The sequence below is a fragment of the Seriola aureovittata genome, chromosome 10 (assembly GCF_021018895.1).
Source record: "Seriola aureovittata isolate HTS-2021-v1 ecotype China chromosome 10, ASM2101889v1, whole genome shotgun sequence".
Lineage (NCBI taxonomy): Eukaryota > Metazoa > Chordata > Actinopteri > Carangiformes > Carangidae > Seriola > Seriola aureovittata.
In genome coordinates, this window is record NC_079373.1 from 3,082,410 (window position 1) to 3,143,357 (window position 60,948).

General features: G+C 40.4%; 1 protein-coding gene across 1 annotated transcript; it reads right to left on the reverse strand.

Annotated features, from left to right (window-relative positions):
* Positions 1-33,777: 33,777 nt before the first annotated feature.
* On the reverse strand, positions 33,778-59,962 carry trhr2 (thyrotropin releasing hormone receptor 2). The gene is made up of 6 exons (XM_056386201.1): positions 59,725-59,962; positions 53,011-53,630; positions 50,656-50,788; positions 49,993-50,144; positions 48,414-48,537; positions 33,778-38,760 (listed from the first exon to the last, which is right to left on the reverse strand). The coding sequence occupies exons 2-6, from the start codon at positions 53,391-53,393 to the stop codon at positions 38,179-38,181; spliced, it is 1,374 nt and encodes a 457-aa protein (XP_056242176.1). The 5' UTR covers positions 53,394-53,630; positions 59,725-59,962; the 3' UTR covers positions 33,778-38,178.
* Between the last annotated feature and the right edge of the window lie 986 nt (positions 59,963-60,948).

Here is a 60,948-nt window from a genome sequence, read left to right on the forward strand (position 1 = left end):
GGCTCACCGACCTGTCGTTACTAGAGCTTCAGAGAGAAGCCTGAGAGAGGAGATGTGAAACTACACTGAGATGGTTTTTGATTCTTAAAACCACAAATATATCTTCTTAAGAATCAACACTTCAAATAAAAACAGAAGTGTCACTCTTAAATTAAGTTACTCTTTCACATTAATGTTAATAGGTTAACAGCCAAATGCTATCTTCATTATGGAACATGGGAACAAGCTTATCCTCTGTTATCAGAAAAAAATAGGTATTATGATATTACTGTTTGTGTTATTGTTTTTATCATTTATTATTTATTATTAGGTATTAAGGTGTTTGTTGACGGCTTAGATAATTGGGAAAGCTAATGAAATAAGTCACCGTCTTATGGATCTATATTAAAGTGTACAGCAGTATCACTTGTGCTATAATTACAACAAAGCTATAACAACGTTTGACAGTGACCCCAGTTTGACAGTGTGAAAGTCTATTCACTTTCTCTAATTCTGTAAGTAGGAAATGTTTCTAGTCTTTTGGACTGTCACATTATAATCTCCAGCTGACTGGGCATTTGGCTTGCAACATGGGTCTGTAAATCCGACTGAATATTTGTCACAGGCTAGTAATGTTGTGCAGTCATGCCTTTACCATCTGTGAAGCATATCAAAAATGTAATTACTGCTATTTTTAGCTCAGTTAGAGAAGATGAAAAGGACAGGCCTGCAGCTTGTCCATAATACTCAAATGTGTCTGATGTCAAATGCAAGATGACTTCTCAGTTGTCGCCTCCCTGTTATTTTACTTGATGGGCTTGTAATCAGTTTTACCCACACAACATTACATGTTACTTTTATTTTCCTTCAATTATTATGAGTGTCATTATCATGGCCAAGTTTATAGGAGAGTATCAGCTGTACATGATAAAAATGCGTAGGCCGTTGGTTCTGATGAATTAAGCTTTGACAGGTGTTTTTTCTTGATGAGCAGGTTCATGCAAAGCCTGTATGATGTTTGAATACATTCTAATGCTTTAGCATGTAATATGAACACATTTTACACTATACTAAGTGACACAATCTATGCTAATCTTGTAGCTCATGCTAATTTGAGTTGCATCTGGGTGCATGCTAATCCTTAAGCATATCATATCATAGAAACACTTTATTTTGGTGGGTCTATACACCCCATATACAGCTGTTTAGTAACAGTATGTGTCACACTTATGCTTATAATATCAGTTTTAAGGCTGTTTCCATGCGCACTCCATGAGCGGCGAGATTTGGTGATCGTAGTGACGATAGATGCAACTTGGCAACTCGAGACATGGAAGACTACACCAATGGATACTGACCAATGATAGTTCGCCATCCATCACAATTTCCACAATGTACATACATGTGTGGCAGAGGTGTAGTGCTATTTGTTGAAGGACCAGATCGCACCTACGATGCACGCCAATGTGTGCACACGTACGCTTAAGGTTGTGGCCCATTTCAAAGGTTAGAATCATTGTTTCTATGGTGGCAAGTTTACATTTGTCAATAATAACAATAATAAAATGTAGCTAAACTACCTTTTATTTGCAGCAGCACTGTAGAGGCAACACAAGCTGTCCAAGTGTGATAAGATGAATTTGTCATGTGTCTTTGCAAATGCATCACAAATTAAAAAAAAAAAAACATCAGAAGAGTGAATAATGAATGAAAGGATGTTTTGCTGCCTTCTTATCTTTACTAGTCAACGATATCTGAGTAGAAAAAATTCAATTCGCTGTGTCGCTCAAAGGCTACTGGAAGCTACTGACAACTTTTAAGGTGGAATGCTGACATTGTGAGTCAATCACTACACCTTAAATGTCGATATGACAACTCTGACAATTCCAGTTGTTTTTATGAGCTCTCTTGCATGACGTAGGCCTACACTTCAGTAGTGATTGAATCTTTCACTGCTTAAAAAATGTATATCAATTTCAACTGGATTATGTGAACTGTGAATATTCTATTTAATCCCTTGAAGAAAGAAATGGCAGATCCTACACCTGTGGTTAGTAGAAATGAGACGAAAGGAATTGACAGTTTCAGCAACAATATTATTCCTCTTTCACTGATGGTGATTTCTGATTTGGGCTCTTACTGGTCAACTGAATCTGTCGCTGAAGTTGGCAGATAGGTGGGGGAAGACAAAAACTCTTGCGGGTCGACTCAATAGTGGTTGGGGCGCAAGTACCAGGTTTGACTCCCAGTCCTGTCTCTCTACACTGTCCTGTCAAATAAAGGCGTAAAAAAATGCCCCAAAAATCTGGAGTTGCCAGTTTTATGTTCAGATGTGATGAAGCTGCTTTCTTTGTCATCCATAACGATTTGTTACACTGGATACAAGGAGCGCTTGTTGTAATCTATAAATTAATTTTGCTTCCAGTAGCCCCATGAAGGTTGTGTCGGGCCATCACTGTTTATTCTGACCCATTAGGCAGACTAAAACTCAGCTGTCAGGTCAAGCAACATCGGTGTGAAGCATCAAAACACATCATCCACTGAGGACTCAGACCGCCATGATGGTTTTAGGATTCAGTATTTTGGAATTCAGGTTTATGTATGTATGCTTATATTGTAGACGAATATACATCCATCCAAAAGCCGAATCCGAATGTCTGAGACCACTTTTCCAGAATGGGAAGATAGACATTAAAATTAATAAGAAATCAATAAGAACAACAAAGATTTTTTAATATAATATATTAAAAAGTAATAATATATGTTGTTTAAAAAAAATTGCATATATAAATTCAATTTATATTGTTAAAAAATATGCTTACAACATGTACATACAATATGTACATATATAAATATGACTATGGTTGTTTCATATACAGTATGTTATAATTGTTATATATTGTTATATATCCAGAGGATGTATATGATAATAATATGTCCCCTTATAGGTAATATATAGGTATATTACATTTGTGTATGGGACAGATATGCCTCTGTGTGTTTGGTGGGAGGATTTGATGTGAGACGCTGATGAGTGTGTGTTAGTCAGTGTGTTCTTGGGTGGCAGTGACTAACTCAGAGGATGTGTGGGCGTTGGTGAGCAGTTGTCAGGACCATTTGATTGACTTGGGTCCCGTCTGGTTTACAGCTGGTGTTGCTCTGATCTGATGAAACACTGAGCTGCTCCTGAGTTTCTGCCACAAACAAAGAAACAATATGTACTTGTGCACTCGTAGATGTTGCTGTAGATTTAGCAGCACAGTATTGTAAAAACCTACAGTTAAATGCCACATTTCTTCATTACAGTAAAATAGGCCTACCTTAGATTGTCTTGCATTCTGGGTAATTTATGTTAAGCGGGAATATTTTGCAGTATATTTTAGGCTTGCTGTGACCTCGCTGTAACCGTAGACTGTCAGGAGGTTAGGATTTTACATTCTAGTGTAGCATGTCAACATGTTTTTTTAGTGTGGTATGAGACTGTGAGGTTAGCCGGCTAACGTTGCAATCCATTCCCACACCTAGCAATTTTCTAGCTAACTATGTGACTTTAGTGCGCGTAGCAAGTGCCTAACCTCTCAAAGATGTACAGTAAATTGAAAATTGTATTTTACTTTGTGAAAAAATACCCTAACATTATTTCATACCTAAATAATCAGTAAATTTGTTGCCTAGTTAGCTGACTTGTAGAGATAGATATGATGCCTCTCAGCACGGTGACCAAGCCTGGGTTTACGGCTTTGATAAATACACTGGATAAGCGGTACAGCGTACCCTCCCGCACATATCATGGCCAGGTTGCCTTACCGGAGGAATATAAAAAATACAAGCTGAGAGTCGCAGCGGAGTTTTTCCCTACTACAACTGACCTGTGGTCAAGCCGTACAGCAGAGCCCTATCAGTCCTACGGTGCAGACTTCAACCTCAAAGCTCACTGCCTCCAAACTGCCTACTTCCCAGTCGACCACACAGGGGAGAACATTGCAGAGAGCCCCTGAGAGAGGGGCTTTCCAGCTGGGATCTCCATGAAGAGAACCATGTCTGCATAACGACGGACAACGCATCAAATATGGTGAAGGAAGCGCAGCTTGATGAATGGAGCAGGCTCCAGTGTTTCAGGCACCGATTACATCTTGCCTTTGGTAAGTTAGTATCGTGTGTGTGTGTGTGTGTGTGTGTGTGTGTGTGTGTGTGTGTGTGTGTGTGTTTGAGTTTGAAAGTGTGTGACTGTGTGTTTGTGAGTGAGAGTGAGTTTCAGAGTGAGTGGGAGAGAGAATGTGAGTGTGTGTGTAATGCTGATAGCCTTGTATCACACAACTAAAATTGAATGAACTACCCTCTTTATTTTTTATTTCTTTCAGAAAATGCACTCAAAGATGACAGAGTGTCAAGAGCAACAGGGCTGTGCAAGAAGCTGGTGGGGCACTTCTCTCACAGTTGGAAGAAGAAGGCAACAATGACTGAGGCACAGAGGGAGCTTTAACTTCCTGAGTACACCCTCATTATTGAGTGCCCAGCAAGATGGGGATCCAAAGAAATGATGATTGCCAGAGTGTTGGAACAGGCCAAAGCCATATCCCAGATATTGTCAGGCGACCGATATTCACGCTCCCTCATTCCAACCTGGCAGGATATTGATGTTTTGGAGTCTGTTCACAAGGCACTGCATCCTCTCCTGGGATTTACAGATGCTCTTTCTGGAGGGGAGTATGTGAACATCTCCTACCTCAAGCCAGTTCTCTGCCTTCTGGCCACATCAGTCCTGGCTGAAGATGCTGAGGACACTGACCTGACTAGGTCGATTAAAACCAAGGTTCTGGCATAGCTCAATGATGAATGTAGTGACCCAAACACCCAGGAGCTTTTGGATGTTGCATCGTTCCTGGCCCCTTGGTTCAAAACGCATTTAAACAATTAATTTATCATTTAATAAACGTTGCTGCTGTCTAGGCCACTACTGATTCAAAAGATAAATAAAACTTCCAATAACAAATTGTCTATTTAAAACCAAGGACTGAGTGTGTAGCAAAGTGCTGATATGAAAAAAAAAATCACGTATTCATTTTTTCTGTAAACCAAGGACAGACAAAGTAGCAGCAATAAAAAACAAACAACAAAACAACCACTTAAAACACTACATATTGAGCCATACAGACCCACTGTGGCTCAGTTTACTCAGGAAATCAATGCTACAGTTGTGAAACTGATTATAACCTGGAATCAACAAAAAACGTTTCAACAAAACTTTTCCCTCAATGAAAATAAAATAAAAGTGCATTTCGTGTTCGGCATTCTGCGGTCTACCGTGTCTGTTGCGAGTTCTGACTACATGAGGCTATATGTCAGTCATGTCAGTCACAGTCCATTCAAACTGGGGACAGTCAGCATCTCCACATGGTCTCGTGAAGGTTGCTCTCTTCTGAGAACAGATATTCCCCAGCGCAGAGAGGATTCGCTCTGACAGGGTGGATGTTGCAGGGATGCACAGACGAGATCTTGCCAGCTTTGAGAGTGTGAGGAAACGCCCCTCATTTTCCCTCCACCATATGAGAGGATCTTCCTTTTTGGATATTACTGACTCTGCAAAGTACATCTGAACTTCATTTCTCACCATTTGGATCTTTTGGTCGTCCTGGGTTTCCTCTTCCTCCTCACAGCCATGTATCCCAGTCTCCTTTGCTTTTTTGATAGCAAGGACTTCAACTGACCCTTGCACCCTTGTGCCATCTTCAGCTGCCAAAAACTTCAGCTTTCAGAATGGTCAATGGCAGCTGCAAGAACAAGTGGGTTGTCTCTCTCTGCTGAGATGGTCTTCAGACTCCCCCATCTCTCAGTGATCTCTTGTCCTGCACTGGCCAGAAAGGCTTCGCTGTATGGTCCGTTGCAGCCCTTTGACACGCTGTGGAAGACATGAAGCAGTTGCGTACTCCTGTCCACTAAGGTGAACAGTAGCACATTCAAAAGGCTGCAGCCCTTTTAACCAGTTCTTCAGGCAGCACCCATTGACCTGGCTTCATATCAAAGTGGTGTTTGCCCCTTGCAGAAACCTCAGGATCAGATAGAGTTGCAGTGACTGGCCAGCGCTGTTCCAGGAGTCTCTCTACCATGTGATATGTACTGTTCCATCTTGTGTTGACATCCTGGATCAGCTTGTGCTGTGCTGTGTTCACTTGCTGTTGTTTCAGCTTCAGTTTTGTATTCATCGTAATTATTACATGCTTACAAGGCTGTAAGTTAAACAAATCAGTCGATATACTACTGTGATTGAAGTAGTCATATTTTATTTATATCAGTTCATGCATCATCTAATCTAATCAACAACAACATATATTCAACATTTTATGTGTAATCTATCTAACACTGTGTTAGTCATAATATAGAATAATTTATTGCTTGTGTTTGTTGAATAATACAGAAGATAAGGAACTTAAAAAAAAAAATCGCATATTAAATTGCAATCACAATATTGGTAGAAAAAATAAACAACTGGATTATTTTCCCAAGTTGTTCAGCCCTAAAGCCTTTGACTTAAACTATTTAATTTGTGCAGCAGTGAGAGATCCAATTCTGTGGCAGGCTGATTGTAATGGCAAATAATGATAATGTTATCACGTATGTCTTGTTGTATTTTGTTTTAACACTAACACTGTTCTATGGCTAACAGCATCATCGAATAAAATATAATTTGCTTTCTCATACTTCTACACTATAAGTGTCTGTCTTTGCACAGGGGAGGGGGCGTCCCTGCCACAAGGTGCTGGTGAGGCGGATGAGTAGTCTGTAAGTATTACGAGTTTTTACATTTTAGAATTTTATTTTTTTTGTGTTTTAATAGCTAACAGGTTTTGTCCTACTTGTCTTAAGGTGTTTTAGTCGGTTACAGTCTGTGGTCGGAGTTTCACCATCAGTGAGGGGTGTAATCTTCACCAGGTTCCCATGCAGGCATCTTGGTTCACTTAAGTAATGCATGCACACTGGCGCTTGTGTAGAGGCAAGTGGATTTCTCCCATTACTTCTGTATTATAATTAAATCAGATGTGCATTGTGCAACAGTAGAGTTAAAGCTAAAAGTTGCGGGACAGGAGGAATTTGAAGATTGGGTTGAGTGCAATAGAGTCTTCTCTATAAGCATATTTATTGACTGGCATGATGTTGCTAACAGGTTTCTGGTGAGGATCGACCCTGAGGATGGCTCAAAATGCTCTGCTACACGGGGAGTGAGCAGGAGGACTAAAATACAGTAGAAATAGATCAAAATTACAGTAAAAATACAGTAAAATACTATAATATATGTTGCAAATTGCATTACAGTAATTTATTGTAAACCAAGATACAGTAAAATGCTGCTGGCAAGTTGCTGTAAATATACAAGGAAATTGTTAAGAGTGTACAGTTAGATGAGGTAAATTAATATAGATAATTTCTCTAATAATGCAAGTATAAAGAGAGAAATAATAATTTAAATGTGTGTCTGTGAGGTCGAGAGAAGGCTGAGCGTGTTGCTGAAAATACCAGCACTTTCCTGAGTTTTTTTTTTATTTAATTTTTCCTCTTATTGTCTATGAGACGTTTAATTTTCTTCACGCTTTGTTCACCTGCTGCATGATGGACACTGACATCCGTTTGTTTAGTTTGGGAAGTAAAACACTCTCTCTCCACAGAGTGAGTAAAAGAGAGAGCGTGAGTCTTGTGTAGAAAAATAAACTCTGCAAAAGGACAAGTCAAAGCCAGCCTTCAGAATGAACATAAAAAGCCTTCAGCAAAGCTGACTGGGAACAAAACATCAAAGTGTCAGTGTGTTTCAGGGCGCACACACTGCGGGCAATTAGTCTTTTGTTGTTCAGTGCTTTAAGTATAAAGTCAGTGCTTAAAAAAGTTATTAGCAACAATTTTGTTTAAATTAAACTCCATTAGTGCTTCTCTGTATGTTTGATTACAGCACAGTAGTGTTCCAGTCTGAAGACTAATCCAGGCTGTGTGTGGAGAAGTTAACAAGCCACCATTAGTGAAGCAGCATCTCTCTCATCTGTGTGATAATACTGCAATGAATGTGAAGGATTTTTAACTGCTATCAGCGCTCATCAAGAAATCCCTGTATCCAGGCTACAGCACATTATAAACAAGGTGCCCTGGTGTTTTCTCATACAGTGGGTATTTACATTCAGTGTTTCTCCCCAAAATGCTTTGTGTGTCCTTAAGGTTTAACAAATGTTTAAATGCATATCCCTCCTCATAAAAAAACATTTGGTAATCCAATTCTTAGAAATACTTTAGACTGTGTAAATTGTGTACAAATATTAAGGTTTTGACATGGTGCCACTTTTCATCCTACTGACAGCTAAGAGTGATATCAGTGTATAGTGTAAAGACAGGTACACACTGTACGATTTTGGGCTGTCCTTGATGTAAACCTGTTCCAGAGCCCTCACCTTCCAAAAGGCTCAGTCAGAGTCCTGACTTGAACCAGGTCGAACATCTCTGGAGAGACCTGAAAATGTCTGTCCACCACAGTCTCCATCCAACCTGACAGAGCCTGAGAGGCTGTGCAGAGAAGAACTGCACAAACCCCCCCAATCCAGATGTGCAAAGCTTGTTTTATCAGACCCAAGAAGACTGGAGCCTGTCATCACTGACAAAGGTGGTTTAACTAATCTGTTGACTCCAGCATTAAACTACCTGTTTCTAAAGCTTTGATCTTTTAATGACAGTAGCTCATATTAGAACAACCCTAAAGGATGATAAAAGTAACAAAAGCTCAGAAGTAAAAAATTCTCAGTGGTTTGAATCTTTGCTGAAGTAGCTGGTTTAGCTTCCTCTGAATGTTTGCTCTTTCCGCTTGTTGGATCACATTTTTTAATGTCATCTTGAAAACACATTGCAATGCATATGCAAACATGTTGAAAAGGAGAACACAGATATATAGTCCCCAGAGAAACACGGGCGAATACAAAAAAAAGTTTACCTATCCACAACTATCATTGCCAAGGTTTCATTGATTTGTGCTGAAAATAAAACATCCCTGCCAGAGAGACTTCCTTTCTCTCCCACTCACTTTTAAAATGCCTCGCACTAAACTCAAGTAAACCCATTCCCCTGCCAAGCCCATTTGCACCAATTGAAAATCCATTTTGCCATCTTGGTTCAAGGAGACCTCTCGCCCTGGAGAGATTTGTGTGTCTCCCAAAGTGGACAAACTCAAAAGGAAGCCTTTTGCGACAAGCTTAGACAGCATCCAAAATAAAAGCAGGGGTCAGGTCTTGTGGGAGATTGGGAATAATATCTGATTCTGTGAATGATTAGTTGACTTATGAAATAATTGAATTTAAGATGAGCAATGCTGAAGTTAATTAGTCACACAAATCAAAGGCTGAGGACGAAGACAGTTGGTATTCTCCTTCCTTGTAACTCTGCCACATTTTGACTGGCCACTCTCAAGTTCAAAAGAACTGGCCCTGAGACACTTCGCTACCATCAGGCAGCCATCACTTTCACTAGTTCTTACTGAGGTCAAAAGAAAATGTCAATGTAATAGAGACTTGACTCAACAATTTTAGTATGCTGTGGAGCCAAAGCATGGAGGAGCAGTTTAGTTTATACGTTTATAAAGGTTCATTATAGGAAATGTGGGTGAAGTGACTGAACAATTACACCTTCATTATTACTGTAATGTTTTACATTCATTTAAGCCTAGCTTCCTGATTACAAATATCCTCAGAGGATTTTCTTTCTTTTTACTTCCTTTAATGTCTCTGTCCATGGTGCTGAGGGGCTGGACAGCACTATTTCAAAGCTGACTTGATTTAACTCTCTGTGAGTCATGCCATGTATTAAAGATGCATAAAGTACAAAGAGTGAATGAATCCTATAGAAATCAAAGCATTTTATGCTCTGAGTCAACACACACAGTTTATCATGAAAGGGTAGCAACAGCACTCAGAGCTTTTAGCTGGTAGGTGGACATCAATTTAGGAAAGAAAATGAATGTAAATCAATAACAGCTCTTCAAAGAAATGTTCTGTTATTACATGAATACTGCTATTTACGGTTAGCATACCTAAAATTAGCACTTTAAAGTAATTCTTGTGATCAGTCTTGACTAAATTCTACTTTTTTTGTTGGCAGCTACATTCACATCCACACACTGGTATTACTACCCCGATAGACAAAAGAAATCCTACTGAGAAATGTGTCCTTCGTTTCCCTGGCAATGAATGAATCAAACAGTGTGTTGGATATGTAGGTTTCTATAAATTGAATGCTTTAGGTGCATAAAGTACATACTTAAAAAGTATTCATACAACAATCCCTTCCCAAATGTTACGCATTACATATAATACTTAGGTTTAGTCCCTAATCCAATATAGCTCTACGGCATCATGTCTGCAAGTAGGTCCCTTTAAGAGGATCCTCCAGGCCCTGGACCTTTGCCAAAAAAATGCACATCTTTATCAGGTTCCGTTTGTAGGTGAACCTAAGACGGTATATAGACTCTCTACATTACTGCCTCTATTTGTGACAGTTAAACCAATCAAATCATGGTGGATGGGATTTAACATTCGCTGCTGGACCTGCCCCATTCTGCAGGCTGCAGCCAGATCCTCAACTGTATGAGCCATGTGTAAGGTCTCAGTTATACTTGTTTGCCAGGGCGTACATGGACAGCTGTGGACGCCACGGACGCGTAGTTGTTTTCATTTATACTCTAGTGGATTGTTGTCTGTGTATTTTGCACATGCTTGCTACAAATCAAATCAAAATGGTGACATCCATGCGAGAAGAAAAAGAGATGCGTTGTCTGCTGAACTTATTGTTTTAAAGAGGAATTATAGAGGTGAAGGTAGAGGTGTAAGAGGTTTAAATCACTCTGACTGAATTGTAATTGTGGGTATGTTTTCACTGCATTCTCATATTGCAGCACACACTGTACCTTAAATGTCATCCTGGCATGAGGCCTTTCTACTAAGGTCTACCGCTCTCTTTCTCTCTCCCTCCCTCCCTCTCTCTCTTTCTCTGTGTTTATGTGGCTCTTGATATTTAAGAGGTGTATTCACTCAGGGCAATGTCACTGCAGTCTTCAGTTTAATGTGCTTGAGGAATAAAGAGGAATCACTCTCAACAACAGCAGGCTCTGCTTCACCTGGGTAATATTGTATCTTAATTAAAGTCCTATTACACAGAAATAGAAAGAAAAAAAAATGTTCTTGTTCACTTTGATGTTTTTTGGAAAAATTCGATCATTGCTCAGCAATAATCACCCACTGGTTGCAAGAAGAGTTACAGCAGGATTTTCGATTTACACGCCTGGGCACTTGGGGGTTCTTTATGCTCCATGAAGCTGAAACCAAATCATTCAACATGTGGAGGCCAGCTGGCCGGTGGCGATAATTAACTATCAACAGCTCTAGGTAGCAGTACGTACATACTATAATGATTTCTGCTTCAGGAGACAATTATAAGTTATGTGCATTTGTTCTCTATAAATTGAAAGTACATGGGTCTTCTCTCCGATCAGAAATACAGCGTGTGCGATGTGTATGTGTTGAGAGCCATCATCTCAGCTTAAACAGATTCCACTTTAGCGTCAGACACGAAGATAGAGGAGACCTTATGCATCTTTTTGTTCCTTTAATGCATTATTTATTATAATTTCCATGGCCGGCGGCATCATCTGTCCAACCACGTCGTCTCTTCTGGATACAGGGGGAGCAGCAGCCGTGGATTCGCTGCAATTTCCATGTCAAAACACACTCTGGAGATGTCACATAAGTGTTGAGATGAACCCCCCCCCCCCCCCCCGCTCCACTTTGGCCACCATCATCCTCAATAGGGTATTTTCATCCACATTGTGAAGACTTGTCTGAAGCAAATGCATGTTAGAGCGGGAAAAGGAGCGTGACCAACTCTGACCTGCAGATGTTGAGCATCAAATGTAAACAGCTGCCGTTATTAACAAAAATACATTTTCAGAAAAGCGCTATGGCTTTTCTTTAAACCATCCTCCAGTTCAGTTTGAGCTACATTTTTCCAGACGTCCCATTGCTTTAGGCTCAGCTGCCTCAGCTCAACATCAGGGCTTAGAAAGAGTATGAGGATGGAACACTGAGGGAGGTGTAGCTCACTACAGCAGCTCACACAGTAAATTTAGTCTGCTGCCATCATTTAAAAACACAGTCATGTCATAGTCACCAGTTTCATTTTTTTAATGGAAAGATTTTTTTTCATTCTGTAATTAATTCCAGTTGTTTCATCTGGGTGATACTCTATGGCTTCTATGAAGTAAAACACTCAACCTGACTCGTACTCATTTCCCAAGTGAATGGCGATGAATGGCTGTACCTGTGATTCACGGTTTCCTTCAGGTTTTACAGTCTGAAAAATAGCCTACACGAAAATCTGACAAACTCAGATATTCAATAAACTTCGAGGTCCAGACCCGTGTACACCGGGGGATCACCACACATGAACATGAACTCCTGTGAGTTAAGTCATTAATCAAGTCAGTAATTAATCTAACAAACTTGTACATTACTGGATTGGAAAATCAGAACATTTCCTTTATCACAGCTTTACCCCTGAGCTCTCTCATGCTTATTTTCATTTGACATTTTCATCTTATCGTCATGACTCACCTCCATCAAACGACTCGCTGGCCAGTCTTTCAGGGGAATCCTCCTGTCATTTCATCTTCTTGTTGTTCCAAGGAGGTTTGAAGTAATTATCTGGGATTAGTGCTTTGTAAACAACGCTCATTCAGTGAAGGAGGAAGTAAGTTTCTGATTGATATGTTGTCTGTTGATATGTCGGCTACGTCAGTGCTTGGTGATAAAAAACATAGATGCTTGTCCTGCCACAAATACTGACTCACACACATGTAATAATCCTAATATCGCCTGCTAATACACAGGAAATATGTTGGAACTCCGTCAGGTTCATTCATGATAAGCTATCAACCAATTCATTCGGCGCTGTGTTAATCCACCTTGCAGACAGAGGTGTTATTAATGCTGCTGACAGTGATCACTGTTACTGACTGCTGCTATTAGCCAGCAGCTACAAAATAAAGCCAGCAATAGCATGATACTAACATGACATACACACGGTGGCCCTGAGAGCTCAACAGCACGTTCTGTATTACGCATTTCGCCCGTTCCTGTATTTGGGTCTGTTGAGAGGATTTGCAGCACACGAGTTGTCAAACTGATGAAGGTGTTTTCTGAATTTGTTTGTGTTTTTCCTAAGTTGCAGTGTGGTGCTCTCAGGGCCACTGTGCGATGGTGCGTTCCGTACCTGACGTAGTAAAACCAAAGGGTTAGTGCGTCCTGACAGAAAACAAAGATGTCACACGTGCCTCAACAACGCCATGTTGTTTTCTACGCAGACGGAGGATAGAGTTACATCACCTCCTGGTTATCGGCTTGACTCTTAGCTGCACTGGTAGCTTTGCTGGCTAAAGTCTCATTTAGTAACTCCTTAGCTCTCTCTGCTGATTCTTAACCTTAAATGAATTTCTCATCTTCATATCTGGTGCAGAGGACGACTGCGAACAGCGCCAGTGCTCCATCGCAGTGCGTTTTTGTTTGCTGATGTGGACTGTTGCTTGTCTCGTGGTGTTGCCATTACATCTGATTGACAAGTTCATTCAGGAGCTTGTGAGACTTGAATGTCAGTGTCATGAATGTCACCAGACACCTGGCATTGTTGTGTTGAATAGTCTGTTCCACAGGAAGCAGCAGTGGCTGGATGTGTTCTAGTTTTTAAAAAAGCATCAACACAAAAAAAAAAAAAAAAGAAAGAAAACAACAGCTCTCCAGACAAACCACCGTGGGCCTGGTAGCTGCAGTCTTGTTAGTCTGGGATGTGGCTCCATCGCTGGGATTTTGTTGAGCCCAGGTGAGTTTTTCCAAATGAATTGTCCACTGCCTGTGTTTGTCCGTCTCTCCAATACTTCCTGACATCTCTGCCCTGTCGGTGGCAGCTCACTGCCTCCTACTGAAAATACAAAGCTTTAAAAATGCTCCAAATAAATGCTTTAATTTTTACAATAGGCTGAGAAGCACTGCTCCAGAGAATATTTCCCAGCAGCAGGACGATGTGACTTAGTGGTGTGTTTTCATGGTTTTTGAACACTGGAGCTCTGGAGTTGATTTTTTTCCTTGAGTCCAGCTTTGAGGTCATTGTATTTCACATGGGAATTATCATTTTATGATACCTTACACTTCAACCCCAAAACATTTCAGGGGGAAATACTTTTTGTTATAGATTGGATAATTTACCCAACAGTTTATAAAGTTGAGGTTCAGGTTAAAGATCAATGCATCAGCGATGATAATTCAATATATGATGATTATAACACTAAAGATGGTGTCATTTTGCATAAATTGTAGTGTTACTGCTATTTTTCATTTAACACTTTTGTACTTAAATCTTTTTGAACATGGGACTCTTACTTGCAATGGAATTTTTTTTTTTTCACGCACACACACACACACACACACACACACACACACACACACACACACACACACACACACTGACTGAAAGGTGAGACAGTAAATCTGCATACCTCATAACACCAGGTCCATGTGCATATCGCTTAACACTCTCTTGTAATTCTTTTTGAGTGCTGAAAATATCTAGACCCTCCTCACCCTCGGCCACAGTTATCGCAGTCCTCACTCTTTTCCTGTTTCCTGTTTTGTGTCATTTCATTTTCTTTTCAGAATCGAACTTCACTCAGTCCATTATATCAGACCTGACACCTGCTGGCTACACCTTTGTTGCTAGTAGTATTAGCAGTAGGCCTATTCATTGTTAGTGTTGGTCTTTTCAAGGAATGTGTTGAAAGTAATAAAAGTATAGAATATCTCCAGTTTTATCCTTGAAATTAAGTGTTGAATCGAGTTCGCTCTCGTGAAATAAAGCCGGCTGCTGTCTGAGGATTAACAGTTTTTCAGCAGGTCAAATGTGTCACTCATCAGTGACATTTCTCATTGGACTGTTAATTGTTCAGCACAGGAAGCAGTGATGCCATGTTAACTCGGGGTCGAGTCCAGTCCCTGGGCTGTGAGCTTTTTCTTCAGACACAGATATTAAAAAAAGATCAGAAGTCTGTCATGGCTGGAAAAACACATCATCAGTACTGGAAGGTTGATTTGCCCAACCAGCCATCCCACCTCTACTGTTAACATCCCTGAGAGCCTGTCTCCATGGCTACAGACATCACTTCCTGTATGGCAGTGGAGACCTTAATCAGAAGCTGACACACACAAACCAGCAGGTTAGTATCCCACATAAACAAAAGTGTCAACAGGCAACAGGAGTGACCCAAGATCACAACAATGACAGAGACTTTAAAGCTGAAGTTTTTTATTCAGATCTCACGATAACGTGGGTGTTCAGTCGCAGAGATTTATCCCACAGAGAATCATCAGCTAAATCTGAAATCTCAAGGTGATAATATGTTGATGTCGAGGATATTGGAAAATCCGATATTTAAACTGCAGCTTAGCTGACGGTGCGTTCAGACTAAACATGAAAATAAGTTTTATAAATAATGCATGTTTTCACTATTCTAGTTCTGGACTGTGTGCAGTCTGTTTATTTGCCTCTAACAGTTCATGTTGTGACATTCTCCATCTGTTAGCTGGCAACTCCACATCAGTAGAGTCAAAAGCTTCAGGGTAATTGCAGAATTTTAGCTCGAGTGGAGGAGTTTTCAACTTGTGTGCATGTGTCTTCAAGTAAGTTTGCGGGACCTCGGGCAAATATGTCCCGCTCACGTCCACCAGCATCATGTCACCTCTTAAATTCACTTTGAATTTAGTCTAAATGCAAGCAAGGCCATGTAAGGCCAGGAACACACTGGCTGTGTGGTGGCTGTGGAGAGGTTTTAATTTCGGCACCCATGTTAATGATTTAGAGCGAACACATTGCCTGTGTGATCCAGAGATTTTTTACGCACACCTCCCTGCAAAAACAGACAGAGAAAAGACCTGTTGATGTCATATTGATTAATTTTCATTCATATTCATTTTTCACTATAGCTGCATGTCTAGGCTGAATCTGAATATGTCACATGAAAAAAACTATTAACCATTTTAGAAAAAAATAATGTGCCCAGTAGCTGGTAGCTTGATGGCTGTTGTTAGCTCAGGTTAGCAACCTTTAAATGCTATAGGTGTATAATGGGCCTTATGGAGACACTTTACTGAGTCTTATAGTTTCTTATCCCCTAAATGTCAAAATTTGGGCACATTTTAGCAAAAGTTTTTAAGTTTGAACCGTGAATGGCAAAACATTTGGTCAACATAAAAAAATATTTTTGTCAAGAATCCTTCCAATCAAGACACTGAGAGCTCTGTATTTGTCATCCTTCTGTCCGCCTGAAAGAAACAGTAAGTCATGGAGATCCAGTTTTTCTGCCAACTGTGAAATTGTAGGGTGTATATCAAACACATTTTAATGTCAGGTTTAAATGTAATCCAGTTACATCAGATGTCTACACAGAGATACAGGCTGTTTATTAATACCATGAAGAGAGAGGTGCAAGAGTGAAAGTGTAATACTATGAAGAAAAGCACACCTTCAGTTGGACAGAGACGAGCCTCTACTGGCTGTAACTGTGTTTAAACCAGACTCATAACAGACTTAAGTAGCTGTGTCACTTGAGCCCTGTGGAGACTGGAAATGCCAAACTAAGCGTGACATTTAAATCACTGTCAGTCAGTCATTCCCTCTCTTTCTTTTCCAACTCTGCCTCTACCTGCCTCTACCTGCTGTTCAGACATTTCTCCAACATTTTCCTACACATTTTGTCCATTTTTCCCTGCCGCATTTTTTGTATAGAATGTTAACATCACAATTGGATGTTTTTAGTCTCCTTGGACATCACAATATGATGTGGTCTGTCCTTTATGACATCACAGTTGGATGTAGTCAGTCTCTGACATCACAATTGTATGTTTTCAGTCCTTTGTGACATCACTGCTGGAATTCGTCAGTCCTCTGTGAAATCGCAATTGGATTTGTTCAGTATATTATGCCATCGCAATTGGTTCTAGTGAGGCCTCATTGACAACACAAGAAGAGTGGACAAAGGCTGGGTCTGTGCCCTGGCAGGAGTCTGGATTCACTCAGGACTGTTGTGGAGAGACACATGCAATGTAAGATGCAGAGACGTGCAGGCAATACCAACCACCCTCTCCACAACATCTGGACAATTGAATTTCCCCAAGGGGATGAAAAGTATCTATCTATCTGTTTATCTATTTATCTAGCTATCATCACAATTGGATGTTATCAGCTCTCAGTGACATCACAATTGAATGTTGTAAGTAATTTTGACATCAATATTAAATATGGTGAATATATTTGTGCTGCTCCTTAAAGAGAGCTGTTTCAATGTTTGCTGTGCTGTTTGCTCAAGTACACTTACTGTAGTTTCTCCTCACTGTAAAAGTCGATTCTGACATCAGTGTTGGATGTGGTAAGTCCACTGTTACATCACAATTTTATTTTGGCATCTTTTTTGACATCCCTGCTGTAATTGGTCAATCCTCTGTGATATCACAATTGGATGTAGTAAATTAATTTTGACATCACAATTGAATGTGTTGAGCATATATGTATGTACACCAATGTTGGATGTGGTCAGTCCTGTTTAACTACAGTTAGATACAGGACAGAATTGTTTTCTTTACTTATTGTCATGCAGGACAGGAAGGAACCACAGTCGACCAATCAGCCGCTCCTCTGCTGTAGAAACATTTCAGTCATTTTAGTTGTCAGAGCACAATGTGTCCAATGGAAGCTTCACTTTTGCAGATGATTGATGACAACCTTTTTTCAGTCTCTGTGGCCCAGTACAAGTCAGACACAGCACCCCTGGCATATGGTGTCCCACAGGGTTCTGTTCTGTGTCCTATGCTATTTTTGCTTTATCTGCTGCCTCTAAGACGGATTATTAGCTGTTATAGTGGCATCCTACCACTTTTGTGCTGATGATATCCAGCTGTACTGCTCCTTTAAACGTGATGAGAGAAAACAATTGTTCATCTTAAATGAATGTTTAGATGCCATAAAGACTTGGATGACTGACAACTGCCCTCAGATAAATGGTAATGAGACAGAAGCCATTATAATTGGTCTGGAAAATGTAGCATTAAATATCCAGCAACATATGGGGTTGTTGAGTGGTGTTCACCACAACCCCTAGAATTGTAGGTGTCAGTTTCGACCTGTCTCTGTCACTTGATAATCATGTGAACCATCTTACAAGCTCATGTTTTTTCCATTTGAGGAACATCACAAAACTAAGATCTGTGGAGACCATGGATGTGATGGAGATGATCATTCATGCTTTTATTTCTATTCATTTAGACTATTGTAATGCTCTTTTTTCCTGTCTGAACCAAACTTCTTTGAACCGCCTCCAAATTATCCACAATTCAGCTGCCTGGCTTTTAACTAGAAATAACAAGAGAACACACATCACACCAATTTCATCCTCCCTCCACTGGCTCCCCATCAAATTCAGCAGCCATTTTAAAATACTGGTGCTCAGCTTTAGAGCCTTGCATGGTCAAACACCCCAATACATTACTGACATCCTCATCCCTCACTCAATTACTGGCCCCCTGAACCTGCTATAAGACACCAAGGAGACTGTGCTGTTCAAGCCGTGGCACCCAAATTATAGAACGCTCTCCCCCTATTGCTGTGATCCATAGACTCCTGTGATGTCTTCATGAACCAGCTGAAAACATTTTTATTCAGACAGGCTTTTGGTCAGTCTGTCTGAATGCATTTTTTTTGTCTCAAATTTTTACTTACTTATTTACTTACTTAACAATCTGACACTTAAGGGTTCAATTCAGTCTCTGTCTAAAGGTCAATCACAATAAATAAAATCTTACAGAATTTGATATATGTGACATACATCCCTCAGCACTGTATATAGGCTACACAGGCCTATAGACTACAGTGAACGGTATAATCGAGGGTGAATTTCCCTCAGAGAAACATCAGAACAATGAAAAGTCCCCAACACTGATTATACAAACGAATAAAGACAAATAACAGGTTTATTAAATGAAGATGGGATAAGCGTATCTCCATATAAGACTAGGATAAGGTCAAATTTTAAATCATGAATATTATGCTAATCTTGTTGTCTAACTATCCTCTGGGAATGATGATGAGTGATGAGCACTAAACGTAATTATAACATCACACAGATTATACAACAATATCAAACTGGTAAACCCATCTATAAATGCTAGATATACAAGGAAATTATAGAGATAATGTCTCAATCAACAGACCTTTTGAAATCATCACTGGTTCCACAGTGTCTAGTGTGTATATCCAATAGACTTCTCTAATATCTCCTCCTCTATGAGACATGTTCACATGTTAAGTAGCTGTAACACATGAAGTATCTTCTGATTCATGGTTAGCCTTCATATAGTGATGTAACAGCTTAACAGGTAACAGCTTAGTCTTCCTTCTTATGCCTGCCTCATGTTCTGCAATGCCTAACTTCAAAGTTCTTTTTGTTTGTCTACATAAACTCTGCCACATAGACATCAGTGCAAATACATGACATTAGTGATATTGCAATTTCTGAAGCTATTATTTAAAATTTTCTTACCAGCTCTAGGGTGAAAGAAGACTTTTCTGTTGCCTGTGTCATCACATTGTACACTGTTACCACATTTATAATCGTCCAGAGGTGAATCAGGAAGTCAGGTGATCTGGGGTTTAGAGGGCAACATACACCCTACACCCTCCCTCTGACAGAGTGTTACTGTCACACACTAAGGGGGAGGGTATAAATACACCAGCATTGGGACCCAGCTCTGGGACACCCTCACCTTTCTCAGATGGAAACAGGAAATTTGTTGTTATCCAAAATATTTCAGGACATTGTAATTAAATAGATAATCTTATACACAGCATTGACAAAGACATAGGTGTCTGGGCAATGACACAGCACTCATTACATTCATGGCATAGTTAGCTCGTGAAAGGAAAATTATTAATTGAATGAATAAGAAGTCCAACCCATGCTTCTTTTTTGGTTGAACATTTTTTTGTTTTCCATCTTAATCTGATTATATCTTTGTTTTTTTCCATAGTTCCTGAAATTATACAACACAGACATCATCAGAACTCACATTAGTAGCTATGTGATATTTCATCCGTGCGGTTTGTGAGCCTGCATCAACGCAGGCTCAGTGTTGGAGGGCTTTATAACCCACTCACACTTAAGGATAATTGGTTTCGAATGACACTTAATGTGGCGGACCCTCCACTTGAATGTGCAAACAGAGCGAGAGTGGGCAGGGGGGTGGGGGGGTTGTAGGGCCATTGGTGTGTTGGTCTTTTAGAACTAAAAAGTGGAGGCTGAGTCATAAAGTTGTGGATTAAAGGCCATAGAGAACATGGAGGATACAGGCTCACTTTAGGAGCTAATAGAGTTTCTCTTTGTGTTTAAAGTCTTTACAAATGCTGCAGAAATATGTCTCTCTTTATAACCTCTGATCTAGATCTTTGGCTTCGTTCATAACAACTATAACAATAACTGAATTTACATCTGATCAACGATATCAACGATATGTTGTGTTTCACTAGTTTCTAGTTCATATGTTTCATCTTTGCATATAGTGTAAGGATGCTATAGGTCAGATATGTACAGTAAATACAGCAGTGCAGGGCAAATATATACAGTATGGACAGTGTGTAAATCTGCTGTGTGTGTGTGTGTGTGTGTGTGTGTGTGTGTGCAGTATACGGTAGTGGTAAGTGAGTGGGAGCCAGCAGCCAGTGAGGCAGAGGCAGCTCTAATGCAGGAGACGGTCACAGAGCAAATGTCTGGAGAAAGGTGTGAGTGAGGAGGTCGAGGGTAGAGGGGGGGAAAGAAAAGTTCAGTCATTGTGGAAACGAGGGAGAAGGGGGGGGGTGGGGGCTTATCGCCGTGATGCAGAGTTTGGCAAAGTGACAGCTGATGGGAAAAAGCTGTTCCTGAGCCTGTTGGTCCCAGAACAGAGAGTCCTGTAGCGTTTCCCAGAGGGGAGGAGGACAATGCTGCAGACACCTCTTGCACAAGACAGCCTCAATGGTGGGAAGTTGGGGGGGGGGGGGGGGGGGGGGGGTCTGAGACAGAGCAGTTGCTGTAACACACTGAGATGCAGCGGGTGAGAAACTGTGGTGAGACAAGTCTAGTCTAGGTGATAAATGGGAACACAGTGGCAGAATTACCAGAAAGAAAGCTTCTCTATGACACATGGCAATGTTGTGTTACACACATTATGTCACAAAGAATGTTCCCCCTTACTTATCCAAACATCTAAGCTCGTTTTCAGCTCACTCTGCTTGTGCGTTACAGGTGCATGTATGTTGTGTTCACACCTGTGTAGGCTCATATTAGCCACTGTCTTGATAATGCACCCTGAAAATAACTGAAATACTAAGACCAGGTTTCTGTTGGTCAATCTTGCAATGACTTCTGTACATTTAAAAGTTACATATCTTAAGTGAGCAGCAGGAAGGCTGTTTAACTGCAGAGCTACATATTAATAGCATCAATGTTTATCTCTGATCCTCTGTGGCTTTATCCTCTAAGCCCTGTCTGCAAGCCGGTGATAGCACAGGGAGAGCAGAAATCAGGGACACTTCTCACACACATTTCTTTCCTCCTTCTGCTACCGCTGCTCTCCTGATGTTCAGATTGCTGCTCTCCTGATGTTCAGATTGGGTGGCTCTCATCTGCTCGGTAGTCGGCTGGCTGGTTGCTTGGTAATCTACAGCAGGTGATGGCAGGGCTCGCTTTTTTTTCTGGAGATTTGTTTGGTTTGCTTAGAAAACGGGGACGACCTCCGACTGTCACGACCATCACGTCTTTTGATGGGAGCAGACAAAGGGGGCAAAAGGCGAGGAAGAGGAGAAATGATTTGTCTTTCTCTGAGGTTTGAAAGGGCTTTTTAAGACTGTTGAAAAATGCCCCCGCTGTGATCAGCTGCTCCACCTCAGTAGCACCAAGTATAGCCCCTGTTGAGAATGTAATATGGTGCTGTACCTCTCAAAGCAGTGCTGCATGTGGTGGGTGGTGTTAAGGTTCATCACTGTGCCTATCGCTGTGATAAGTGGCTTTCTGACTTTGATGGAAACAGTTACAATCAATCAAAGCGAAATGTAGTGAGAGATCCTGGTGTTGCTGTGGTGGGTGGGACATTTTTTGGTTCGAAATCGGTCTTTCAAATTGCTCTGTGCAATTTCATGTGGCTTCATATGGCAGAGGGACAACGCCAGATATACCTTGCAGGAACAGACTTTTATTAGAGGCGGGTCTCTATCTCTAACCGTTGCTTTGATGTGTAGAATTCAGTCAGTCCACCGCTTTGGTCCAGAAATATCTCAACAACTATCTGATGGACTAAAATGATTTGTTTTACAGATACAATTTTTACACTACTGCTGAAACATAGAAGCTTAACCCGATAAACAACCAGGAAGTTGAACGACAGCTGTTAACAAGTAAGTGTTCAAAAGCATATGTATTGTCTTTGTAAATTGAATATTCATGTTCTTCCAGGAGAGAGGAATTTATCCTGCCACACACACAGCAGCGCGCAGTGTTCGCACTCATGTACCATATATGATGCATATGAATTGTGCATGAATGATTCCACCACCTGTAATGTTGGAGAACCATTCGAGAAAGCGCTGAGTGTTAATCATTCATCTTCACACTGCATGTCTTATCTATAATACAGAAACTCCAGCTCCACTGTTCCACATGACGTGTGTCTCCTCGTCTTTTATTTGTGTCAACAGTGGGTGGTGTTTACCCCACATATTATTTATGAGCTGAAGCACTCGCTCAGGGATCAAGGTGTGAATACTGTACGTACAGTCGGCCTGTTCTCAGCTCTGATAGACTTGATATTATGACTGATACGGTTTCATTATTCATAATTATAATGTTAGATTTTTCCATTTTCAAATTATTAATCTGATTCCACAAAAGTACCTTATACCATATTATTATTCTTACACATTATTATCATTATTGACTCAATTTCTGTTTGTGAGTTGGTCGTGGAGGGACGTGTGATGGGATCCATGTGAAGATTCAAGTGATGTTTGAGGAGGTCATGAACCCAGTAACAACTTTATTGTGAGACCAACACATTGTGGTCTTTTCAGAGAAGAAGAAGAGAGAAGAAAGAACATTTAATAGGATATGTATGAAAGGAAAACATATCAAAATAAAACATACATAGAACAGTTTACACATACACATACACTACATGCCAGAGGAGTTTGGTTTATAATCATGTGGTTTCCATGATTCCATAATTAGGAGACATACATGTCATTCCACTGTTATGCAGATGACACTCAAATGTACGTACCCCTGAAGCAGAAAGATGTCTACTCTGTCAGATCGTTACTGGAGTGTCTCAACGACATCAAAGCGTGGATGGCATTATGTTTTTTTTTTAATTTTAGTGACAAGAAAACTGAAGTAATGTTGTTTGGATCCGGTGCTACCTGTGACACACCTCCTGTGAACCTGGGTTCTTTGGCACCTTATTTCTGTCGAGGCAGGACTTTGAAAAAGGTGATACATGGCTTTATTACGACTCATTTGGACTACTGCGTTGCTCTCTATGTTGGGGTTAACCAGGCTTCCCTCTCATGCTTGCAGTTGGTTCAAAATGCTGCTGCTCGCCTATAATTGGAGCACGCAAGCGAGAGCATACTTCCCCCCATTCTAGCCTCCCTCCATTGGCTCCCTGTGCACTTTAGAATCAGTTTCAAAATTCTTCTGTTTGCCTATAAATCCCTGAATGGTCTTGTTCCATCCTATCATTCTCTGACCTGCTTCAACCTTATGTACCTTTGCGGTCTCTCAGGTCTGCTGATCAGCTGGTCTTAGTGGCCCAGAAAACCAGGTTGAAACTCAGAGGGGATCGGGCATTTGCAGCTTCGGCTCCCAAACTCTGGAAGGAGTTGCCTTTACACGTTAGGCCTCTTCACTGCCTGTTTTTAAATCTCTTCTTAAAACGCTGGATAACTGTTGTTGTTTTTACACATGTTTTATGTCTTTTTTGTATTTTATTGTTATTGTACAGCACTTTGGTCAACATATTTGTTTTTTTAAAAAATGGATTGGATTGGATTTAATGTGAGGTACTCCAGCTGTTGTATAGATGAGAGGTGGTTTTTTTACCCACAATGTTCCTCTTCACATGACATACAGTGGGTCTGCTTTGAAAATGCTTTCTAAAGTTCTATACTGTCATTGCAAGTGTCTTATAAATTCAAGAGCTATACAAAATAAAACAAAAAGAGAAATAGCAGTGAGATACTTTTTTTTTAAAAAACACATAAATAAGGGATATGGAAATATTTTAGAACTTATAAACACTGTTATAAAAAGTCATACCTCCCGGAAATAAACCTTTAAGAAAAATCTCTCTCTTTTCCCTGAGTAAACTGACATCATACCTCTTTGGACTTCTGCAGCCTACCTATATAAAAAATAAAGATGAAATGTTTGTGATGTTTCATTTTACTGAAATGTCTTCCAACAGATCTAGTTACATGATACCTCTTGATTGAGCTCTTACGATCCGTGATACACTCTTTAACCTCCGCCACTTCTCTCCCGTCTTCACCAGTTATTCAGTCTACCATGTCGTATTCATGTCAAGGCCAATCACCTCACAGTCTCGTAGTTCTTTGTACTGTTTGTTTGTAGCAGTAGAGTTTCCCTGTGCTTCAGGTTTAGTGATTCCTGCCACGTCCAGATCCATCTGGACCGGAACCGGCTCGGCACCTCGACTCCAACCACACTAACCAGTCAGCCCTATATTCAACCCCGTCCTCTTGCCTGCCCTGCTCCGCCCAATCAACCCTGCCACCACATCGCCTCTCTACCGTCAAGATCCTGGTGATAACAAACTCAAACCAATCTGTGTGTGCAATTTGGCTTCAAACTACTGTTATAACACCTTTGGTTCTTTCAAATGATATGGTGGTTTAAAGATGTGGGATTTCAGGAGCAGCAGTCTATGCGGGTTTTACACTTAAAATTGCCTTGAGAAGGTTGATTTGTGTCACGGCTCTTTGTCAGTCAGATCAAGTCAGTCCTCTTTGTAATGTCCTTCTCTCTCTCTTCTACTTTTGTTGCTGGGGTTTCGACCTCTTCAGACTTTTTTCCCCTCTCCATGTACTTTGGAAGTTCATGATGTTTTGCCAGAAATTCCTATTCTGCCTCTGACCATGTGATGTTTAAAGATGTGTATATCTAAATAGAATAGAATCAGCTATTTAATCCTTAAATATAAAAGGTATAAACCACACTGCAAATGAAAATGAAAATGTTGTTAAGGTATTATTATTAGAAACATGTACTTAAAGTATCAAAACTTGAAATACATTATATTAATGGATTATTGTCACTAAAACTTATAGGACGAACCTGACGACAACTAAAACCTACAAAGACTGGACGATCATGAAGATGGTTTCCACTGTGTAGCAGATTGTTTACTCTCTGACGGTCAGGAAACAGCATGGACCTTAAGACTGAGTATTTACAGCAGCTTCAGAAACTATCCGCGATCCCGTCACTTTCTGCACATTTCATTGTATTGTAGATTTTATTTTTAATGGATAAAATTGTAATTTTTGTGCATTGGTCTACACGCAATATCCCATAATGATAAAGTTGGGTCCCATCATTCACACTGCAGGTCAGGGCAAAAACCAAGCAATCAAGTCTAAGGAGCTCTCTGTAGACCTCTGTGATGAAATCATGATGAGATATAGATCAGGACAAGAGTATGAAACCATTTCCCAGAGGTGACCTAACTGTGGCATGGAAGAAGTTTGGATCAAACAGGGATCTGTCCTGTTACTGTTGCTTAGCAAAACGAAGTAACCAGACGAGTTGGTCATTTGCTGAGAACCTGCTGGAAGGACGTCCATCTCAATAGCTCTACATCAGTCAGGCCTTTATGGTGGAGATAGAAGCCACTTGGAGTAAAATACATATGACAGCCTGGTTGGAGTTTGCCAAACAGCATTTAAAAGTCTGAGAGCAGGAGGAAAAAATATTCTCTGGTCAGATGAGACAAAAATTGAACTCCAAGCACTACGTCTGACATAGACCAGGCACTGCTCATCACCTGGATTATACCATCCCTACAGTGAACATGGTGGTGGCAGCATCCTGCTGTGGAGGTGCTTCTCAGCAGCAGAGACAGGGAAACTGGTCAGAACTGAATACAGCCAAATACAGAGAAGAAAACCTGCTCCAGAGTTCACATGACCTGAGACTGAGGTGACGGTTCACCTTTCAGCACAACAGTAACCTGAAGTACACAGCAAAGACAATGCTGCAGTGGCTTTGGGGAAAGTTTCTGACTGTCCTTGAGAGTCCCAGTCAAAGCCCAGACTTAAACCCGATATAACATCTGTAGCGGGGCCTGAAGAAGGCCGTTTACTGACACTTCTCATCCAGTCTGAAACCTCCAGCAAAGAACAGAATATCTCTCCACAGGTTTGTGTGAGACTGGCATTACCCACACCCAGGAGGATCAACTCTGTCATCAGAAATAAAGGCGGACATACAACATGTCTAATCTCACTAATGAAGGTTGTGCTGACTTTTGTTGTGGTTGGTTCTTTAATCTGAATCTTTTTTTTATAGTTTAATTAGTCAAACATTTCTGTTTTTCAGATTAATTGGCTTCATTCTTCTCGGGCTTCGGCTAAAAACAAATAAGTGTATTAAAGGCAGGATTTGTAATTACTTCACATTTTAGTGATATTGACTTGAGGTGGTGTCATCCAGGTCCTCAGTGTAATGTCAGTCAGGATGTTCTTCTTGTGTCAAATGATATTCAGACCTGAACATGTAACATGTTGTGCTGTCTGGGGCCCGTCTATGTCCTGGGTTTGTTGAACAGCTTTTGTGTGTGTGACATTGTTGTGTTAGAGGAAGAGGGTGATTTGGTTTGGTCCGATGAAGGGGTTTGGGCTCTGACTGTGAATACACTGACAGAGAAAGGGTCCATGATCATAGGTCATATATGTGAGCAGTAAGTGAAGCCTCCCACAGAGTCTCCTCCCACCTGACTGTTGACAGTGTTCAGACTGAGGCTTCTGCGCAGGTATAAGAGCTCCTCCTCATTTCTGTCAATCTCTCTCTCTCTCTCTCTCTCTCTCTCTCTCTCTCTCTCTCTCTCTCTCGCTCAGGATGTACCATCTCAGTTACGGTGTGGATTGCAGTCTGAAGAGACGGGGTTTTCAGCCATGGCGAGAAGATAGACCGATAGCGACAATTGAGTTCCTTAGAGTAGGGCTAACAAACACACATACACACACACACACACACACACACACATTTGACACACAAACACAGAATTCATCTATTCCTTATCACAATCTCGCCTGTCACCCCACAGCATTTTATTTATATCTTTTTCTCTCTCTGTGCTTTTCAGTGGTGCCTTTGATGGCCTATCTCTCAGTCCAGAGGACAGAAACAGCCGTCACCACCAATGAAACCAGGAAGTCATTTTTAACACTGAGTTGTTCGTGTGGTGACCATGAAGCTCAACTGGCATCAGAGTCAAGCCATCTTTCATTGTGATAGTGATGTTTAAGACCACGGTCAGGCATCACCATCAGACAAATAACCCCCAACAGAAGTAGAACTCAGTTACATATCTACTGGGCTTTTACTTGAGACAGTGAGTCTGGTCCAGAGTGAGACAACTACTAACCTACTGATAATTGTGAGATTTAGTAACGATGTTAATGGTCCATCAAGTTGAAACTATATTGAGTAATTCCAGCAATGATGCCACAGTGGAAAGAACACATCCAATAGTGATGTCCGAGAGGACTGAAAAAATCCACTTGTGATGTTAAAAAGGACTGACCACATCCAACACTGATGTAACAATATATATATATATATGATTTGGTTGTATTTTTATTTTGCACCATACAACACCACCTTTTCATACATCCACTCACTAACATTACTTAATCACTAACTACCCATTTCATACATTTAATGAATATGTTTGGCTTTCTCTTCTGTAAATAAATATGATTTATTCTTCATTTGTATTTCCCTCCGCTTGTCATGGCCTAAGAGCCGGGTCGTGACACTCGTCACAATACGCTGAGAATTGATCGTGATGTCATAGATGACTGACTAATTCCAGCAGCGATATCACAGTGGACTAAACACATCCCATTGCGATCGACCAAATATAACTGTGATATCATAATGGACTTCCCACATTCAATTGTGATGTAACAATCTACTGAACAAATTTAACTGTCATATTGAAAAGGACTGACCACATCCAACAGAGATGTCACAATATATTCACTGCATTCAATACTGACAAAATGTATTTGTGATCCCACAGAGGACTGGCCCATTCCAACAGTGATGTCACAGTGGACTGAACACAACCAATTGTTACATCAGAGACTGTGACATCACAAATAGATGTAGTCAAAGGACTGGCCAAATATAATTGTGATGTCAAAATGGATTTACCATATTCAAGTGTGATGTCACAATATACTGACAAGATCTAACTGTGATGCCACAATGTACTGAAGAAATCCAATTTCAATTTCAAAAAATGGACTGACTAATTCCAGTAGTGACATCATAAAGGACTGAATACATCCAATTGTGATGTCAAATTGAATTTACCACATCTAATTGTGATGTCACAATGGACTGACAAACTGTAATTGTGATCTCACACAGGACCGAGAAATTCCAGTAGTGATGTCAAAATGGACTGAACACATCTAATTGTGATGTCAGAGAGTAACTACATCCATTTGTGATGTTACAAAGGACAGACCATATCCAACTGTGATGTTAATAAGCACTGACCACATCCACCTTGGATGCTATACTCACCACATCCAGTTGTGACGTCACAGGTAACCTTCAATTGAGATGTCCAAAAGGACTGACCACATCCAACTGTGATTGGCTACGTCCACACTAATGGGTTTTTATTTTAAAACGGTACAGTTTTTAAAAAACAACGATCTCCATCCATATGACTGTTTTAGCTCTGTATCAGAAATAATCTCTGTTCATACTAACACACCTGAAAACGCATGACACATGAGCATTAATGTACAGTGGGCATGCGTGTGCCGAAAGTAGTATGAATTAGAAACAGCAAAGAGAGTTGTAGCATTAAACTGCAGGATTTAACTGCTTTAACAGCTGCTAGCAAAGACAACAAGGTTAGCAACACTTGTAATTTCTTATTGCATTCACCACTGGTAGTCTTGACTGATAATACCCAGTCAGGAGGTGAACGAGGTTGTTTCCGTAATCGTTTCCAAAAGTCTCCATTTCAGCCCGTGCAGACTACAGCTCAACTCAGAGATTTCAGCGGTTCTTTCTGAAGCAGGGTCAGTATTGTCTCTGTCTCTGTTTAGGGACTTGAAAGCAGTGTGGATGCCAGACGTAAACGTAGCAAAAGTGATTTATTTTAAAACCAGAACATATTAGTGTGGCTGTAGCATCATATGGTAATGGGGTGATTGCCATGAAATTATTCAAGCACATTCCAACTCCCAAGAGGATAATCCTTTTTGATTTTAATGACCTAATGTGTTGTCACTTTTACCATGTCCCTAATACCATGACCACTGTCACAATGTAACGTTACTTACAAATCAGGTGAAAACTCAAAATCGAAAATACAGTCAAACAGGATACAACAGGGGAGCACAACAGGACGCCCAAGCACTAGGTGATACAGGGGAAGCAGAGGCCGAGGTAACACGAGGGACTCAAACTGGTAACACAGGGGACAATAACATGTAGCACTGGTGACATGGACAGACAAACTGACCAAGACAAACGGAAGTACAGAGACTAAATAGACACAAGGGATGCAAGGGTGATTGAACACATCAGGATGGGGCAGACAGTCAACAAGGAGGGAAACAGGACAAAGACAGGGAGTACAAACATCAAGAGACACACAAGGAAACAAACTACAAAATAAAAAAAGGAAATGACAAATGTCCAAACAAAATCTCAAACATAAAGTGTCCGCCATGGCAAACCATGACAGACCACTGCTCCACTAGCACACTTCAGCTACAGAATATGCGTGGGTGTGAATGTCAGATGTAGTTCTGTTCACCAGAGCACAGACCAGAGCATCTGTCCCAGATTCAGAGCATATTGACACCAAACTCGGGCAATGAATGACCCTCTTCACCTGGTTACATTTTCTTATGCTAATTTGTCCTTGTTGCTAATTCCAAAGGTCTAATCTAAATTGTAAATCCCATCACCACCTTGTTGAAAAACAAAAAGTTTGCTAGTAATTTACATGAAAACTTAAAACATACTCTAATGAGGCAGCATGGCCTCAATAATTAACATGCAGAATAATTTTACATCTATCACGCACTTCTTTTCTTCTTTTGACCCTAATATTCTGTTCAGAGACAACATGAGGGGCTACAGCAGGACAATAAGAGGAGAGGACAGTGTAGGGGAGACTGGGGATGACACTCATACTGCACATGCTCAGTTAGACCCTGCCCCCACCAGGAAGACAAAAGACACATTTGACATCTGCGGCTGCATTGATTGAAAAAAAAGAAATTGTTTTGAATGTATGAAAGTATTTTTATGCATGAGCATGTGCTTTTTGTCAAACTGCCATGGCCTTTTGTGTGAATTAATGAATCATTGTTTTGTTGACTTCTAAGTGACATGGTTATTATGTGTCAAGGTCAGTGTGTCTAGTGCATGATGTTCTGTCATGGCTGATAGGGTGGGGGACTGTTGCAACAAGTTGTAACTGTTCCCAAACTAAGCAGCTAAATCAAAACAGACCACACAACAGTATTTTTCAAGATTTCTACTTCACAATAGCCAATATACACGGCTATTTCAGTCCCACAGCACAACAGATATGAACAATAATTGCTCATTTTAACGCATAAGAGAACATAAACAAGTTTCCCCCTCATGGCAATAAGCAATAAAATGGATAAATTGTGCCTATTTTGACTCAAGGTAGGCCTATGTTCTATGTAAAACAAAAGTCATCAACTGCGCTTTGATAAATATTATTTAATACATAAGTCAGTAAGTAAAACTTTATCTATAGAGCACATTTCTAAATCTGGGATACAGATAATACTATAATATGATTCTATAAATAGATAATAATATAATATTATTGTAAAACAATGCATGTTTTCACAGGACTGTGCTTATAGAGAAAAATAATAACAATATCTGAATTGTTCCATTCCATCTTTAAATGGGTAATTAGCAGTTTAATAGTTTGGTTGGTCTAGTCCAAATAGTCCAAATAATAGAGAAATGAAAAAAGTGTTGAAACTGTCCCCAGTCTCCCCTGGTCTATATCAACGAATGTGATCTGTGTGTTCAGATTTACATCCAAGTCATCAAGACTTGAAGAAAACAGACAACTGCAAACACACAGCAACCACTCCACATCTGGATTCTGTGACAGATTTGAAGATCACACAAGCTTCTGAAAAACACATATGATGCCAACAAGGAGTAAAATGTAAATGTGTAGAAATCAAATAAATGTAAAAGTGTTTTCTTACATACATTAAAGGGAAATGATGACAACAGTTCTGAACACACTCAAACAAACCAAAGGGAACAGGATGGACATCCAGTTTGCAGCATGTACACGTTTGACAAAGGTGATGAAAAAAGAAAATCAAAGCCATGTTGACAGCTCAAGACTCGACTATTAAACTTCAGATTTCCAGGTATTTATATATAAATATCACTAAAATGTGGAACTTCAAATATTCATAATGCTGCTGTGACCAAACAAGTGGGGGAAAAATTACGTACAGTATATGTGTATCTACAGGGCTGATAAATAAACAGAGAGAGAATAAAGAAGAGGAAGAAAATAGCTCTCTAATATTTTGTTTTTGAAGTGTGCAACTAATGCGCAAAATTATGAATAAAACATTCACATTCAAATTCAGCATTTTATTGCCACATCATGCGGTGTGACACTTGCTGGAATAATTATAACAAAATACATAATGTTCAAAACAAAAAACAAGTATCTCAGCAATGCAAAACACGAAGCGGGACAGTAACACAGAGGGTGCAGACGGTCACGTTTCTGCTCCGATACACATGGAGCAGCCACACACTTCTTTTCACCAGGAGAAAGCAGCAGCAGCAGAGATCCCACCTCCTTCTGACAAACCAGCAACAACTGCTAGAGCAGAGACTAAGCCGTGAGTTCTGTTTCTTCTGTGGGTCAACTCTTCTCATTCAGGTCCCATACACTGTGTGTCGTGGATCAACTTCACAAAAGTCGTAAACTGTCTTTCAGCAGGTGCTTCATCTGAAATACAACCAAGGAGGTGTGCCATGTTTTCAATGCAGCCAAATAAACCTTCTCACTGTGGCTGCTCCTTGTGCCATGATTCCCTGTAATATTCACAAATGATCCACTTGTGTAAAATGCCGGAAATGACCATCACCTTGTTTTTCAGACACATTTTTTGATGAATAATTGTGGTCAGCTCTAACCTCCCTGACAAACATCGTGTTTCCTGTGACTGCTTCACAATAAACAATCCCATGTTTCGCCAGTCGCAGGCTTTTTAAGTGAAAGACCAGCAGCTGTAAATGACTTGCATTAGCAGTAACTTAGTATTGCTCTGTGAGGCTGATATCAGTGAGATAGAATTACAAACAGCAATGCTTGATGACATGCAGCATCTGCACTGTGAATCCCTTGTGCATATGTAGGAATTAGTGGAATCCAACTCGATTCTATCACTAAGAATGGAAACTACTGTATAGAGAGGTAACAACAGAATGTTAATACACTTTCCTCTCTTCTCTATGCAGATGATGTGGTTCTGTTCGCCTCATCAGATCGTGACCTTCAACATGCACTGAGTGGTTTGCAGCAGAGTGAAGCGACTGGCTATCTCAGGGTCTTGTTAATGAGTGAGGGTAGCAATGAAGCAGGCATTGTACCAGTGGTGTGGTGAAGAGGAAGCTGAGCTGGAAGGTAAAGCTTTCGAATCCACTCTCGGTAATGACGAGATGGAAGAACAAGATCACAGGTACAAGCGGCTGTAATGAGTTTCCTCCATAAGGTGTCTGGGATCAGCCTTACAGATAGGGTGAGGAGCTCTGACATCCAGAGAGAGCTGCTGCGTTGAAAGGAGCCAGTTGGGGTGGTTCGGGCATCAGGTCAGGATGCCTCCAGGACGCTTTCCTTTTGGAGGTATTCAGGGCACATCTATGTAGGACACTTCGGGGTGGACCCAAAACTGGAGAGGTACATTTCTCACCTGGCCTGGGAATGCTTCGGGATTATGGAATACATTGCTGGGGAGAGGAACATCTGGACTACTTTGCTTGACCTGCTGCCACCCTAACCCTGGATAAGCAGCTATAGATATATACATAAATAATATCATAAACCTGTGTTTGATTTTGTGAAAAACATACAGTAAGGATGATCACATTAAGCATGTTTTCATATCATTCATTTCATGACTTTTTTTTAATTACTATACTCAGAGAATCAGTAGACTGCTGCCTGATACACTAAGTACATAGACTCAGATCATCTTGTGAATTATGCTGCATTACAAGTGACGGTAGTGCTACTAGTAGTAACAGTCACACTCACAGCAGTGTGCCACTAGAATAAACAGCCTGTACAAAAACAGTTACTGAGAGGTTCTTCAACAAATGCTTTTTTATTGACTTAAGAAAGCCACTACACTGCATGCATGAAACCACAGACCAGAGAACATGGCACATTTCATCGAACAATCAAACATCATCTTTCTGCAACAAAACAGATAAACACTTTTAAAATCCATTACATTTGAAAATTTGTGATTACTGCACATTTAATTCACAACAAACCAGCAGCTCTCCAGGGCTTAATAATGACAGAATTAGATACACACACACACACACACACTCACACATGCACACACACACAGACTGGCATGTCCAGGGGTAGTTCTGTGATACTACTATCAGCCAATCCACACACTGCAATTAACCAAAAAAGAAAACATATATTACACATTCGAAGTCATTTCAAAGTGCATAGTACAGAAGTATGTGGGTGAGTCACTGTTAACATTGTAGAATAATTAAAGATTCTGCAGTAGCCACTGGGGACTTTATAAACCATAAAGAACATTTCACTTGGCTTTACTTAAATTACATTTTTTTTTTGTGTGAACCCCTCTGATAGCTAACTCACACACACACACACACACACACACACACACACACACACAGACACACAGACACACACACACACACACACACACACACACACACACAGACACAGACACACACACACACACACACACACACACATATACAGTGTACATCAAAATAGTGAAAGAAAGATTTTACACCAATTTAACTGTCAACCATAATACATGTTACAAAGAAAATGTGCTTTTTAACTTTTAACTTTAACATTATAATTAATTCATCACCACATGACATGCTCCACCATCATATAGCAAACAGCTGAAAAAGAACATTTAAACCATAGCACATTAATCATAGGCATGACACAAAGTTCTACAAAAGGAATGATGGGAAAGATGTTTGTAGATAAAGAGTTTGTCATCAAGGAGACAGCCAAAGCAATTCCACCTTAACAATCTATCATCACTTCAGGATGATGATAGAGTTTTGTAAGACAAGAAAGCAGCTACTGTCCTTGTGTGAACTTTAGAGATGCACTAAGCGATGTATCAACTGATTATGTGTAATGGAAAAAAGGTTTCTAGTAGTGATGGATTGACATCTTTCCCCTAAATTCTATATAGAGTTTTTGGCATGTTTTGATTATTTTGGTTAACAAACCACACACTCTCTTTCATCATCTGCCGGTTCCAGCAGGATAACTCTGAAAAAGCCCACTCTTCACTACCAGCCCAGCACCAAACAAGACAAAAACAGTTAGCAACTGGATGCTTAACTTATTGGAGCATCTAGCAGCTAAAGAAATGTATGTAATATAATATATAATATGTCATTGTGGTGTTTACAGCTTTATAGCTCCAAAAATCATTTAAAGCAGCTTTAAATTTCAGCACAGCTAACATGCATGTACGTATTTAGGTAGCATGTTTTGAAAAAGCAAAAACATCCTGTAAATAAAGTAAACTTCTGTGAGCATAAAAACACAAATACATTTTGAGGTCTAATTCTGCCAACAAGCATCCAGCAGGATAAGTTGTAGGCATGCAGTGTTTTTCAGAAATCCCAGAAAAAATAAACAAGTAAAAACAATCTAATCACTATCAGTAACTTAAATATCAATTACAGCACTGTGCATCATCACTTATAGTAACTATAACGAAAGAGGAAGGAACCAAAACAAGAAAATGTTGGCCACATTTGCATGCAGTATGTTCTGTAAAGTTAGTCTCTTGACACACTGCCAACTAGATAACATTAATGCATCCTCATACTGACTGGGTCTTATGGGAAAAACTATTTACACTCACTTTCTCACATTAAAGATAAAGCCAGGAATCTAATACCACTCAACACAGTGTATAAAATGGACATCTGTGCTAACATGCTAAGGTGTTAACACGGTGGAGCGAAAACCCGGCTGCGACTCATGACGACTGGTGTCAGTGTTTTCAACAGTTAAAGGGTATGCTGACTTATGGGACAAGTTTATGGAGGCAATTAACTGCCAAAAAGATTCGAATCTATAACTGACTGAATACATCACTGTAAAATGTATGAATATAATACCACTGAATTATATATAAAAATATAATAACACTGGAATATGGAAAACTCAAGTGCCAAATATGGTAATGCTGGATAGAACCAACATTTTTCAATATTTTTTTTATTTTGCATAACTTTAAACTGTCTCTTGAAATAAAAAATATTTCAGTGTTGTAAATTCAAAGGTATTTTCAACATTAAGAACAAACACAATTAGATATTTGATTTATTATTATAGGATTCAAATCTTTATGGTCAATTTTTGCTTCCATACAAGTTCCCCAAAACCTAGTGTACTCCTGCACAAAATACTGGTTTGATATATCAATGTACATCAATATATCAGTGTACTGGTCACACAGAACATATGTCCAGAACATGTTTAGCATACCTTAGCACAAATAGTGGAGGCAGAGAGATTTGCTCCAATATCAATCATATCAAAAACTGTCGTTTTATACATTTTCTTTTAAATAACATGTACAGAAATGTATGTATAAACAAATAGAAGTAGAAACATGCTACTGGACCCACAGAGATTAAATTAATATTCATCTTCTCCTTGGAACCAGGGTAAGCCAGAACCAACAATGCATGCATGGCTGCAACAACAATAATTTTTAATGTACAGTTTACTTCATGAAAGTATAAGCCATGAAATTAACTTGAGCTGTGGATTTCATCCCTGCCAAATGACTGCTAATGAGTTCTCTCACAGCTAGCTAAGCAGAGAAGAGCACATTAATGGAAATGTCAGAAAAATTCACTGTTATAAACTGTACAGTATTTTACTCTTAACACACTGAACACTCTCATGTTGTCTTGTCGGTAAGAACAAGGGGTGACTGTATGGATAACCATCTCACAACAAGATGTCTTTGGTATGTTTATAAGCTGATGGGTCTCTCGTAGTACAATTACATTCCTGGCCAATGTAATGTCAATATTTTCTAAATACATTTAATGTTTTACCATTCTGACAATGATACAGTTCATAGTGAAACAGCTAATACTTTTTTTAGTCTGAAAATATCAAGCAAAAGTTTACAGATCGCAGGTTCAATCATATAAAGGAGCAAACAAACAGGAAAACACCAGTCTGTCTCCATGACCTCCACACCATTAAAGATGACTAGCTGCGTGTCAACAGGAGGTTGCAGGTTAAATCAGCAGCGACGCCTTGGACTGTTTATGAGACTATGTACAGGAATGTGAAAACATGATCGGTGTGTACTACTAAATAATGACTCTGATTACTGATGTTTTTGGTATTAATGATATTAAACATGACGATAAGACTGATGTAATGGTTATAGTGATGATGATAATGATGATGAACCCCACCCTTGCCATACAGACTATTGGCAGAATTTAGAATTTACAGATGTCTCCTAAACAACTCAAGTGCAGACTTTTGATAGACACTACAATTTGCAGATGTTCCCTCAACGCCTCACATTCAGGTAATGTATTGACACTAGCTACAGCACACATCATCAGGGGCCCACTGAGGGTGGTGTTGGGGCAACAGCAATGCAGTGTATAGGAGGTTTAAGGGAGTTTATAGTTGTCATTGTAAAATGTGCCAACATGAGGGGTTCCCTTTTCCACTTAGGGGGGCCTCAAGCATTTGCCTAGTTTGCCTCTCCTGACGGTGAGCCTCTGATCACTGTATATTGTAGATTTTCAAATGAAAGATAAATGTGAAAATATACAGGGTACAATATAGTTCCCCTGTCTGACCTTTAACACTGTTGAGCGAAATACAAAATCTTGTAAAATGAATTATATTGACTTTTTGCTCATGTTTGAGTCTGTGCTTGTTATTGAACTAGAGAAAAAGAAAGTGCTTCTTGAAGCTGTTGTTACTCAGTTGACTATATATGACTATATTAACTCATTCATTCAAAAGATCTCTTCCTTCTTATACACAAAAGTGTGTTATATCAATTTTCAGTGGAAGTCAATGGAGATATTGGATAGGGTAAATTAAAATGTCATCTTCTATAAAGCAATTTATTCAATATTTATCCTTGATTTCATAACTGACCTTCATTAGGTGAAACAAATTCTAGGAATTAATTCGGTTTTTTTTGAACGGTAAACATGTTTAATAATGCACACACTATAAACACTTTCAAATGAAACATGTGCAGCCTCTCTTTTGTGGCCAAAAAATAAAGTGTGAATAATACCACTTACTCTTCATCTTTCATCTACCTGTGACCTCAGTGGTCACGGCAGAATCTAACACCTCTGAATCAGGAAATAAACGAAGGTCACAGGTTTCTTCTCTCTTTTCATTCTCTGCTTGAGTAATCCACAGCTCATTGTTGTTATTTTATTCACATTTTTTCCTGTTGTCCGTTTATTGTATGTGTGCCTGCAAATTTTACTGTGGTATTATTTGAGGAAGGTCGATCCAAGTCCTCATCAGCAGTTGCCAGCGTCTCAGCCGGATCCACACCAAAGCTGAAGGTAGCTAAACTGATGTCAGCGGGAGGGTCGGCTTTCTTGCCGTTGACTATCTCCTGATGGCTGCTCCCATTCTGCTTTGTAGTCGGATCAGTGGCAGTGTTCAGGATGCTCCTCCTTACATTCTCATTGGTTCCGTTGCTGTTGGCCTGGGAGGTCCGGGGGTCTCGCACGGTGCTGAAGCCGCTCTGGATCGTTGACAGTGTTCTCTGATGAGCCTCTGGCCGCTGGCAGCGGTAAAGGCCGCGAAACGCACAGCGGAACTTCTGAGACATGGCGTTGTATATCACAGGGTTTATGGCGCTGTTGGCATAGATGCATGTCCGACAAAACAGGAGGAACCAGGCGTCCAGATAAGGAGTGGACACGAACGAGTTAATCAAAACTAAAGTCCGGTAGGGCATCCACAGTAGAGCGAACAGGATCACCACGACTGCCAGCATTTTCGTCACCTGTGGGGAAGAGACACAGCCATTCAAATGTTGCTGAATTTTCCCTGGGGATAAATAAAGTATCTATCTATCTATCTATCTATCTATCTATCCATCTATCTATCTATCTATCTATCTATCTATCTATCTATCTATCTATCTAAGTGGGAAGGGGCCCACGGTGCTGTTACCACTTGCAAGATTTTCAACCTCCACGTTGGCTACACAGGCTTTGAACAGTAATTTTAATATTGACTTAATCAAACAGCTTCCTGTGACATGTAGCAAGAAAAGGGGAACCAGGTAGTTTTCAGGAAATGCTGCACCAGACTAAGATGCTGGTGAGTAGGTGGTGAAGAAGACGTTAATGTTGTTTCTCTTCTTCTTGGTTACATGCGAGCCATGTGATTAGATAAAATTCTTAATGTGAGTATCTTTTGATCATTTATGGACAGAAAGTCTCCAAAACAGATTCACAGAACACAGACCCGATAAAGTAACAACATGTTAGCACACAACTGCATATTACCAAAGACACTGAGCAGGATAAACACTCCAATAGTCACTCTCCTTGGTTAGTGGTTCTCAAACTTTTTCACATCTGGAAAGGAGCTTACTGACTGATGTGGGTGAGACTAACTGGTCGTGAGGAGCAGCGCTCACCATGACAAAGCTTTATATAGCTGAAGAACTGGGTGTGAATTCTCTCCTGGTTTGGCACTACAAGTTTCACTCGTAGTTTAATGTATTATTATTATTATTTGATGTAATATGTAGCTGCAAAAAACGTTGCAGATACAGTTTTACTAATCATTGTCGATCAAGTGTGTGAATATTTCTCAAAATTAAGACCAGGATTCCCATGTTTACTGTCGTCTCCTCTGCTCCCAGCTATTTTTGGTCTTGGTTTCAGTGAAGAGAATAAACATGCTACATGTGGTTTCCAGAGCCCTTTGCAAATCACCAAGAGCAACCCAGCAGCTTTCACACGGAATGCAACGGTACAATTTATAATATAATGTATTAGAAAACAATTTCAAATATAGTGAAGAAGACTTAACGGCGATGGTCTTATGTGTTCATGATAATGTAATTATGATTTACTGATGTGAAAATCTCAGCCTTTGTAATTACATTAATTGGTGAAAACAAATTAATGATAAGCTGGGGTTTCGAAACAGCTTTGAAAATCACATTGATATTCATCCACAACAATCAACGCACCGTGCAGGAAAGCAAGTAGCTGAACGTTTGTGCCAAATCTCCACAGCCCCGCGCAACATGAGCTGATGCATCGATATCATTTCCCTGATTAGCTGTGATTGCTTCATGATTGTTTGAATCATCATCAACACATCGGATGTTGCGTTAGAAATCACCAAAGAGATTGTGTGTGTGTGTGTGTGTGTGTGTGTGTGTGTGTGTGTGTGTGTGTGTGTGTGTGTGTGTTAATTTGACACCAATAAATAAGGTGTGTGCCTGAGTGCATGTTAATAGGGGTTAACTGAGGCTTCTTAGCTAAATGACTTAATTGATTAAGATCTGTCCTTTATTAGTCCCACAGTGAGGAAATTTGCAATTGGAGAGCAAATTTCACAAAAGGTAAAGAACAGGTGCAAAGTAAAACCCCACAAAGTCATCAATATTTTATTACTATATGCTGTCTGTGGCCCATGCAGTTAAAAATGATGAACAGCAGAACTGGTCAATTGTTAGTAATTGTAATGGGTCTGTGATTTCAGATGATGGCAGAGCTTGTCAGTCATTTTATGTTGCTGGCAGATTTTATCTCTGGTTTACCTTTTAGTGTTTCTAGCTCAATCGTTTTAAAACGAGAAGCCTGGAAATTCTCAGAAATATGAACTTGGTGGTTACATGTATAATATTGTGGTAAAAGACTGAGGCTAAAGCTGTACGTGTCGGTCTCATCTCACAATCTGATAATTCATACTTACAGTGTTACTTTTGTCTGTGGAAACTACAACCAAAAACTCCTATTAATCAAAACTATTACAAAGAGCTACATCTTTTGGTTTGCATTTCTTATTACCAGCCGCCACAGAGGCCATGGACTTTTCACCTGGTGTGTGTGTGTGTCTTCATGGCAAAATGTGGGACACCTACTGTAGCAGGACCTACCACAGAGGCAGGTGTTTATATGTCTGTCTGTCTGTGGACAGATTTGTCATCATGAAAGCGTCACCACTGTGCAAGATACAGACATGAAACCTTACAGGTGTGTAGTTGAGACACCAGCTGCAATGCCTGTCCACTCAAACCAAAAACTCCTCCGACCTGAACAACCACACAGGTCATTTTTTCAACCCTCTGATACGACCCAGAAATAACCCCCCCCCCCCCCCCCCCCCCCCCCACGGTGGCAGGTGTACCAGACCTCGGTTGTCACAGTTAATGAACACTCAGCCTGTACCAAGAGTGGTGCACCTGCCTTCGCCGACACAGTTACTAAAATAACGGTCATGGGCGTGGTTAGGTTTGGGAAAAGATTGTGATTTGGGTTAAAATAAGTACCTCAACTTTAGACAGTTTGTGTTGTCATGGTTACAACACAAACTGCCGGATTCACATGCCGCTCTCCTGTGTCATATTCATCCATCCACCACAGTCTCCTCCTGGCGTGGACTTTGTCTCTCCTCATACTACGTCACCGCACTTTTCCCTTTGCTCTTGTTATAATTAATACAACCACTAAATGTTGCCTAGCAACAAAATGTAACTATGGGTCATAATAAGCTGCTGCACAGATGATCTATGGGCTCGTTTTTTTAAAGGAAAACAGTCTCATCCAAAATGTTCGCTGGTTTCAATTCCACATCTCTTTGTGTTTTAATTAAAAGATAAAAGTAACCCCGTGCAACAGCTCTTTTCTTGAATTGAAAGTGAACAATACAAGACATGGATTTTCACTTTCAACATTCTAAAAGAAAATGGGGACAGCTTCACTGTGCTGTGACACGTCTGCTGAAGCGTGGCTGCCTGTCGCTCAGCTGCCCCTGTTTTCCACAGCACAGCAGAAAAAAAAAATTGAAAATAAAGTCTGGCAGGTTGATACTAGGTATCATGCACATGCCTCCTCTCAGCAGAATGCTGTTTGAGATAAGGGCTTGTGTCCATGCCTTAAGCTGTGAGCCGCTGACAGCTAGCTCAGCAGGTAGATTAAAAAAAAAAGTTAAATCTGTGCACAACAAAGCGTTTAATTGAACACAAACGAGGCGGGGAGGAGAGCTTTCTAATTATCTCGGCACTGCGATAATGAAACAGAAAGTATCAGGGTGACATTCTGAATATGCATATTATGGCTGTATTATGTGGTGGCAGGATACTTGACTCCAGCATTACAAACAGAAATGTGTTTTTTGTTGTTTTTTTTGTGCTTTTTTCTTTTTGCCAATAACAGCTTCCTCCCACACTACAACGTCCCTGAATCCTCTGCCCACTGCGCTAAAGAATTAGCATTTAGCCTCTGATGCTATTGACTCGCCTGGGGCAACAATGACCAAGCTTCCTTCTTCCTCAACATGCACTTGAGGAGATCACAGACATGAAGAAACTCTCAGAGATTAAAACTATACAGTAATCTCACACCACACTGTATTAATCTCCAATCATAAAAGTGCCATTCTTTGGCATACACAAGTTTATCAAACTGCTATCAGATTAAGTTGGCCTATCAAATGATGAATGAAAGAGCATGAAGTGCCTATTGAAGAACTGAGAGAGTGAAATCATCTGCAGTATTAAACACACTTCAATGTAAATCCCAAATCACATTATGCAAATCTTCTGCTCCTAGATGGGGCCCCTTGAACACATGAGATTACGATCTTCTCTCTGCTCTCGCATTGAGGGTTCAGTCTCACAGTGTTCATGCAGAGACACACACACAGTGACACAGAAAATGCTAAAGCTTGTAGGTCTGCATGAGAAACACTCAAGATCTATTAAAAACCTCCTCCAATGAAAATCCAATTTTAACCTTGTTAATATCCATATGATGTTTTCATATCATACAGGACATGTGGTGACTGAGTGTTTCCACCTTGAACTGCAGTGAACCAATGACAGTCTCATAAAAACAGATTCAGACAGCCAGGGTTTCATATGTCACAAACCTAAGGAACCAATCCTGTCAACTTGTGGGGACGGGGGGCAGGGCTACATAAATCTTAAACCTATTCAGTACAGAGAGAGAGAGTTAGCATTAGCACAACCACTAACACTGTGCCAGCCACTGCCAGTTACAAGCTAACAAACAACATAAACAAATAAAAGATGCTAACTGCGCTAACCGTTCTGATCCGTCTGCTAGTCTCTGGTTCTGGTTCTCCTCTAACCATCTTGATACTCTCTGCTCTTTCACCTGTCCACCTGGAGCAAGCAGGTGGTGGGCGGGGCACAAGGCCTGACCTAGAATCTTTCAATGAGGAAGTAAACGTAGATTTGCTTCCAGCCCCAGTTTTCCAATTTTTTTTCACTTTTTATGTGGAAAACCATGTTAAACAAAGTAAAGTATTTTACATAGTTCAAAACATGTCTGGACAGGAAGTTTAAATTAAATGATTATTATCTGTTATCTGAATAACCTCTGTTGCTGACCTCTAGAAACTGCAGACACAATTCAACATCCAGCGGTCCATAAGTAAAATGCCCATTCATTTTCAACACAGACATTGTTATAGATGACTAGCAGTTAAAACAATAGCTTTGATGGGCATAAAATGCTGCCTTCTTATTCATAATTACAAAAATTAGCAACTGTGTTACAAAATATTTGGCTCTTGTAAGCCTATTAAAAAATCTTAAAGCTGCACAAATTATTTTTATATTAACAATGGAAAAAATAACTAAATGTGTGAATGGAGAACGACAGATGTAGTTCCCTTCAGGTATACAGAAAGTTTTAACTTCACTCAGCTCATTGTTTTAGTTTTAAAACCTGGCTGCATGGTTCACTCTCATGGCTCTCATCAACCTCATTTCCAGGGACTGGTTTTAGCAGTCACTGTATGCTACAGTAGAAAACAGTTAAATTGCCCAAAATTAAAACCCTGAGCAGCAGTAATTGGGTTTAAGGCCTGACAAAGCCGACAAAGGTCACTTCAGCTGATTTAGTTCTGTTTAAACATAGAGTGAGACTTATCACATACTTGTTCCATCTTCACAATGTGTACGGGAACAATTCTAAATTCAAGTATTAAAGTGTCCATTAGTAAATAACACCTTATTTTGTCTACCATATGTTTGGGGAGATATGGTGTTAATGTTGTTAATCAGCATTATTACATGGCGATAATTTCAGTCAGCATAATAAGACTAATAAAACTGTTTGTCTTGGTGATCAGTTCAGACTTTCTATAATGCACACATTCACTTTAACAAAGGACAAACTTTAACATAAGTAGAACAAACAAAGAATCAGAATGAAGTTATGGAAAACAAAGGCAAAGACACATATGACCATCACTACTAACAGAGTCATCTTAATATGTTTGTATCGAAAAAACAATTGTAATTTTTCAATTCACCCAGTTAGCAGAAGAAAAGCGTTTGTGTGTGTGTGTGTGTGTGTGTGGAATGGTAGCAGCTGTTTTTGGTGTGGGGAAGAGGAGAAGCTGCAGCAGTGTGGAGCTGAAGATTCTTTGGTTGAAGTTGGTGAGACACCGGAAACCAAGAAAATCCGAGGTTGCAGTGCAGGGTGTTTTATAGGGAAAGGCTGGGAAACAGATTCGGAGAAGCCTCTGACCAACGCACAGACGTGCTCACCCTCCCGTGGCAGCGTCAGTGTTCAAACCCGGTCTGGGCCCGTTGTCCTTGGTGGTTGGAGGCCACATGCCTAATTGTCTTGCTTTTGCGACAATTTCCTAAATACACATCATTTGTTACTAAGTAACTAAGAAGACCCTGAAGAGACTGCAGCTCATCCAGCTCAGTGTTTATATTTCACAGTGAGAATGAACAAGCAAAGAAGGTGGATGTAGAGCAGGTTGTGGACTCACAGACTCACACGGTGACGTTCAGACGGGTGTGTGCGAAAATGACTGATGGTTGTAACTCACTGTACTGAGGAGAGCATCCACAACTACTGTGTTGCCTATGGCAACGTAGCGTTTTGTTTCTGTCAGCTGCAGCTGCCCGTGGAGTTTATGTTGTTTATTCATCTCCACCTTTTCTGCTGCTTTATCCTGCTGTTATTTCTATAGGAAGTAGCAGCTGTTTGATTTATGTAGCTTCATATTGCTACATGGACACCCACTGTGGTGTTGTAATTATCAGTTGTATGCACAGGCTGCAAAGTGCCTGACTCGGATTTATTGGTTGCTTTTGTGTGGGTCTCACCTGGGAACAGCGGATATGCATTGAAATAGCATTGCATATACACCTGGTAGCATTAAGATGTTCTTTAATTGAAGTGTTTTAAACATTATTTTCACCATGTAATATTTGTTAGTCCTCCCCTGCCTCCTTTTAAAAATGTAAGCTACGTTCAATGTTCAGCTACGGGTTGATTTAGGTTGTGTAGTATGTTCGATTCATTGTTATTGTGTATAAGTGTATAACTTAAGTATTAAGTGTATTGATGTGGATGTTTAGGACACAGTGCTGAATGTCACTGATTATTCTGAGTCAATTTCTTGCTAAGCCCTGGCCTTTGCAAAGTTTTTTGATTTATGGAGGCCATGTTTTTTGACCGATCTTGCCCATTTAATAAATTGTTTATCTCAGGCTCACAAGACTATAAATTAAATTTAGTGTCAATCGAGTCAGAATCCAAAAAGTCTATGTCACATTATTGTTTTTCACATTATGCAAATTCCAAAAATCCATCATGGTGAGCTTTATTGTCCAAGAGGCTTTTTTTGTAGAATTCATTGAGATGTATATTTGTGCCAAATTTCAAGTCGGTCGGCCTTTCATAGTTTTTACTTCTTTGGCTGTTAATTATAGCGCCACCATCAGGCTGATTGGGAAGGGTTAGCATTTGCACATACTTTCTAGTTATGGTGTCAAGTTTCATATCTCTACTTTGCTCCAGCTCACAACTTAGAAACAGCATAAGATGGCAGATATTGATGAAAACACCACGCCCACATTCATCAATCAATATGCCGATATGCAGATTTTGGTTAATACTTGTCGCCAGAGCATGGGCACCAACACTGGTGGAGTTCTGTCCACCAGTATTTTCAGGTACATGTTTTTGGTATTTGTGGCGCCCCCTATGGGCCAGGCTAAAAATATTCCCAAACAGGGACTGAACTTTTTTACCAAGATTTATGATGATTGAATGGTTAATGAATTATGGACAACTTCCTGCTAAGTCCCACCATTTACAAATGTAATTGATTGATGGTGGGCATGTTTTTTTGAGGGATTTTGCGTATTTATAACAGAATTACACCAAATTTGGTATTGATAGTAAAAAACATGAAGAAAGCCAAAGATTTCAGAGGGAATGTTTTTCAGCCTGGGGTTTTGGCTTCCAAGTCGATACTATAACCACTCAAAAGGTAGAAATATAATTGGGAAACTACATATCACAAAAAACATTACAGCGGAGGAAGTATGTGACCACTGTTCACAGTTGTTTTCTATCTGTACATTTGGCCTTTCTAATGTCCTGTTGAAATATCACCATGTTTCTGCAGGACAGGAAAGTGGTCACCTCTCTGTATTTAAAATTACACAGGACAGAAATATTACCATGTGGTGAAGTAATGGCTGGTTTTAATTAACAAATGAACTGGTGCATTACTAGTGATCAACAAATCACAAATCATCAATGAGTAATTTAAGGGTGGTTATTTTGTGCCATGAAGTAGTTCAAATCATACATATTTCCCCTTTAACTTACTGGGCTTGCTGCTGCCTCAGAGGGAGATATGTAAGACTATTGCACCACTGGGGGAAATGTTGGTTTTGTGAGACGTCTCTAAACAAACACAGGGGTGGAGATGCAGAGATTCTGAGATTCAAGAGTGAGGAAAGATTTTCTGTGGCTGTTATCCAAAAAGAGCAAAGTGGTTGCCAGCCACAGACAGCATGCAAGGAATTATCTGTAGTGTTAATGGTGCATCATGACCATCGTGTTGGTTGGTCTCACTGAATAACATGTGCTTGGTGTATGGGTTTTGCATGGAATGAATTGCAGATTCCTGTTCACGAAAAAAATCCTTGTAGACAAAAGCTCAGTGGAACCATTTGAAATCGTTAAATGTATTCTGCAACTTCTATAACCTAGTCAGTGACATAAAACTAAAGTAATTATAGACTAACATGTTTTCCCCCTCAGTGTTTAATTAAATCTATTTATTTAACAGACTAAAGGTCCAGGTAGAAAACACTGTATGCCCATGTCACCAGAACGGAGGGATACACGAAACTGAGGATGCGGATGTGAAGTTACAAAAATTGTTGGACACAGCTCCACGACTCCGCACTCAGACAGGGAGTCCCATCCGACAAGCACTTCATTTGAAACATGCTGAGGAACTTGGGCTTAAAGTGATCGTTTGAGTTATTTGACGTGAGGTTGCACTTGTGAGGTGTTAAGGAAACTAACGTATTCCTACGCACAAGTGAACCTACGCTTAGCTCTGTCGGACTCTTCGGCTTCTCTGCAGAGTAATACATTGTGCGCTGTAGGTGCGGCAGTTCAGCATTGAGAGAATGTAGCTCTAAAGGAGAAGGCTGTTTGACGGCAGATAAAGAGGTGAAAATATTCAAAATGAAGCACACACTCCAACTGATATTAGCATTTTTTTTCAGTGGGTATTTTTCAAGTGGCTAAAACATATTTTTTGTAGATGGCCCCCTCCATAGCAACTCATCACTCAGCTTCTGTGCCAGTGCTCGTCTATATTTCGCCACTATAGATAAGTACCTCACACAACCTTGTGTCAGATAACCTGAACTCTCCCTTTAAGATCTGTTTAGTTTTCTTTTACGGTGATTCAGTCATAACTTTAAGTTGGAAGAAATTCAGTAAAATGATTGGCCAATCTCTTTTCTTATTGTTCAAATATGTGAATATTTTTAGGCAAACATGTTGAAAACCCTCTGACATTCAGAGACAGATACTTCAAATGCTTTTGCAGAGAACAGAAATCTCTGTTCAAATGCAATACAACTTTTGAAAGAGCAAAACACAAAACTAGTCCCCTCTGGACTAAAAGGAGCTTTGTCATAGCACTCCTGAGTGGATAAGGGCTTATGAAACTAGATGCTTTCAAGACTAAATAGCCTGACTGAATGTGTTCTACATCCATGAGCACAGAAAAACCTCCATACAACCCGAGAGAGAACGAGAGAGAGAGAGAGAGAGAGCGGGATAGAGGGGCTTTCTCAGCAAGAAGGCTCTTTGACTGCTCCGCCTGAGGGAAGGAAGTCATAACCGCCTCAATTGCCTTCAGGACCTCATAACAGTCGGGACAAAGAGCCAGCAAGAGGGCACTTTTCTGACGCTGTTAAGGGGGAATCATGGCCTATATATTCTCAGAGGATCACATACACAGCCACAGATGAGACCAGGGTCAAATGTGACCAAAGCTATCTCGGAGCAATTACTTGACAGATAGGACTAGATGTTACGACAAGAAAGGAGAGTGCAGAAGGAGTTAATGCGAGAGGGGGTAAATGTGGGATGAGGCACAGACCTGTTTCCTGGAGGAGAGCGCGCTCTTTGGCCGGCCCTGGCGACCCCCCTTCCCTGCTTCAGAGGGTTCCCGGCAACTCCGCCGCAGCGTGGTGGCGCTGGTGTCAGGGTGGTTGGGCAGAGGGCTGGAGAGACACCAGCAGCGTGTTAGCGCATTCATCCCACAGAGGGAGTGACATGGCATTAATTGGTTGCTAGGTTTGGTTTCTTAGTTGATTGGGTTAATGTATTAGTGCTAACATGCGCTGTTGGGTTTCCTCATTAGGCTCAAAATCCAGCAAAAGTCTCAGCTGGTCGGGGCTTCTGAATGCCAAATACAAACCTTTAGATTAAACCTGCCATTCATATTTTATGTCAGTGCTGGATGTCTTTGGACTTCACCTTTATTTGTCAGGAGATTTGTCGTCCGAACAAGCAGAATTTGTTTTTCTCTCAGCATTTAATTCTGTCAGGGTGAAGGACCTCCTGAAACAACCTGTTTGAAAAGCACTTCTATGACAGAAGGCTGCCAAAAACACCTTCAACAACATCCATTATGTCTTTTTTTCCACTGTGCATACATGTTGAGGCATACACTAGTAAAGCTGCATTTCTGTAAAACGATAAGATACAGCAGCTCTAAAAGAGTATTAACTGTTTTTGTGCATCTGGGGGCTGCAAGAACAAGCTGCAAAATTATTAAGACACATTATAAAGTTGTTGTGGCAGAAGTGCTAGCAAACAATTGCTATTAACACATCCAGACACAGCAACATTAGCATTCATTTTGAGTTGTGTTTGTGTCCACCTAATGAACGTTAACCCGATATAAGCTCTGTTTTGTTCTCCAAATTCCCCTTAGCAATATATCTGGCTCTTTAGCTGCTAGATGCTCCACTGTGTTCATCAGGTTAGAGCTGTTTCTGTCTGTTCTGCTGTTTGGTCGTGGGCAGGTGGCAGACAGAGATTTTTCACTGACAACAGCTGCCTGCTGCAGGTGGAAACGAAGCAGATCAGGGCAGTGAGTCTGAACCAGAACAGGAGACTTGTGGGAAGTGAAACCAAAACAATAAGCTGAAAGATGCTACAGCTCTCTGTGGGTTCAGCACAAGTAATTCCTTTCGTCATATACTTAGTCATTTGACACATTGGCAATATAAAAATACTGATCAGTGAAATTTAACAAATTAATTAACAATTACCAAAACAAACAATTATAAATGTGAGAATTAATTTAATTGAATTTAATTTAATTGTCATTAATCTTGTATCTGTGTCTGCCCGACAACCATCACAACACAATGAAATTAGCTAAAATGCTAAGTTTGGAAAGGTTAGAGGACCTTTGCTGTCACAATAATCAACACATGATTAAAGGTCCATATTTTACACTTGTGTTGATCCATAAGAAGATGTATTTGTGATTTTTAAGAACCAAAAACCATCTCAGTGTAGTTTTACATCTCCTCTCGCACAGAGGAAGAGTACTCTTCACGATGGATAAACTGATCTTCATCTGTAAAATGGGAGGAATTACTCTTATTAGTATATTAACTAATATATTAATCCCTCAGTATGGTTTGAAAGACGATCTGCAGTACCTGAGGTAGAGGATTCGTGCTATCAGGCCATACAGCACGATGGCGAGGAGCAGCGGGATGACGTAGAAAATGGCGAAGTCGATGAGGTAGATGGGCAGGTAGAGCTCCCGTTTCACTTTGTATCCGCACTGCACATGTCCGTCCTGGCCGACCTGAATATCACACAGTTATCACAGATAACGCGTTAATAAAACAGGCGAGTGGCGCACAGACTGGCTCTGGGCTGAGAGCCACATAATCATCTATTGCATCTAAACATAATAATACTACTCTGAGAAATGGCACAGGGCTCTTAAAAAGCTCTACACATTCCCCTCGCTTGCCAGCATTTACACAAAAGAGGTCTTGGTAATCTCAAATGTTTCATTCGCCTGTTCATGACTCATGCACTTATTGAAACACTATGCAGCACCTGTAAAGGGTACTATTGTATTTATTGTATTTTCGAGCGTAGCCTACAAGTGTGTTCACATAACAAATTAGCCATTTAATAAACATACAAAGAAAACTTTCATCTGTACCCCTCACTCTCATTCTGTGAATTTTTACGTATCCTCTGACTTATTTTTGAATCAGTAACTGAAGATTACTGTGATCGGGCCCACATCCAGTTAAATCAGTAACACACAAACCGTTATGGAAAGCACAGTATATTTCTCTAACCTGAATGTCCACCAGGAAGAACCACAGCATGCAGTAGACACAGGTGAAGATCCAAACCCCAGCGATGATCCGTTTGGCCCTGGACACTGTGCACACTGTCTTAGCCTTCATTGGATGGCAGATCGCTATGTACCTGCAGGCGAAGAGGAAATGGAGGGTTCAAACACAAGTAACTAAACCTGGGTGTCAATATCTTTACTGTCAACAATCTATCAGTAACAACCTAAATAACTGTACATAATGTAGGTTGTTTGTCCCTACCTTCAACATACAATCCGTAATTTGTTGTCATGGTAACAATGATAAACACAGGTTGGAAGTTGTGGGATGGTCACGGTTTGGTTAGGATTAGGAAAGGGTCATGGTTTGGGTTAAAAGTACTTCCTTTAGGTTAGAGAACTTTCATTGTCATGGTTACAGTAATAAACCCACGATTAAAGATCCCATATTTGGCTGTTGTGTTGACTGTTTGCCCATCCCAATGTAGTTTTACATCTCCTCTCTCAGGCTTCTCTCTGGAGCTCGAGTAACAACAGGTCAGTGAGCCAATCAGAAGAGAGGAGGCTCTGAGCCTCTCTTCTGATTGAATATAGCAGATTTCAGGTAAACACTCAGAGAAACCAAATCCTGCAAGGTTGGATGGTGGGTCCAGGTGGGCGGGGCTTGGGGCATGGCTGAGGGCAGTGATTGTTTTGTTATGACATCACAATGTTCCAGAAGTCCTGACAGCTGGTTTTAAAGCTCAGTTTCTGAACACAGGCTGTGTGTATTTCTCTGCGGACTGAGGCTTTGATACTTTTACAATCTTAGTATAGAACCTAGACCTGCTTTATAATCAAACAACACATAGACATCTACCTTTAGACCTTTAAGGTTGTAGAGCAGTTATGGGTAAAAGAACCAATGTTGACTGTCGGTTTGAAACGGAAAACCAACCGTGATGGCCTCCTTACATACACTTTTTTCGCTGTACATACTTAGTCACCTAACTTTCTCCTCGCTCCTGTGATAATTACCACAGTCATGCCACCTAACAATTAAACTTAACTATGGGTTATAAAAAGCTGCTTGCTCAGACTACCTATGGGGTCGGGTTTTTTTTACAGGATGACAGTGTCATTGGTGAGGAGATACCAATTATTACTATGGTTGTAGCAGTTTATTTTGTTGCATAGAAAGAAGAAAAATAGACAGAGCTGATATGTGAAGATCTCCTCAAAGCCTAAATATAAGTTAATAGTTTATTTACCTATTTTTTATGAATTAGAAATTATGATCAAGATATTAAATGTATTACATTGATGTTAGAAGACAGAACTGCTGCTGCAGTCATGTATGTCTGATGACGTTCCGTTCAGACTTGTGCCGTCCAACCTAGTAAGATTGCTGTTGTGATGTTTAAGCAAAGGTGATTTCAGCGCTTATTTAGACATCTGCCATCACATTTACATAAACAGGTGCCTGTCTGAAAGCAGATGTAGGATAAATATCCTTCTATCTTGAATCATAAACAGAAAGGTCAAAGATGCTCTAAGGATTTTTATGAAACATTTTTGAACAGTGTCCAGTCAGTTTAGACGTTTCAAAATAAGGGAATTATGTGCAAGAATGTAAAGGACCATATAATTGTTTCTGCTTCCACTTATAACTTCCATTACTGTCAAACATTTTCCAAGATGCTTTCAAGTATTTCAATTTTCTTGTCAGATTTTTCTGCCTTTCACACAGCCACTGGTTTCCATGGATTTCATACAGCATGAAAGGTTCTGTAGTTTTAAGACATCCTGAGGTAGGCAGTTGTTTTATAATCTAGTATACTGACTCTTCAAATCAATCTTCACTTCAAATCAATCTTCACTTTCAGCCTTACTGCCTTACAACACAGACTTTGTTGATCTATAACAATGTCACACTCCATCCTCCTTTGCTCCTGCAGTTTTACAGCCACTAGACGGTTTGAACTTGTGTCGTTTTATGGCATTTGCTGAAACAACTGATGCTGTGGTTCTTCCTGGGGGAACAGTCTCTGAGGTCACAGATGGGGCTATAAACAGTATACTGTCTATCCCCACTTCTAAATGTTTTTTGACCTTTAATGGCCAAAAACACCGGTATAGTCCTTAAACATCAACTGTCACCAATGTTTTAGAAGTGTTTCTGTAAAAAGATTTTTTCCGATCGAATTAAGCTGAGATCATTGGCTTGGATCAGATGCGGTTTCTGGTGCTCCCCACATTGTTAAGAGCATAAAGTTAAACTCTTGTTTTCTGTAACGTGCAAATAATAACTCACAATAGTACAAGCAAGCACAAGCTGTTCTGTGAACAGTGTCAGCTGGTTGTTGCTCATCCTCACCTCTCCACAGTGAAGGCAGTGATGGAGCAGGAGGATACGTTGATGCCCAGGTACTGAAGGTAGGTGATCCCCAGGCAGCCGGCATGGCCGAAAACCCAGGTGCCCGTCAGACTGTCCGACACGTTGGGCAGCCCCGCCGCCACCAGCACCGTCAGGTCGGCTATGGCCAGGCTGACGAGGTAACAGTTGGTGGGTGTCCTCATGTGGCGCGTGGTGAGGACCACGAGGACCACCATGATGTTGCCCACGATGCCCACGCCGCACACCAGCAGGACCAGGAACACTGACACGGTCTTGTACTCCAGCAGCTCGGAGACGGGGACGCTGGAACTCAGAGAGATGTTGGTCGGGGTGTCGATTCTGGAGCTCACGTTGTTGGTCATATCTGCTAACGGCTGGCTTCTTTATCCTCCAAGTGTTTGTTAATGAAAGGTTCAGTTCATTTCATTAAAACTAAGTGATGCGGGGCATGACACTCAAATGTTGCCATGCTTCTTCTTCTTCATTTAGAGCATTAACTCTTATTTTAATATACTAATTTAAAAGAGTGACGAAGAAGGACATGTTGGACAAAATGATCCCAGGTCTTCCAAACACCTCTCAGGCCTCAATTCAGTCGCCTAGAAATAGAAAAAGAGTTCAATTAATTGAACAAATGGGAAATTGAACTCACCTTAATTCTTCATATGTCAGTGTCAAACACACACATTAACACATACACAGAATTTCTCTCTGTGATGTGTTTCCATGCACAGTATCCTGATTATGTTTTTGTGCATGTAAACAGCTTATCCTGGTTTTCAGAAACCTGGATACACTACCTCTGACAGAGACCAGGATACTGTGTCATGTAAACACCTTATCCAGGTTTCTGAACCATCTCACCGGTGAAACATCAAGATACTGTGATGATCACGTATACAGGCAAACGAATAAACAGGTTTTTCTTGTTCTATGTAAACATCATATCCTGAATATAATCAATCATCAGGATACTGATGCATATGTAAACACACTCTGTGACTCCCTCAGGTCTCTGCAGTTCTGGCGAGAATCCATTGATAAACTCTGTTTTGGAAGCAAAAGTGCTCATGCAAGCAGATAAACAAAGGAGGGGTGGGGGGGAGTGGGGGTGAAAGAACAATGCAAGCTGGTGGTTTTCGAACGGCACTGAGGCTTAGCTGCCTGTACATTTAGCACTGTAACTGCTCAAATCACTTACGGAGAAGATCAGCTGCAAGTTCATTTTTTTCTGGAAATTTTTTTTTGTCTTGTGTACAAAATTGACATTTTGTCTTCAGGGTTGGAATCAGAGAAAAGCTCCCAGAGTGCTAACTGTTCCACCTGTGGTGCTGAACAGACTGAAATCTTATATTTCTTAGTGTGTCAAAGTTTGGCTCGATGAGGTCGTTCAAGGAAAGGGCAGCAGACCATTCTCTGTCACTATATCATAGAAATCTTGCCATTAGATTTGAAGATACCCTGCATGACTCATCTCTCTTGGTTTGATTGTTCTTCTGTCATTGATCCAGTGACACTCATCTGTTGACAGCTGACTTAACGCAATACTGCAGTTTTTAGATTTAATTTGTTTTTCGCTCACGTCACATGACAGCGGGAACATTGTCTCACACTAGGACCGGACGTGAAGGACCAAAGATCATGTCTCGGTAGTGGGGTGGGCTAAATGTTCAGTTTAAGTCAAAGCCACATGTAAGAATTTGTATTAAAACAGACTGTGGTCAAAATAAAGTGCAAAGACCGAGTTTCCTTCCCTGTTTGAAAATACATAGCTGCAAAACATAAAGGAAAAATCAAGTAAAACAGCCTATATCAAATAAAAATATGACTATGTCTAAGGATATACAGAAAGCCAATTACAGTTATTCCTCTTCTGATTAACAAAACACACAGCTGTCCAGATAATAATAAAACCATAAACAGAACTGCTCATCTGATGTTAGATCTGAACCATCTCCAATAACTGACCCACTGTTTTTCTTTTTACAAACCAGGTCTTCAGTGTTTCACACAGGTTGAGAATTTACTTCTGGTGTGTTGATGATTGTGCTGAGTGACAGAGACTTGTAAACAACCCTAAACGCCTCACATGCAGACTATTGGCAGATGCTACAATTTACCATTGTTCCCTAAATGCCTCATATAAAGCGTATCACCAGCTAGGCGTGTGGCCTATGTATGGAAAACAGTGGGTCTTCTTCAGAGAGATGTGAACACTGACACGGTTTCACAGAAGAAACGGGTTATGTAACACAACTGCAAACTATTGTATATATCAATATCAATCAATATTAATAAACGGTATTGTCTCATCCTATATCTTGCTCGAAAACATATCGATATACCTTAAAAAGTTGATATACCACTCAGCCCTGTCTCACACCATCTGGTTCTGCCCTCTTCACTAACTCAGCATAATCTGACTGGCACTCACAGGCAGTGTTGTACATGAACTGATGAAATTATCACAGCTCTTGCAAGAGCTAATTCTGGTTAACTCTGAGTGACCTCTGATTAAATTCAGGTTAACTCTGATTAACGCTTTCGAAGAGCTGTGTTTTACGGCAGCACCTGATATGCGCCCGGCAAGGCAAGTGCTGGCAACTCAGCAGCAATTGGAAGGGAATCGGGTTCCACGGTCACCAGCAGCGACTCTGGATGTGAGTCACACCCACAGCTAGCGGCCACTGGCTCGCACCTAGCAGCTGACTTAGTACTGCTGCAGACCAGGGAATCCAACTGTTTAATTAAAACAAAGCTCTGTGTAATTCTATAGTAGTGTTCAGCAAATTGGGGCGAGGCAGTGATAGGGGGGTTGGGGGTGGATGGATGGAGGGGGTTCCACTGAAAAAGAATCAGAGCAGCTCATTTAAGAAAAACAGAAGAAATGAATGTGTGCTAGTTCATTTGTGTAAGTTGAACTTTGTGGCCACGTTCTTGTGAAGTGTGAACAACATATAAAAGATCCTTCCCTTTGGAAGCTGGACTCACAATCCACTCTGTGCTTCTCTTTCACCACACAACACTCTCTGATGCTAGAGGGACGACTGTCGCCAGAAGACTCACTCTGGGTGGCTGATGGAAAGACTCGAGTTCTTGAGAACCAACGTTGTCTACCTTGACAAGGCTGAGGGAGGATGAGTAACTAACCAAGATAGTCTCTCATATCCCTCATCTGAAATCAAACGCACAGTGATTGTGAGCACTCTGTACAACTGGCAGCCCTTTAATGCTATGTTCCGTTCTCACATATCTTTGAGCTAACTGAAGCGAATATGAGGCTTCAACAGTCAGAGTTCGACAAATCAGACAAGTATCTTCTGAAGTTGGTGATTTTTGTGTAAAATCCCTCCATCGCTGTTCAGCAGTGAAGCACTGTCCAGGAAAACAAAAGCAGTGTATGTTGCAAAAAAAAAAAAAAAAAAAAAGATTGTGATGTCGGACAATACCTTATTAATCTGTCTAACTCAGACTGCTGAAGCCTCATATTAATTCTAACTGAACGACATAAAACATTCCGTGCAGATCCTCTGGAACTGCATTAGAGAGAACTCTGTTCAAGTGCATATATTTGTGACAATACTAAGAATCATCCTTCACTGACCATGATTATTCATATAGCCTACGTCTTGTTCTGAGCATAAACGTTGGAACGCACCAATGGGTGAAATACACTGTTCAGCTTTAAATAACACAAACATAAAAAGCTTTATTTTTATGGGGATGTCATGAAGCCCTGTCCCCTCTTCCCCTGTAGGTCTGCAGACCTCAGATTGAGAGCCAGAGCTGAAACGGCGCCTGGTGAAGCTTTAACAAGATCCACTGGGGATAGGCATTAATAAGCAATATTCAAATTAGCAAATTAGGTGCTGCCAAGCGTGCAGGTGTAACAAATAACTCCTAATACTGCACTCAAGGTGTAAACACACTGAATGAATGCATTAAGATCACTTTAACATAATATCCTCACAATAATGCACTTATGATGCCTCCTAGTGCATTTCTGGTAAAGTTACAGCCACATTCCTAAAATCCTGAATTCCTGAATAAAGCCATTTCATCTGTCCTAACTGCTTGAAACGATTTGGAGGTTGTTAGAGGACAAACTGTTTCTTCAGCTACAAGGTCCTGAGGTTTGTTTTCAGGTTTCACAGTCTGCTGAAAGCTGATTAACCAGTGAGCAGGAGGCCTACTGTGAAACTCATCTCGCAGCCCGAGCACACACACACACACACACACACATGCTGGACCTCCCCTCCTGAGGGCTGCCTCTAATAAATTGAGGTGGACATAAAATGAAAAGTAATTTAGTTCTACTATTCTGTGATAAATCAAAGCGCATCCACTCTCCGTTCCATTACGCGTCCACCGCTCTGTGGAGCTGATCCGGCGAGCTCGGCTGGGGGAGGCGCCTCGGGAGCACCGGCTGGTCGGAGGGCTTCCTGTTGTGCTGCAGTTTTATATACACAGGTCTATTCAACATGAGATATCAATAAAGTGGGAGAGGCAACTTATCAATTCAAGATCGAGTGTATTTCCAAACATGTCCAACTACTGAAGGAATAAATCAACATTTTGGAAAATGTGCTTTTTCACTTAACAATATCCACCTGCCGGCAGCTCTTGCAAAGTAATAAACACATTATCCTATTTGTTAAAATCATACAGAAACCCTTATAACCACAACCTGTCATTTATACACTTGTGTGATAAACATATTTTTAAAGGTGCTCCTCCACAGCTGGACAGAGTCAAGGCAGCTGTTCCCCCCTTCTCTAGTCTTTATGCTAAGCTAGCATTACCATCTCCTGGCTGTCAGTTAGAGTGGTATCGATCTGTTCTTTAACTGTGGACAGGGTACGTCAAGACTACGCCAGGAGCTGATCTAACTCAGTCTGGACTAAACGCTGGATCAAAGCTTTACAACACAAATGTCACACGAGGAGATGTTTGGCGGACATAAACTATAGTAAGTCTGACTTATTTGCACAATAGAGATCATTTCTAGGCATAAAGTGAAGCAATTATTAACCACCTGTCATAAATAGTTGCAAGTCACCAAACACTTTAGGCTGCTACTTCTTAAACACACAGGACATGTGGGAGGGGCTGCGAGCTGAGACTGCCTAACGTTTGCCTGCATGGCTTTTTTTCTCTGATAACAGACATTCAGGAGGTTTTTAACAGCCGCCGAATTCTCCACAGAGGTGTCCTCCTCTCCATAACAAATAGACCAGGGGATTCAAACCAGTAAAAACACTGAATAAAGCCGTTTCCTGATAAAAATCTGTGATTCTCTGAAGCTGTTCAACAGACACAGCATGTCTTGGGAGGGGCTAGGACCTGAGCTACCACTAACGTTTGCCTGGCTTGTTTTAGATAAGATTTTTAAGATCCAGACGTCAGATAACTAAAATCCTTCATCCCGTTAAAATATATAGTTGAAAACGACCAAGGTGTAAAAATGTATCTGAGAAACATGATTTAAAACTGGATAAAAGTCAATTTTGAGCTTCCACAACGTTGACCCATGCACATACAGGGTATGATGTCATCAACAGGCAACCAAATAAAACGTAACATTACCATGATTAAAATCGAGGATTTCTCTGGTTTGAAAATTGCTGACAACATTTGGAATAATGTAAGTACACAATTTAATAAAAAATATATTATATAGGTCTAGTTGTTTTTAGACATTTTAATATGGAAAAGTTACACATTCTAGTTTTAAAGGCCACAAATTCAGGCTCACTTTGGCTCAGATACAGACCATCAACCCCAAAGACAACCATGTCTACGATCCCTCTTCTCTGCTGTCCAAGTTTAAGGTGGTCATTCGGCTGATGGACTAGTTTCCTCCCTCTCCTTGCTTTAGTTCTCAGTAGCATTTATTAAATTCAGTCCTCCTTAAAATTAAAAATAAGACAGACTGTCACTGATAGGCTCCATTGTTTCCTCAGCCGGAATCTGACCCAGTCTTTTCTCTCTGGACACAATGATAACAGATATATGGCATCTGATTAAACCTGTTAAAGGCAGCACACTGGTGATCACCACACAAGTAGAATAAATGTTGGTAGAGAGAGAGAATGGGTAACCTGTAGTTAGTAGTTCAAAATGAGCTTGCCTTTGAGCAAGGCACCGACACTACACCTGCTCCACAGCTCAGTGGCCATTAATAAATGACTGTGTGGCATCAGATATCACCTCAGTGTGTGATCGGTGACGCACTATGAATTTGAGTGAATGGAACAGCATGGAGCTTTGCTGACAGCCTCGACTTATGAGCTACAACATAACTGTCAAAAAGAGGATCAGCTTGATATTAGTCAGGATGGAAAAACTGACCTTTGAGTTTGAGGATTAAAGGAAATGTTTGAACAGAAAATGGGGAAAGTGGATAATTAACATGACAAGATGTCAACAAGTGACTTAGATGGTCAAATATGAAGAGTGCAATAAGATTAGATACTGTGTGTCCCCCATGACAAATACTACTTATTTCTTATGCTGTATTTGTACTAATGTAACATTGTATTATTTCCTGATCTGAAATTATCTGATTTTAAAGTCATGTCAAATATCATGTCATTTCTTTCTCCCTCTTTCCTCTTTATTCCTGTCATACTTTGTCACACAGTGAATGACTGGATTATGGCGTGGTTAACGTAGAAAATAAAAATAATTTACCTGGTGCGTCTTTTCATGTCAGCTTCTTCCAGAGCCTTCCTCAAGCCTTCATCTCTCTTCACAAAATAAAATGCTTTATTTTCTTCGTCTATGTGTGTGTTTGTGTGTGTGTGTGTGTGTGTGTGTGTGTGTGTGTGTCTGTGTGTGTGTTTGTGTGTGTGTGTGTGTGTGTGTGTGTGTGTGTATGTGTGTGTGTGTTGTCATGTCAGTCGCTGGTTACAGTCAGGTCGGCAGCATAGCCATGCTCTAACTGTTGTCTACACTCCAGACAGCACAGTGCCTCGCTCCTACCCACTGAGCTCCGTCACAATCCCACACACTCACATAGGAAGCAGCATCTGTGCCTTCAAAATAAAAGCGCAATACAATATACAGAAAAGGTCTGATTATTTAATTCTGGGGTGAAAAAAAAATGTTAAAAATGGACAGAAATAACACAACTTAAATAATTCAAAAATTGGGAAAATTGACATATGTATTATATGTGTTATTATTGCATCAACTCTCACTAATGGAGCAAGATCATACAGTGATTTGGATTTTTATAGACATGAATTAAAGCAAAATGTTATGGACTTCTGTTCCCTGAGGGACCTTAGCCAGTGGACTCCCTTAAAAAACCCTGTCAACACTCCATCCAAACCAATGTGACAGGCACGTATAGCTGTCATTCCTCCACTAGCTGCTGGAGGAACTACAAAACACAAAATAAAGCACATTACACTACTGACATCACTGCTCAAAATCCATTTACATGGATAATTTACAGGCAAAAAGATCACTAGTGGATGGTGCCCTCACATTTCATTGTAATCATTGAGGTTGGACCTCTCAACGTTGGACCTCTCAACAGGTAACATGCATAGACCAGAGGAAGAATCGCCTCTTATTCTGCCTGAGAGAGGAGGTTTTTGCAAACAGGAAGCTGCCAACGTCTGTATGCCATCAGACCGATTATGGCTGCTTACCACTACTTCATCAGGGCCACCAGGATAAAGGACAGACCCTGCCGACAATGCTCTTCTGGTATGGACCATCCCCAGACAGATGGGACAGGCTTCATGCTGGTCCTTGTCGTGCAAAGAAAATCCACACTCCTGATTAAATGGGTGGATAGAAGACTTTTTCTTGGCTTGTTTATTAGCCTTGGTGCCTATTTGAGGTTATTCTGTTAGGGAAACTAAATGCGAACTCACCAACATAATTAAAGCTCTCAGAACAATG

Excerpts from the sequence above, each read along its gene's own strand:
- trhr2 (XM_056386201.1), bottom strand. The coding sequence starts at position 53,393 with ATGACCAACAACGTGAGCTCCAGAATCGACACCCCGACCAACATCTCT. Across the intron at positions 48,538-49,992 it reads GCACGAATCCTCTACCTCAG|CCCTCTGCCCAACCACCCTG; the intron begins GTACTGCAGATC and ends GTGTCTCTCCAG. Across the intron at positions 38,761-48,413 it reads CGCTCTCCTCCAGGAAACAG|GTGACGAAAATGCTGGCAGT; the intron begins GTCTGTGCCTCA and ends TCTTCCCCACAG.